The following is a 72089-nucleotide window of genomic DNA, read 5'->3' as shown; positions in this document are numbered from 1 at the left end:
AATTATAAGCAATATATTTAGTCTCAAACTTTATCCCAACTTTTGAGATGAATTGATAAGGAATTATATCACATATCTTATTAATTTTTTCAATTTTATCCACATTATCTTTGACCACTTTTTTATGTTCTTCTTCAATCATAATTTCTCTATTATTTATCATCTTAAAAAATAAATAAAATATTTAATTAAATATATTTGATAAAAGTAATAAGCAAAAGAATTAAATATTTACTTCTTGCTACTAGTATTATCTAAGTCCAATACAAGATAATCTCCATCAACGACATAAAAAATTAACAAAATTAGTCCAACAAAATAATTGATGTTACTACTAACTTCTTTTTTCTTGAAGTTGTTATGCATAACATACCGTAATGAGACAAGTGTGAATAATTCAACAATATAAAAATTATCTACCAAACATAATGTTTTGAACAAGGGATGCACAATGTGTTTGAAGGAATTTACCGTTGCAAGGAATAACTGATAACGACAAGTTAGGGTGCTTTGAACAAAGGTCAAGAACTATATATGTATGAAATGAAAAATGAACATGTGAAACAAATCAACAAAATTAGAGTCTAGAAAAATAAGTAAACGCAATATTGAAAGCCATAAAGTAAATCATAACTCAAGAAACAAACAACAAATTAAGAAATGTGAACCATAGAAGGAAGGGTGTGAGGTGAGATCTGCATAAACATGAACAAGAAATGTGAGAATGACTGACATGAAGCTTTGTTAATTTTGTTTAAACCTGAATTAAAATGAAAAGGAATGTAAATTAGAGTAGAAAGAGAATAAATATGAACCAAAGAATGAAGAACATGGACAACAAGAAAAAACAAAACTATGAACCAGGATTATAATCCAATGAGAAACAAAATTGTAAATGAGAATTATAAATTTAGTGTATGTTTGGTTTAGATTTTCAACGTGATTAATTAATCACGTTAAAATAGAAACTATCAATTATAACTTTTACGTTTTAAACGTAATTTTTGTTCTGAATTACGTTTTAGACGTGTAACTAAACATGCATTTAACTAACGTAAAACTTTATTAATTTTATATAATAGCTTAAATTAAAGTGATGTAATATTCCAAATGACGTGAGATTCAATGATTGAAAGCCATGAATAGAAATAAATGATGCAAACATGAAAGAAAGTTTTAGTACAATTAAAACCTAAAAAGTAAAAACAACTTTAATTATTCTCAAACACCAATTCAACTCAGTTACGTTACGTTAAGCGTAACCCAAAAGTAACACATCACTTGCTTCTCCGTTTCTATCTTAAAAAATGAAAAAACTCAGTTAAACGGAGTTTGAACGACAAAACAAATACACACTTCATCTCTCAACTTTCTCTTGTCTCATTGAAGACAAAATTGACGGCTTACAATTTGCTAAACTAATCGAATTTCCAAAAACACCACAAAGACATTAGGATAAACTTTTTTTTCCCCCTGTTTTTTCCCAACTGAATTCTTAAAATAAAAAATATATTAGAATAATAAGATAAGATAACAAAAAAAAGGATGATATTATCATATTTCATTGATATAACAAATAACAAATTTTTTAAAAATAAGATAACTATCTAATCACGTTTCATCTTTTCTCGAACAAATGACCTTAATGATATTTTTGGTATTGGAAAGAATTAAGTGAGTAACTGTGAATAAAAATGTAAGAGTTTTGGATTTAAGAAAAATGAAAAACTTTTTTATTACGTTATATAATTGATAATTGATTGTACACTCTTATTTTATATATAAAAAAAATTGTTATGAGATCGACAATCTATATTACTAGTATTTTAATTAATATAATCTACAAGTTAAATATTTATTATAATAAATTATTTATATAAATAATATATTTTAAATATATAAATTATATTAAAAAATTATATAAATAAATATTTTAAATATAAATTATATTTTAGATTTATAATAAGTATTTTATAATTTTTTTTTAATCTTTTCTCCAATTATTTTATAATTTTCTTAAACTAGATAATCAACTTTTTACTTAACTTCTTACTTATTATCATTCACCATTTATTATTTCTCTAATACCAAACGAATGAAAATTCAAATTTTTATGTATCACGCTGTACGAAACTAACTCTTTCAATTAGATTTAATCATACTTGATTATAAAATTTATTATTCAATATAATAAGAATTTCATTAAAATACACTAATAGCATAAAACTTTTTTACTAACATTTAATTATAAATTATCATATGTAAAAATTAAAACTTCATAAAATTTGCAGATGTAAACTCTCTGGTATCTTTAGTACAAATATCCGTCAAAGCTTTGAATGTATGCAATGCTGAAAAAAGTTACAAATATAAAGTATGCGAACTGGGTTTAGCGATCCATAAATTGGTTAGAATATGATCCTTAATTGAAATCGAATCCTAGAAGGAGACATTATTGTACTTATCGTTTCAATTGGAAAACAAAATAAGAAGTAAGTAAGAAAACACAAATCGTAAAGGGTCATGGTTTTTGTTTTCTGCCATGAATGTCATCACAAAGACCACATTTTCAATATAGGCGATGAGCCAGTGGGCCCCACCAGATGTGTCTACCCGCCGCATGCTTTCAAAAAAATCTTGTCCTGCTCCCGTGGACCGCAGGGAAGGAAAAAAAAAAACCCTTCCTTAGGATTTTTTTATTACTCGCGAATAAAATAATATGCATCACTAGAAATATATAAACAATTTGAAAAAAAAATGATTATTTATGTATGGATAGACACGAGTCTCGATCAACCCAAAACTTGACTAATCCAAAAGAAAAATTCTCAATGGCAGAAATCATTAATTTATTTTGAATTTTAAAATGATAAATTTGATGATATTGGTCAGAAAGTATAAAGAACTCAAATTCCTTCTATATTTTAAAAAAATAAAAATTATGTCGTTTAATTTTATAATTTTGTAATTTTCACATTGTGTAATTTTATAATTCTGAATTTCGATAGTATTTAATGGTTTTCTTTCATTTTAGTATATTTTTGTTTTTATTTTTAAATTTGCATTATTTCATTAATGGGATAATTTATATTAGGATGAACTCGAGTCTGCAGTTTGGACTGACCTGAATTTTGAAACATCTAATCCAACTTAAACTGATTAATGTTAATTAATTTAAATATCTCATGAACTCATGAACCATCTGCTCATCCCTAACGATATCAAAAAGTCATAGTCACTTTTTTTTGGCATGGAAGAATATGAATATCCACATTTCCGTGTAGAAAAGATATATACGACGGGTTTTGACAAAATTTATGTTCTTCCTCACTTTAATGCAGAAGTTTCCTGGTTTCGGATGTGCATCTCAAGTATTCAAATTTGTGTCGTACAACACTAAATCAAACATAATAAATGAGAAATATTAAAAGTATTTTGTGATTACTTCGAAATTGTTAACGGACATTAATCGTACATAAATTAAATGAGAAAAAATTAAAATTCATTTTATTTAAACAATTTTGTGGGATGATTATATGTTAGATGTTTTACTATATCTATTTGATGTACCTCTTTTTTCTTTTGACTACTAAACGCAAATTACCTCTAATCTTCCACCATCATCTTATTCCTTCCATTCTGTCTACTTTCTTTGTGATAATAGGTTAGCATTTTTTTTTGTGTGTGTGTGTGAAAGTTTTTGTTACTTGTGTTCATCCCAAAAAAAACCCATTTTATCCCGAAAGGTTTTTACATTATTAAAAATTATATTGTGTGAGGTAAATAAACCCCTGAAGACAATTTTCATGCTATTGATATTTTAACCTTTTCCTCCTAAATTTTTCAACAAAATGTTCAAAGAACAAGACTTTTTGAACTGTTTGTGGTATTATTATTCGATCAAAATTATAATTTTGTCTTAATAATTTACACTATTTTTAACGCTGACTTTTAATGTGCAATTTTTTTTAATGTGAAAATTAATGAAAATCAAATTTAATTTTAATTGATAATTTGTGTTGAGAAAAAAAATATTTGGATATAATAGTTTAAAAGTTTGTTGAAAATAATTAATTTTTATTGGTCAATAAAGTAAAACTATTTTAAATTATAAATGATATATAATTTCTGAATTACACACCCTGAATTAATATTATCTAACAAAAAGTTATCAGTTTATATTTACCTCAAGATTGATTTAAAATTTTTTAAGAAGTACCCAAAGAACAAATACACTGTCTAAGCGCAGTTTACACCCTGCAAATGGGGTTTCAATTTGCCGTCAAATCCCACAACGCCCTTACATCAGATATTCTCTAGTTTTCTAACCCAAAAGGATGTATAACTTGGGCCGGTATAATGGGTCAGTACGCGAAATAAAATTTAGGTTGATGATATATACATCTCCATTTTTTTATACATTTTAAAAAAAAATATTAAATTCTTAAATTATCTTTGATATTATTTGAAAAAAAAATTATTCTGGAAATTTTTTTCAGAGGTGTATTTGTACATAATTATGGAAAGTTCATTCCGGAATACTAAAATTACTATTCCGGAAATAACTTTCCGTCGGAATAATTCTGGAAGGTACTTTCCATAACATTAAAATTACTATTGCGGAAAGTTCTTTCCGGAATTATGGTAACAAATACACACATTGTTAATATTCTGGAAAGAATTTTTCGCAATAGTAATTCTAGTGTTACGGAAAGTATTTTCCATAATTATTTTGACAGAAAGTTATTTCTAGAATAATAATTTTAGTATTCTGGAAAGTACTTTCCGTAATTATTCTGACGAAAAGTTCTTTTCGGAAGGCTCATGATATATACACCTCTTGTTTTTTTTATAAGTACACCTTCTTTATTTTTTTAAAAAAATTATAAAATATTATATATATATTTTTTAATTTTATACTTTTAACTTTCAATTTTCTACTTTTTTCTTTTTTTTCACACACTTTTTTTTTTCTTTCAATTTTTACATGCTACCAAAATAGGTGGGGTGAAGGAAAGATAACGGGGTGCATGTAAAAATTGAAGAAAAAAAAAGATATGTAAAAAAAAGTACTAAATTAAATGTTGTGAATGTAAAATTAAAAAAAAAACAAAAAATTAAGAATATTTTAAAATTTTAATCATTTTTTTAAAGGAGGTGTACTTATAGGAAAAAGGAGGTGTATATATCATCAACCTTTAAAAAATATTTTCCAGAATAATTTTTTTTAATTTCAAATAATATTAAGGATAATTTAGAAATTTAATATTTTTTTTAAAAAGGGGGTGTATGTATAAAAAAATGAAGGTGTATATATCATCAACCTAAAATTTAACGAGTCTGGCCCAATTTGAGCTTAAAATGGGCCGATATAATTGTCTAATACCTCCTCTCATAGCCCAAACAAGCTATCCAGCGTTGAGTTTTTTTATAACGAAATTTAAATTAATTTTTTTGTATTTTTATTATTAAATTAAATTGATAACACAAATAATTTTAATAAAAAATAATTTTATAAGACATAAATTTAAATAAAATTTACTTCTCATCATTTAATTAGATAATTGAATAAAAAATATGACGAATTTGATATAATTTTATTTAGTGACGTAAGTTAGCGGTAATGGTATATGATTCAGTGGCACTTTTAAAAAAAATAAAAATAATTTGATATATGGACCATATGTTCAAAATCTATCACTCGTCGTATCGAGTTTTATATGTGATTAATGAATTTGGATCCTTTTGCGTTACGATTTGCTTGTACTTTAATTTAGTTTTATTGAATATATTATCATTTATTTAAATATTTTAGAGAGTAATATAAAATTTTAATTATTTTTATTATTGACTTTGAAGTTTCATCTAAAACCTTTATTTTATAATCCAAAATCATAAATAAATGCTAAAAAAAATAAAAGAACTAGCTATTAATCATGTACTGTGCAAAAAAATCTCTGTAGTGTGTATTTACATTAAATTAAAGTCATAGGTAACACATATTTATGTTTTAAAAAGGGGGAGTATAATTTCCAACAAGAAAAAAGAGGGATGAAATTCAAGTATTCCTTGAAAGAAGAAACTAGAAAGTGTTGTTTTCTCAAAAGAAATGAAAACGATCATGACACTGAGGAAAGAATGAAAATATCTACTAACCAAGGTCATTCATCAATCATTATACACAAATGAATGAACTATTGCAATGTAATTCAACGCACTAGCCTATAAAAAGGTTACGAAAAACTTGCAATGTACACATAGACACAAAGGAATGAAGTATTGCAGTGTAGTTGAATGCAAAAGCATAATAAAATTAAAGGTTAGGAAAAACTTACATGTGACTGTATGGTGGTCCAAGCATTGCAGCATAAGAAAAGTGAGAGAGGAGAAATAATAAAGGCCTCAATTCTTTCTAGATGGAGAGAGCACCGTAGTTTGCATATGTAAAGAAGAGACAAACCCTTAAAGGAAAAGAGGTGACGCTGTCTGAGGCAAAGCAGTGGACAACTAAAGCACAAACAGAGATGTTTAAAAGTTCCAATAAAGGACAATAATGCACGTGGTCCATTTTCACAAAGCCTGGACTTCAATTTAATCTAATCATATTGCTTTAGCCCAACCCATCTCTATTATTCATACCCTCAGTTTTCTGGGCTCCTCTTCACTAACCTACCCTGCTGCTACAACATCATTATTATTCATTTTACCCCAAAAACCTAAATGCCACAAGTTTATTAATGCTTGTTTAATATCAATCTGATAGAACAATGGCTATATTGGAATAGGATTTAATTTCATATTATCAATCAATATTTACTCCAAGTTTAAATGTTCACTTTTTCATATATAATGAAATCAATAAAGTTTTAATCATTTCAAACAAATTATCTGTAGTAAACTGACTCAAGTGAGTCAGTGAAAGTGAAATATATTCACTATAAAAAGTCAAATTATTTTCACAATTTTTCATTTTTACCTTGTCCTAAATGCATTTATTGATTACCGAAGGTCCATGCTAATAAAACAAAATTCAACTCTTTCACATAACTATTAACTTTAATCCACTTTATGATATGCTTTTATTTACTTTATTTTTTTTTATTGTGAGATTTCAGGTTTTATATTCAAACACATGATTGAAAACGGCCAGAGATTATGGATGAGTTTCACCAGACAGGAAGACATGCAAAGATTTTACTTTAACAGCTTCCTACAACTTTAAAACCTTATTCCGACCACCAACAACTGCATTTAGTGTTGCCTGCTGTTCTATTCAATTAACTTAAAAAAGCTACCATTTAGTTAGATATTTTTGCTTCGCTTTGAAACAACGTATTTTTCCTCCATGGGGGTGTGCTGACAAAGGAGGTATATTATTTTTATTATATTTAATACATTGTTATTTCATAAATTATAATTTTCATTTCTTTTTTATTCTATTATCTTTTTTATTTTACATTTTATTTTCTCTTTTTAAGTATTTCCATTTATAATTATAAATATATATATATATATATACATATATTTAAGTAGAATTTCTCTTTAATTAAAAACAAACTACTCTTGCAGCAGAACTAATTAAATTAAGGAAATTTTGGGTCTAGTACTAGTGCTTCAGAATCATTTCTGACAATTCGAGTCTAGTGTGAAAGAGATTAGTATCCCAATGTAAATCAAAATTTAAATTTCTGCCAGAGAGATATTTGCATTTAGTGCTCAATAATACATTGAATAAGATTATCTCAAAAGAAAAATGTGAATAACCAAAACAAACTTCACTCGCTTGGAGGGACAGAGTTTCGAGGATAATGAAACTATTATAGAAGTCATCATGATTTCCTTTTAACTAGTGTATTTCGTTCGCCTTTGTTCAATTAAATGAAGTCTTCCCATTTAAAACCGAAGATATATAACAGAAGCATCTGAACCCATACGTATACAGTGCAAATTCTAATTTTCACCAAATTTATTTAATTCCATTTTACTTTGCCAACCTGACATTTGAAAATCAATTATCACTTTTACCTCTATATATATATATATATATATATATATATATATATACACCAATTTGAGCATAATATACATGTTTGGGAAAATGAAAAACTTACATAAAAATGATTTCAAAATTGAGTAAACGCTTAATTCCTCAATTTTATATCATTTAAACATGAAATTATAAGACAACTCCAATCTAAACATGTAAATTCTCTGATTACTTATATATTTTATGCAATATGCACACATATATTTGAAAACATTATATCAACTTATTGGATGTAAGATAAACTCTATTGGTTTGGTTTTAAACATATGGCTAGATTAATTAAAGAAGGGAGGATTTTAATTTACACCGAGCTAAATGCATAACCAACCTCTAACTATTTGGTTTTCAGGAGACAATATGTTCATCACAATTTTTATTAATAGTTATCAAATTTATGCTACAAGTCTGCGGAAATGATCGATGACACGATTAAGGCGTAGAAATAAATAGTAACTAATACAAAATTCATTTACCAGGTCTACTTGAACTAAATATATATCTCTTATGCCCTCGCCAACGGCTACGATATAAGGTTAACTATTTGCCCACTTTCTAACTAATTTATAGGAGAATATCCTATATATTAATATTTTTTTTCTTCTAACAAAGTTTTATATCTGTTGATATTAATACTTTCGAATGGATGAAAAGAATTAGCACAACAATATCAAGTCTAGGAATAACATTATAAAATATTAAAATTACTGTATTTCGTGATAAATATAAACAGTGCTGATGTGTGATCTCATGCATCCCGCGTTCACGTGCGTAACAAATTCGACGTGTTTTCCTTTTGAACTTTTATTTGTATGGCATTTTTATACAACTTTCTTTCATAAAGAAAAATTTATATATATATATATATTTGATGAATAAGTTAGGAGTAAAGTAATGTATGCATTTACTCAAGTTAAGTGTAACAACTTTTATAAAAAAAATCCAATCATAAATGATAAATTTGTTTATTTATATAAAAACTAAATTAAAAATATGCTTTAAGATATAAATAATATACTTCCTATAACACAAGCATGTTTCAACAATAAGATTTACGTAATTACAAATATTTGATAATCTAAATTTAATGTATAATTATTGAAATAAGTTATTAATATTTATATACATAAACATTTATTCAAAAAAAATAAAAAAAAAATAAACATATATAATATATAGACATAACAGAAGAGAACACTTCTTAATTAGTGTGAGAAATGACATCTATGAATATATTATTTATTTTATGTTCAAAAGGAGATAAAAACAGAACTAAACTACATTTTTTTTTGTTCAAATTTATTTAAATGATCAAAATTAAATCACATATAACTTAGTGGTTACCCAACACGTAACAACTCATAACTTTGGTCATTCATGAATCATATATGATTGTCTCATTTGAATTTAAAGTTTTTATATTCTTAAAATAATAATTATTCTCACTTAATTAATAATACATCGGCATATATATGAGTCAGTAGTATTAAACAAAATAATTTTACTCCAAATTAGTCCTAAAATATTAAAATAACTTGATCTCCATTAGTGATCTTAATATTTAAATATAATTATTCCCTTTTCTTTTGGTTGCTTTAATGGGCATTCAAGTACAACATTGAATCATATATCACTGCCACTTTCGCAGCAATATTGACAGTGATACAACTCGTGTTGCTTATTACTCATTGGTCAAATAGGTTTAAAGGCAGTCAAATATGTTAACTAACTAGCTAAAACGTAAGAAACACTATATATGGAATTTGACACTCTTGTTTTCATTTTTAAAGCATATTCCAATTCCAACAATTTGAAATTCCGTAGGAAGTAGATATCTAGAAATCATCCTCCACTACGTTTTCTTCAGAGATGGGGTAAAAAAGAGAGTCAAAGATGTTAGTTAAAAACGCTACCAAATTTAATCTAAAGTAATTGAAAATTATAGAATAAGGCTGTCAATTGTGACAGTAATGAGCTCCCTCACGCAGCCACGCACTAAACCTCCCGCATCAGTGCGGTATAAAGGTCTTGTGAGATGCTTCCAAGAACATAATGCCCCAAACAATTTTATTTATTAAAAGGTTAAACCTAAAATTAAATACCGTTCGTTCGCACTTGACACAGTTCACACTCTACTTTCATTCCAAACCAACCTAGCTAGTGCCACAGACAGAATATGTAGCACGTGCACAAAAGTACACCCGCATAGTGCCTACTGAAAGAGATAACTTCAACATTGCTGGATCATTAATCACATCACAAGTTAAATTCTTACCAAATCCAAACACCCTAAACATGAACGGTTTCCATCACCACGTCATTTCAAAATACAGGGTGTAAACATGGTTTCCATTCCAAGCATTTACACAACAATTAATTACATGACGCACCCATATGCAATTGAACTTATTTAACAGACAAATAAAGTTAACTGTTTAACAAAGACACAGCCAAAAAGAGAAAGAAAAAAAAAATAAAGACATGATGGAAAGACAAGCACTTTGGAAATATCAAATCAACAAATACAGATACTTTGGGGTTTGGTGGCGATAACTGATAGCAACAACAACGAGTAGCGACCCTTTTGTGTCATGGTTGTTTTCTTTTCTTTTCTCGTCTTATTATGCATGACTACTGCATGTTGTTGTTGTACCGTTGTACGTTACCCTTCAACGACGACGTTCTGGGGTCCAGTGCGGTGCAGCTGGACTAAAATGAAAGGAAACGACCCTAGAGTCGAGTAGTTCCATTATGGGCGTGAAGCTCACGCACCTTGGCACTTTGTACTGGTTTATCGACGCCCCACGCGAGATAGCGTAGTCCATCAACTCCTCGAACGTTCCATTCTTCACCACTCGTATCTCCAACGGCCCAATGGAGTTATCCGCAACCCTCCCTTGTCGATACACCGAGTTCAGAGACTCTTCCATCACCAAGCAGCACTTGTTCAGAACCTCCTCCGTGGGAGGGCAAGACGAGTCCTTCATCAAAAGCTCCCAGTAAATCACGTAGTGCCCCGGAATGGACTTTGTGTCAGCGAAGCTCGTGTACTCCACCACGCTCGTGTTGAACTCCTTCAACAACTCCGAAGCGTTCTCGGTGGCTTTCTGAAGCTCCGCTTCGTCGGTTTTATCAGAGTCAATGCTCAAAAGCACGTTCTTGCGCCTCACGAAGCGGAATTGCGGGTCGGAGTTGTGGAAACCGGTAACCTGGAGGATGTCGCCGACTCTGTAGCGGCAAAGACCCGCGTAGGTGGTGATGATGAGTTCGTAGAATTTGCCGAGTTCCACGTCAGCTAGGTCCACCAAGCGAGGGGGTGAGTCCTTGGAGAGGGTAATAGGGTTGGAATCGTCATGGGGCAGGAACTCGAAGTAACCCATGTTTGGTAAAATGGTGTAGGACACGTCAGAGGGTTGGGACATGGGTTTAAGGTTGAGTCCGAAGAAACACTCGGAGGAAGCGTACATGGTACAAGGTTTAGGTAGGCCACCGCTGTAGTAATCAAGAGTGGGGATATACTGAGCCATGGCACCCGTGACTATAACGTCGAGGTACTTTGTGTTGGGCCAAATTCGAACGATTATACGTTCCCAGTTTTCTCCGGAGCATTCCTTTGTGATGAAATCAGCGAGCTCGGGGTCGGGTTTGAGGATCTTGGACATGCATTGTTTGATGGAGGGTTCTGTGATTTTTGGGTTTAGGGTTCCGGTTTTGATGTCGTGGGCTAGCTGTTCCCAATTGAGCTGAAGGAAGCGTATGGCACGGAGGAGGCCGGAGGCGAAAACGGCTCCGACGCGGAGGACCTCGTGGCGCATGATGAGGCCGCAAAGCATTTGCGTGTACATGCTTTGGAAGGAGTCTTGGCAGAGGATGGCTTCGTCGGGGCTTGTGAGGACGTTGTAAGGGTCGAATGGTCTTTTCGTGAATTGCTCGCTCTTGTAGTAGCTGGTGAGCACTGGACGCGCCACTAACCCTCCGGCCGTTTTCGTCTCTGCTTTTATGAAGAGGAAGTGAAGCGCTTTGCCTTTGTCCAAACCGGAAACGTATCTGTGAACAAGGAAACAAACAAAGTTAGTTGATTCATTCGTTAAAAGGAGTAATTGGTATTAATTGCAATGATAAAACAAAAAGAAAAACAAAAAACGTACTGGTTCATCACAGGCATGAGAAGGCTGTACAGCAACTGGCGACGGTCCATGTCTTGGCTTATGGTTGGCATCAACTTTCTCTCGCCGGCAGATGTTCCAGAACTGTCATTTTTATTAATCGTTAGGAATTTGAATTTGTTGAATGAAATAATGGTATAAAAGATGATTGTGATCGATTTGTTAGTTTACCTGGTGAGAAACTCGGAGATTGGGTGGGAGCAAAAGATGGGGGAGCGGTCACCGTTGGCAATGCGTTGGATATCAGGCTGAAGATCCTCGTAAGTGACGACAGGAACCTTGGACTTGAAAGTTTGACGGTCGGTGGCACCGTTGAGATGGAAGCGTTTGAGGTACTCTGTGTGGGCGTTTTGCGAGAGAATCTGGGCGAGGACTTTCTCTTGGATGGGGTCGGTGTTAAGGGTGAGTTCTTCGATGAAGTGAAGAGGCTTTGCGCTCTTGTGGTCACGGTCACGGGGCAAGGGGATGAGGATGTCGGATTGAACGGCCATGATGAGTGAGGGGGATGGTAACGAGTAACGAGTAACGAGTAATTATGAGAGAGGAGGTGGTGGTGCAGGGAAATGAGGGAGGGAGGGAGGGGTATTTATAGGGTGGTGGTGGGGGAGGGGTAGTGACGTGGCATGTGAGGGTCCAGGTCACGTTGAGAAGGCAAAGGAAATATTGGTTTTGGAAGGATGGGGAGGGGCTTAAGGCGGGTATAGGGGACAAAGGATTAAAAAAACTTTTGCTGTAGGTGGGGCGGTGGACATGTGGGCCAGGGAACACGTAGGGATGGGCCTTCATGGCCGACATGTGGGGCCCACTGTATCGCCAGGTCAGCACTGAGCTGCGTCACCCAAACCACGCGGCCATTTTCTTGCAGGGTTTGTTGGCCTCCGAAAGCGACGGGTGCCGGCTTATCGCTCTTCCACCCCATTTGCTTCAGTAAGAGACACCCCTAACTTATTCTCCTCAGTTGCCCTTAGCCTTAGCCAACCCACCGCTATTTCCCACACCATACTATACTCATCAAACATTTTTATTTCTTTTTTCAAATTTCGATTATGTTGGATTAATGGAGATCACTATTAGCAACGGACAATTATGAAAGCATCAATTACACTATAATTTGAGGGCTAATGGATCCTTGTCGATTAATTCCTAATATGCAGATTAACTTCTAAAAATACTATGTTACTACTTTTTAACAGTCTTTATTATTTTTATATACCAACCAAAGAAATTCTCATGCATAATAACCATGAATTCCTTAAGTATATGAAAGGTTAAGACAACTTCAATAAAACACATGTTAAATAGGTTGGATTTATTCAGCAATTTCTTTATGCGATCAAACATAAACAAAACAGACCTAACATTGTAATCTATGCTTTATCTTAGGAAGTATACTCTACTTTTTTATGTTAGAAACTATGTTACTTGATTTTGAACACATAAAGGAATTCTATCATGATGATTTACACTTTAGCAAGTTATTGAAAGATCGTAAAGAAATTATTTGTGATAAGTTCTATAAGCATGATGACTTTTTGTTTAAATAAAATAGATGTGTGCTAAAGAGTTCATTCAGAGAACCCTTTTGTTTAAAGGAACTTTTATTGAATTCCTTAGGTAGATGTTAAAATTACGTCTTTTACATAATAATTTTCTTACAAAAATAATTTGAATTATTTATTTTTATTTTTATTTTTACTCTACAATAAATGTATATTAATTATAAATGTGTAAATGAATGAATGAAAAAATTAAGTAGAACATAAAGATATAATCGACTAAATAATAATTGTATTAAATTTTGAAGACAATAGATAAATATAAACAAAAATTAACCACCGAGAATTAAAAAAAATACAAAGAACACTAAATGACTCATAGTATATCAATTAAGTCTAATACATATTCTAAATAACTTAATATCTCAATTAATTCATAGACATGAACTAACCTCTCATGTGCATCACTGGATTTATTACATCCTCGTTTATCACACAACAATATTATTTGTTAACTCTCATTAGGATTAGCGGTTAAAAAATAAAATAAAAAATAAAAATAAAAAAACTCCCATTAGGATTGATTGTAAAAAAAAAAACTGTTAGTATTTGTTAATAGACAGAAATATTAAATGTTAGGATTAATGCTCTTGTTATCATAATTAATAATATTATTCTACTGATTAAGTGTTGTTAAAATTGATTTTATGGAGGGAAAGGAAATCCACATACTTATGAAGTCGAATGATAAAGTCCCATGTGTAATTCAAGATAAGTTCGACTTGTGGTATGTCAGATATATCTCGAGGTATAAAAACAAAAAACAAAGTGTTGATAAGAAAAAAAAATTGTAACATATTAAAATTACTTTTGAAGTAACAGATTATGTTTCACGAGTATAATATCTAAAATAACTATGAAAAAAATAAAAGAAAAAATACAAAATCGAAATTAAACAAACAATGATGTTCCAAAGAAACAATTACGTGTTAATAATAAAATACCAAGTAATCGTGATAATATAGATAAAGAAGAGTAAAAAAACAAAGGTTAGGTGAATGGTTTGGATTATTTCTTATTTTTCAATATCATGACATACGATGACGTTGTTCTCTTCATCATCTTTGTGGAATCATTAATTAATTACCATTGTATTATATATTACTTACCATGACGAAGGATTATAAAAGGAAGGCAATCTTTACGTCGTTATCGAAAAAATCCTAAAAGCTTTTGTGAAACCATACCAACACCTCTACAGTGTAAATGAATATCGATTGAGTGCAAAACTTAAAGGTTTGAGTTTGATTTATAAACAAACAAATTGTTCAAACTTTTATTTAAACTTTGAACTCTTGACTTAACTGATTTAAGAAATAATTGTTTTTATTTAATTTTTTAATAAAATTTTATTTATCAATATACTACTATACTATTATTTGTTTCTTATTATTAGAAGAAAAAAAAAGTCAATTCCTACCGATCTTAAATTATTTTAAAAAGTCACCTTTTTATTTATTTATTTACATATCAAACTTAAAAATATTAGATATGAAGAGATGTGTTTGAAAAAAAATTAAATTTCTTATTGATTAGAATAAGATAAAGATAGAGTATAAGAGGATAATATTTTTTATTTTATAAGTCAATTTTATAAAGTTGAATTATGTCTAAATTTACATTTTAAAATAGTATTAGAGTTTATTTTAGATTCATTAAAAATGTTTATCTACTATTTATATACGTACCAAGTTTAATATATAATTCATTTCAAATTTTAGTTTAATTTTATCAATCAATATAAATTTAAAATGTATAATTAATATTAATCAATTTATAAATTTTTTAATACTTAGTATTTTTTTTCGTCTATACTATTATAAAGTGCTATAATTATATCTTAATTTTCAAGCACTATTAGAAAAATTTAACATGAACACAAAGAATGAGATCGGATGAATAACTTAATTAAACATTATTTAATAAACTCTTATAACATCTATAAAAAGAAACTCTTAACACATAAAATTTATGCAATAATTTTTTTTATTGATTATTAAGTTTAATCTACATGTATTTTTATCGAAAATAAACTTGTTAAAATTGGATTTTTTTTTAGAGGAAGTTAAAATTGGATTTTACAACTGTGAATATTTGAATAACACAATTATTTAATTAGTATAATTTTATACCTAAAATCACTCGAACTCGATACCACTGTTTGAATTAGAATAATCATGTTTGTTGATTTACGTGTTCAATAATAAATTTGACAACAAAACTAGTTTAAATAACTTAAGAAATTTATTTACAAAAATTACAATAAACTATATTGAAATAATTTAAAATTTCACAAGAGTCATATACTATTTTCACTACAAGGAAATTGTCATATAATGACACACATCCTATAGTACACAATAAATATCACTAAAAACTACTTTTATCTACACAATAAATATAATATGTGTTGGTATATTGTTAAAAAGTGTGGGAATAAGGTATAATGACACACAAACACTAAAATTTTGATATGCCAAATAAATATATACTTACAAATATTATACTTATAGTGACACTTTTTATATGTCACTATATGTAATATTTATTATAATTTGTAACCATTTCACAATATTTAAATATATTTATTTATACAAATTTTATTTGTCGTATTAAAGCTAAGTTTTTAAATTGTATATATGATTTCTTCCTTATATATATATATTGTAATTAATGCATGGTAATTTTGTTTTTTTTTTTAATAATTTTGAAATTAAAACCAACTTTGGTCACGATAAAAAGTATTAAAGTTTTTCAGGTAAAGAAACATGTAAATATATTTTTATAATTAATAACTAATTAAAAATTTAATAACAATTAATAATTACAAATTTTCGATTTTCTTTATATATATATAGAGAGAAATAAGAAGGTATCAATTAACTCAATTAGTAAAGTCTTTTGCATCTGATTTCAAAGACAGGATGTGAGGTCCCGCCTTTATATTTTTATAGTCATAAAGTGATAAAACAGTTCGTTCCTCTCTGCAGCTAGTGCGTGTTATTACGTACTTTTCCCTTGTGTATTTCTTTAGAATAACACACAAATGGTTCATGAGATTTTCGTTAATGAAATATGTAAATCAAATTTATAAAGTATACTTTAATGAAATATGTAAATAAAAATAATGTTGACTTAAAAACTAAATTTTATATAAAAATAAAATTTATCAAAATAATTAAGCTAATAAAAATATAATTTATAGCGGTTAGACTTAAAATACTTTTTTTATTCTAATTCTAAAATACATAATGACTAGATAGTTATGCAAGGATGAAAAACAAAAGTAAAGTGTAACTTTTAGGAAACCTTCAAATTTATTATTATTTTGTCAAATCTCATGATACCTCAGTAATTTTTTATTTTTTTATTTTAAATAAGGGAACACAACATTCTCTGGAAAATGCATGGTTGGAGATTAAAAACCGTTTGTTTGGGGTTTTCCTTTTGCAGTAAAAGTACTTTTTTTTAAAAAATGTTTAAAATATAATTATAAAAAAACTTAAAGTATTTTAATAATTTTAATAAATTAAAATTGATGTATTTTTCAGATATCTTTTTATAAAAAATAATATAATACAGAATCGCTTTTAAAAAAAAAATTACTGCCCAATGTTGAATTAAATATTGTACCTTTCTTGGGCTTTTTGCCTTTTAGGCAGAGATCATGGGCCTTTTCAAACTACATGATGTTCAAGTTTTTTAAGGATTATTATCAGTACATTTATTCCAAACATGATTTCTAATAATGCTTTTATGAGTGAACAATACCCTACATTTTCTGATCAAAACAATCTCTTAGTGCATGCATGATTAGTCTTTAAAAGAAAGAAATTTTCTCGGTCATTGACCGCACAACTACTTTGCAATTCGTCGATGTTGAATGCTGGCACACAGAATTGGAAATACCGGTTACACTTCATCACCAACATCTCATCCTAACCCTAACTAAACTCTATCACACGAAGCTTTGATCCAATAATTTACTCACATCCTACCTAGTCTGTGGAAAACTTCGCCAAAAGATTTTGAAAAAGGCTAAATAGTGAGAATCTATTAGAATAAGAAACTATTTGAATGCATAGAAGTAATTTTAAGATTTTTTCTATTAAAAATATTCTTTATTTTTAGAAGAAAAACTTTCAAAAAACACTTATATTTTGTTTCTTATTTATACATTTTATTTGCTGGTATCATTAGCAAGTATACGTGGAATTTCTAATACTCTTTCCTCCCTCACATGAAGGGCTAAACATATTAAACCTAAAGTTTATAGGATTTAATATTTACAAGTGGTCCAACGATTACAAGTAATACAACAATAGTCAATGGGATCTCCAACAGAAAGAAAGGAAAAAAAAAAAACAGTAGCGTAGCGTAGCATGATAAGGCACCATGCATGCACCCTTTTCTCCTGCAATTTCTTACGTGATCACTGAACATAACGTGATCATTTTCATTCGCATAACTACGAGTCGTGGTCAACAGTCTCAATAGGAGAAATTTCGAGGGCAGAAAATAATGAGTTGTTACCGTGCAAGGTTCAGCAGCCACCAGCCACATATATTAGAAGAAAAAAAATTAAAAAATAGCCCACATGTTAGAATTAATTAATTAACTATTTAATCAATTAATTAATCCTACCAAGTTTCCACCGGGGAAACCTCTTGTCGTACAATGCTATAACATTAACCCCACTTAACTTCCCTTTAATTTGTGCAACAAAAGAAACATGGTCAAACCCAACTGGCTCTAGCCAGATTAATATTGTTGACTGGATTTTTTGCGTGAAACATTACATAGTACTATAGAGTGTGATTCCGTCAAGAAACATAGTTTGAATAAACTTTTCTGTCGTTATAAAATATATTACTTGGACCAATTATTCCACACGACCATTTCCGTGAACTGGTTGTGTCTCTCTTTGACAAATGGTGAGTTGTTACGCTCGTTCAAACTTCACTCACATACATTCATCACGTTGCAGTTTGAACTTTTGGAAGCGATCGAAACGGATGTTGCTAATGTTTAATGACGTGACAGTATTGCTCATGCAATCAGTTAAAAAGGCATAATATAAATATAGCTATTGCATATATAGAAGCATCAGCATGCCAAGTGCGTGGAAGCTCATCACTTAATTACCAGAAAAAAGCAGAAGCCTCACAAGCATTGAACAGATGAAAACATATAATTGAACAAGTTTTAAAGACAGAAAAAAATATATATAAATAAGTTCAAAAACAAAGAAGGAAGATTAAATGTGATATAAGAATCACTGCTAAATTGACCTAATTTTTTTAAGTTCCATCAGGACAGTTGGCTAATGATATAAGCATATAATAGACTATATGATGATATGGTTTAGAGTTTGATCTCTTGTAATTTATATATTAAGAACTTTTACAAGATGAGAAGGCATAGTAAATATGTAAAATAAAGTATTATTCATATCTTTTCTTCTAAATTTTAAGCACTAGTTAACGTGGTTCACAAAATTGTGCCAATGGGGCAAGTTGATGGATTCTTCGTACAGCAGTGCAGGTAAATATGATAGTGGGTGTGGTCCTGCGTTAAAGCGGTGAGAGTGGGAATCAACTCCATATCTTTATGTATGTGACAACTAATGTATGTTTTGCCAAATTAGTCAATCTTCGAAGCCTTGCGTCTAGGTTAAAAGGCTAGGGTTTTCAATTAGTGAAGCAAACAACTTGGTGAAAACAGAGTCAAGGACAGATATCACGCGTGATGATGGTGGGGGCATTATTAGCTTTATCATCCAAATAGTGACAGAAAAGATACAGGGATTATTGCATCAGAAACTTTTGTCTGTTAGTCGTAGGAATATTGGCTTTTCACAACTTTGGTGTGTTCAATCAAAATGTTACCGACATTGTCTTAGATTCTACATTAATTTTGTATAATTTTGGCTCAAAAGCATAAAATGAGTGTTTAGTGATAACATCAAAATAGTATGTATTAGTAGAGAATTATTTTTATCTTGTAAATCAATTTTATATAATTAGGTTAAAAAAAACTCACAATAATATTTACTGAATCGTGGCAAGGGAGAGTCAATGATTTGCTTTCATAAGCTAAAAAATCATAATAAACGGGAAACTGTTTCTTAAATAATGATTCTTCTTATAATGAATAATCTTGTTTTGTTATGTTTTAAGAATATCCTCTACAGTTTTAACTTTTAATAGAATCAATTTCATGAATTATAAATGCGTTAAATTTTCCCTTGATTTTTTTACCAAATATATCTTTCAATTGAAGGTTGGAGGCAAATTTTTTAACGTATAGAGATCACTAAGATGAGTTATCTTTTCCTACAATATCTTCTATATATATATATATGAATAAGTAATTGAATTTTTATCGATATAATGTAATTATTGTGTGTGTTTGAGTTGAACAATTTTTTTTTATCCATCATAATTACATAACAGAATTTTAATTTATAATTTTGTGTATAATATTTTAATTACTTGTCATTAGGTTGACATTGATGTCTTTTTCCCCCCTTTTATACTCTTGTAATACTTATTTTATTGGTTAGTACTTTAATTTGATAAGTTTATTTTATTTTTAAAATATAATAGGTAAAATTAAACTAATAGTATGTCAATGTGCCCTAGTTTTAATAAAAGAACAGCATAGTTTTGCAATATTTAAAAGTTACGTTTAGCATTCAAAATATTTTTTTTTGTGGAAAAAATTTTAAGTGAAGGAAAAAATGTTTCAATTTAAGAAAAAAAAATCTGAAAGCAAAGAACACATAAAAAAACTTATAATTATCTTATTTCACTTGATCAACCTCTTGAAGTTATTAAATATATCTAGTAACTGGATTGATATTAATTAATCTTGACTTGGTTAGACATTTAAATTATAAAGTTCTGGGGGAAAAAATGAAAAAATATTTGAATAATATCAACGTTGTTTCTAAATTTAAAATTACTAAAACAAAGAGAGCTTTTAAGTAGTGGATTGAGTTATATATCATGGATCGGATTTGGATCATTCACACACAAAATTGTAGTTTTGAAGTTTTGATTTGCTCGTACATGGCTTCACATGTGAAATTATGAGGTAATAAATACAAGTATATGTACCAAGCGGACAAGAAAAAAAAAAAAAAAAAGAACGTGTTTGAATTGCATTAGGGACTTAGGGTCGTAAATGAAAGCATTGTGTAACGTGAAAATATTCTTTTTATAGTAAAAATTGTATTTACTTAAATACACAATTTGTTATTAATCGGAGAAGATTAATTACTCCAAGAGTAAATCAAAGACTGGTTATTGATTGGAGAAGTTCGATTACCCAAATATACAAGTAGGTTTCGTATAATTTTATAGGGAGATTAGTTAGACTTAAAAATATTTAATATTTTGTATAATATATAAGATACGTATCTATTTTATTAATTAAAATTTATAATAAATATTTTAAAAATATATCAATAATATTATAGTTAAAATTTATAATAAATAAATATTTATAAACATAAAACTTATTTTTAAAATTATAATTAACAGTTTATATTGTAATATAAAATTATTTTAAAATTTTAAAAATAATGATAAAAATGGTATATAAAAATTCTTAAAAACACTTTTATTTAATAAAAAGGAAAATCCTTAAAACAGTCTCGTCAACCAATAACACTTCAAAATACTATTAGGATATTAAGTGATGTTGTACTTAAATTGTATTAACTTATAAGACGACTCTCTCACATGATAAATACATTTCTGTTGGGTTCAACTCTCATTTTGTGTGTTCAAGCATTCAGAATGCTGACATTTGTTAAATTTCATTAATTAGTTAATAATAATTTACGTGAATGTGGCTACTGAATCTCTTTCTTCTTCTTCTTCTTCTTCTTTTTTTTCGTTCGATGGAAATTAATCCCGACCATTTTAATATGTCTTCTGTACACTTAATGCTCCTCTTCTTTCAAGAAAAAAAAAACGTATGTGGAAGAAAAACCATGGTAATTGCAAATACCATTATTACTCAATGTATTAATTTCCTATTATTGTAGGAAGCAAAAGGAAAAGAAAAATCAACAATATGCAACACTATATATATATGTTCTGAGCATATGATTCATCGTTATTCGTTGCAATAACAAATATCCATGTCATTATCATTAGTTTTTGAGAAAGAATAAAAACAAATTAAGGTCACTTTCAAGAAAGAATTAAAATTGTGATTGCCCTTGGTTTTATAAAAAAATCCATAAGAAATTCCGTGAAGAATCAAATCCATGTGCTTAGTTCGGGCCAGCAAAACATAGCGTAAATCTAATAAAAGATTGGAGCTAGAGAGAATTGTCGAGGATATAATGACTTTGAAAAGTAAGCTGCGTGAAGCATGTGCCTCTATCTCTAACTTTTTTCTTTGTCATTTTGTATAGAATCATTTCTGTATTTTTTTGTGTTGGAGCTACCCGCACTTATTTCCAAACTCGTCTAAACTGCAATCACTTTTACTGCTTCAAAATCATCACCCACCCATGTTTTTATATTCCAGTTAATCAAATCATTCACCCTCTCTTTACTTTACACTCAAATTATTTTCTCCTCACGGCATATTTTCACCTTAAATTTATTATTATAATTAATTCAAATGCGTATTTTATTTACGTTCAATAATTTTAAAATAGTTTCATTAAAATTATTAATTTCACCCTAGTAAAGATTCTACATTATAATAGTAATATAAATGAGAAATAATTCTCTCTTTATAAATCAATTTTGTAAGAATAATTTAAATTTTGTACCTATTTTCTTAAGATAATATCAGCACATATCAAAACTTACATAGTAAAGGTATGTTAGAGATCTCATATTATTTAAAAATAAAGTATAATAATATGCATAAGTGAAAAATAATTTTAAAAAAATAAGTTAATTTCTAATTTAAAACAACCACAGTACGTAAAATTAAAATCATATACACATAATCTTAAGTTTTAAAATCTATTATCTTGTAATTTTTAATTTTTATATATACACACACGCTTCACATGCAGCACAATGCACACTCTAAGGAAACAGGCTCGTTGCCCGTGATCGTGAGGTTTAACTAACCCCATCTATATTATTGAAAGAAAAAAGTATTGCTTAATATCTGTGTTATGGCATCTAAAATTTGAATAATTCTAATTTACCACAATTAAATAGAGAGGCCCGAGAAGTGAAATTTATTAATACATGTTAACAACAAAAAATTGTCTATTCTATTTCTTCTTCTATTTTTAAGCATTTCTATTTTCGAATATAATTCCCTCTATATTGAATGCTTCACTTTGACTTTGATTTTATGTAACGACGCTAGCTGAATTTGTAAAACAATTTTTTACTTAAAAAAATAAGTTATTATTATGAAATAGAAAATTTGAAATTTATAATTATTTCTTTAACAATTTTTTTTAAGTTGATTTAGTATATATAAAAAAAAAATTATCGTATCTAAATAAAACTAAACACCTTAAAGTTACTTATCAATTAGTTTATTTAAATAAATTTTTATTTTAATTAAAATCAATTATTAAAATAATCTAATTTTCACAAATTTTGTAAACAGTCTTAGAGTAAATATATATAGTTGCTAGAGGTCGTAGAGAAGGTACTAAGAAAATTTAAAATCCAAATTTGCTCAGTTTAAGAGTTGGAATTTGTTTAGTAATCAAGACAAGGACTCATTCGTAAAACATAAAATAAACAAATAAACAACTCAATTCATAAAACCCAATTTCAAGAAACATGAAATCGTCATCAAAATCAACCTCATCATCTGCCATCTTAACAACCAACAATCTCTTCCCATTCTTTACAACACACCATTTAACCGTAAAATTAAAAAAATTCAGCAACTAAAAGGCTCGAAAAAAAGAAACATTGATCTCATGACAAAAAAAAATAAAATTACACGTTAGAATAAGCATCCATCATAGTTCATTAGATCTGCAGTATCGCTATCTGATATACAAACATCCTTCCTTTCATCAAGAAAATATACAAATCATGATAAACCAAGCATCAGTAGCTAAAAAAAGAGAATCAAGAGAAAAATAGAATAGAATAAAATAAAATAGGTAAAAAGTAATTTAAAGGAATACAATAGAGTTTATGTAACCAATAAGAATAGCTAATTAATTTTCCAAAATGGACGTAATTAATCTATAACTAACTTTTTATATCTCTACTAAATATTACATACGGCTTAAATATGTTTTAGTCTCTCAAATTTAGGATAAATTTATTTTTGATATTTCAAATTTAAAATTATTATTTTTAGTCCATGTAATTTTAAAAAATTTTATTTTAATCTTTATATTCAAATTTTGTTAAAAAATTTATCAAATATTATTACATAAAATCTACCTATTGATATCCTTATTAGTGAAAATATTATATTAAATTTAGTTAATATTACATAACCATCTTAATTAGTCACTTTTAAATATGTTATTAATGGTTCGAGGAACTAAAATAAAATTTTTAAAAATTACAAAGACTAAAAATAAAAAATTTTAAACTTGAAAAACTAAAAACAACAATTTTAAACTTAAAAAATTAAAAAAAATTTATTTTAAATTTAAAAGAGTAAAAACGTATTTAAGTCTATTATATATTTATAAAATCCAGGTAATTAAGAGTTTCTTTATCCATTAAAATACGAAAGTCACTTCACAAATTATTGGCATGTAGGTTAGGGATGAATAATGTTAACCTATAATTTAATGCGGCGCCTAATTTGTCCCTATTAATTTTCTATCCAATAATTGTCATTTTTTGTCGAAAACAATGAAAAGGAATATAAGACATGGATATACAGAAAACACGTCCTATATGGGGGATATAATGTAATTGTCTCTTTCAGTTAAATTAAGTATAACTTTTTAATTTACTTTTATAATGTAATAAATCTAATACTAAATTATACTTATAGTATTTTATTTCATTTTTTATATTTATTTTTATCATTTATTTATTAATATATATATATATATATATTTTTTATATTTGAATCAATTTATTCTTTTAAAATTTATAGACATATTTTTTAATTAATTTTTTATTGTTTCAAGATGTAAAATTTGAAACATTAGATTTACCTTTATAAAAATTATAAAATTGAATTGACTTTTGATTTCAAAAGAGTTATAATAATGAAAATCATGTGAAAAATATATCTCACAAACAATAAAAAAAATAATATAAAATTAGATTTTTAAATTTTTTAATAGCTTTTAGATTTTTTTTATGTATTTTTATCATGTTTAGGATACTTTTTAGTTTAAATTGCATTTATGTTTAATAGTTTTCATGCAATTGAATATAATAAGATGAATTTTAAATTTCTAATCAGTTAAAAAATAATTTAAAATTATATTTTAAGAATGAAAACAATCATTATTTTAAAATAATTAAGTTGATTAAAAAATAAAATAAATATTTTAGAAGATAAAAGATTAAAATAAATTTAAAAAATAAAATAAAAGAGAAAAATATAATTTAAGCTAAATTTAAAAAGGTGGCACTTTCGAAATCTTAGGTGATTGGACACGCGCTTATCCGGAATCACAGTTTAATAAAATAATTATAAAATTAATGATGAGGAGCCGTCGAAAATTAAAAACTTTATAGTATATGCTTATCCCAGTATCGTGGCAACAAAAAGAAAATGAAAATGAGAAAAAAGGCACTGTAGCAGAAAGAGAGATTGGAAAACAATTCCTTCTAGGGAATCTAAATAAGGAATCTGGAATCCAACAAGGGCAAATAAATTTTGAGCTCATATAAGTATATATATTCCATTCTCTTATAATTTATTGTATTTTGTTTTTCTTTATATTATCCATCACATCATATATGTATAATATTCATCACGTTCATTCTCAATCTTTTCTTTCTTCTCTTTATCTCTCTTCTCCTTTCACTCCACCACAAAATAAAAATTGCCTATACCTAAGCCCATGCTGAAATTCTAAAGCTGGTTCAGTAGGTTGGGAGCTATTTACTTACTTTGTGACTATGGCCCAACGAGATGAAATGATACATGCACTAGAAAAAAATTCAAGCAGATAAATGAGATGAAGTTATTTAAATAATTGTATTATCTATTTAGAAAGTCCTACATGAGTTTTCACTAGTATTGATACAAATTTTATTCTTTTTTTTAATAAAATAAACAGGTGTCTACTTTTTCAGATGTAATTGTTTAAACTATTTTAAAAAATATTTTTCTTTTTAAAATTTTAAACCTATTATGTGATTTAGCGACAAGAACCCGAAAAGGCAAAGAAGTTTGGCGAAACAGATACTGAAATCAGCATGGAGGCGAGATGCAGCACCATACTGTTGGGTACCAGAGGGAAAATAAAAACTGTAACAGCGAAAGCACACACAACAAGAGAAACAAATTAAAGAAACAAACTCAAAAATTAACGTGGTTCGGCACTTCTTGCCTACATCCACAAACAAATTTTACTAGCAATTTTTACAAGGACAAAATTGCAAAACCTCTCACACAAGTTTTCTGGAAAAACTTGAAAACCCTCTCATGACACACAACTACCCAAGTTCCCAATACACTCAAAGGAACCTATGTTGTTGTGGTGAGTAAACACAAACCCTCACCCTTTATTTATAGTAGTACTCTACCACTACCCTTCTTCAAACTACCCAATGTGGGACTTTGGAATGTACCCACACACTTTGGCACAACACAAACTACTCAATGTGGGACTTTGGAGGATACCCACACACTTTGGCACAACACAAACTACTCAATGTGGGACTTTGGAGGATACCCACACACTTTGGGCACAACATTCCTCCCTTCATCCAAAGTCTCACATTAATCCATCATCATAACAGGCCACACTTACAGAAGGAGTACTCTTCTTCTTCTCCTTCATACATTTCAAGTCCTCCTTGAATTCTGGACATTTGAATTGAATGTGACCAAACTCTCCACAGTAATGACACTGAATATTACTCATATCTTTCGGCTGGAATCTTCTACCATGTTGATCACCATACTTCTTTCCTCGCTCGCCTTTAGCTAGCAGTATCTGACTGTCTCCAGAGGATTTATCACCACCCATCATTTGTTGATTCTCCTTCAACGCCCTTATCACCTCATCTAGTAGCAATGTACTCTTCCCAGCTAGCAATGATTGCACTAGTGATTTATAAGATTTGGGTAGAGAAGCCAATATCAACAATGCTTGCTCTTCATCTTTGATAGTCTCCCCTGCATTCATCAGTCTAGATACCAGTTCATTAAACTTATTAATGTGATCAAACACATTACCTTCATCTTCCATCTTCAGCGAGTACAGATCCATTTTCATCATCAATCGATTGGTCAACGTCGTCGATGCAAACTTGCCTTCCAACAAATTCCACAACTTCCTTGGAGAGGTTTCTTTCAACACAGTCACTTTGATTTGTGGAGCTAGTGCCAATCGAATTGTGCTCACTGCCTTTTTCTGGATTGTACTCCATTCTGAATCTTTCATCTCACATGGCTTTTCTTCTTCTAAGGCACAATCAAGACCCTGCTGTACTAAATAGTCCTGGATTGTGCATTGCCATAAGGAGAAGTCTATCCTCCCATCAAACAAAGGAACATCTAACTTCATCGTAGTCATAGCACCGTTCTGCTCTGGCCCACGTACTGCTTCTTTTCCTCCCTGGTACTTTGCTTCTCTTCCTCCCTTGAGCAAAACCTCAATTCTTTTTTGATGTGGAAGATCAGACAATGCTGCAACCACAGAGCATACTAAGAATTAAGAATTCCCCAGAGACCTACCATCGAGCCGGTCTCCCGATCAGACCATCAGCTTTGATACCACTGTTGGGTACCAGAGGGAAAATAAAAACTGTAACAGCGAAAGCACACACAACAAGAGAAACAAATTAAAGAAACAAACTCAAAAATTAACGTGGTTCGGCACTTCTTGCCTACATCCACAAACAAATTTTACTAGCAATTTTTACAAGGACAAAATTGCAAAACCTCTCACACAAGTTTTCTGGAAAAACTTGAAAACCCTCTCATGACACACAACTACCCAAGTTCCCAATACACTCAAAGGAACCTATGTTGTTGTGGTGAGTAAACACAAACCCTCACCCTTTATTTATAGTAGTACTCTACCACTACCCTTCTTCAAACTACCCAATGTGGGACTTTGGAATGTACCCACACACTTTGGCACAACACAAACTACTCAATGTGGGACTTTGGAGGATACCCACACACTTTGGCACAACACAAACTACTCAATGTGGGACTTTGGAGGATACCCACACACTTTGGGCACAACACATACAGACTTCTCGTATGTTTGTATCAGTGTCAAAACTTGATTTTTCATGTTTAATTGGAAGGAAAAAATAATAATTTTTTCATAAATTGATAATTAGACGTGAAAAGATAAGAACTCACGTTTAAAAATTGAAACTAAACACGCACTTCACTTTCTTGACTTCATCTTAAGGAATCATTAGCACCGTCCCTAAAACGATCATATAAATAAGTTGTAATATTTGCTTTTGTTTGTCTTTACGTTCCATAACATGTTAAAATGATTATTTGAAGAAAATTTCCCTTTAAAGTAAACAAGCAAAAATAAATTCCTTATTAAATTTTAATGGGTTAAAGTACAACATATTTTTTTTAAAAAAGTAAATATAACTTTATCGGCTTTGGTGAAAAATTTACTTTTAAAATATAATCAGCTGTCCTTTAGCACTTTGGTTTAATCTGAAAACAGTTTTGTGAATAATTCTTTTCTGAGAAAAATTAAATGAGTATTTTTTTGAAAAGTGGGGAAATCATTACTACTTCTCGACGGTACTCCAAAGAGGAGTTAGGGAATTCGTGAGAATTTCAATTAAGTGATGCCAACAAGTCAAAAAGCCCTAAATCTTCCATCCTGTTTGATTTCCATTTTGTAAAGTTCATGATTTGTGGAAAAGTTTATTGTTTAAAGACTTTTGTTCGAACCATGTTTCTAAGATTCCAAACGAAAAAAATTAGCATGCTGTTCCAATTTTATCAAACTTCAAGATTCAAAACTGTCGGCTAACCTAAGAAGTTATCAGGACTAACTACAAGCCAACATGTGCAAGCAACTATTACGAGTTCTGAATTGGTCATGGTCGTATGGAATCTCCTATGTGGGCTAGGGTTGAAATCTGTCGGTTTGATTTTGACAATTGACACTTAAGAATAGAAACAAGAGAAGAAAAAAAACAACAACAAGGAATATAGGGCATCCTCTTCATGTATTCAATGTCAACATATTCCCTACTATCATTCCTTTTAAAACCAAATCATTCATTAAACCGATGAGAACAGATTCACACTTTGTATAAAAAAAATTTACACATTTTAGTAACTGTAATTATATCAATAATTAAATATGTAATTTTAATATTATATAATATAATACATAATAAACTAGGAAAGTCATAAGAAATTAAATCATGATGTGTTTATTAAAAAAAAAAAAGCTAAATATTAACAATCCGTGAGTTGAACCCCACAGGTGAACCTTCGTAACCGGACATTTAACCATTTTTCGTCTAGGAAAAAGTTTTTTGATATAATAAAAATAAAAATAAAAATTGTTCAAACTTGTTTTGGGTAGGTTACCCACCAATTTAGTGATTAGCCAGTTCTTCGCTCTTCAGAGTTAAATGGACCAAACACCTACACAGTTCACTGATTTTGAAGTTAATTTAACTGGCTCGTTTTATTTAATGCTCAAAATTATCATGTTTTTAAATGGTTATGGATGAATCTGACTAAGGATATGTTACTAAGATGCTAATAAAGTGTGGCCCACTCTTCAATAAAAATGCCTCACCAACTGAAGTCCATCAGATATGCAATGGGCTCAATATGGCATTAAAGTGCAAATAAAATGTTGGCCCATCGATTGAAATCCTTCATCTACACTTAGGACTGATCACCGTTGAGTTTAGCATAAAAACTACACCATTTTTTTTTTTTTTGAACAGCTAAGAAAAATTTCATTGAAAAGGTACCAGTGGTACCAAAAAGATAAACAGAAAAGTGTACATATAGAACCAAACATCAGTTCCGTGAATAGAAAAAAATAAAAAAGAAGTAACCCCTTCACAATCCTTTACTACTGCTCTATTATAAACCCCACTCCCATCGTAGCTGTCTTCCACCTACACTAACACATCAAGCCCCTAATCTACATAAGCATAGACCAGGATTGCTGCACCATTGTGAAAAAGTATACCGGAAAGTCTTTGTGAAGGATGACAACCACCTCCAACTGTGAACCAGAATCTCTTTCACCAGACTATCAAAACAGAAGCTGTTATCATTGAACCTGCATAGGTTCCTTGTCCTCCACACTGTCCAAGTAGTGACCAGCCACACGGTACGCCAATATTTAACTTGTACATTTTGGTAAATCGGTCCAGGAATGAAGTTGAAATGCTCCAAAATGCACCTAGGGAGTGGAGTAGGACAATTAATCCAAGACAGACATACCTTCCATACTTTGTCAACCACCGAGCAGGTGCAGAACAAATGATAATCAGTTTCAATATCTTGCTTACAAAATACACATAGTGCATCATTATCTGATATGGTAATACTCCTGCTAGCCAGATTATCCACCGTCGGGAGGCCCCTACTCATCATTCTCCAAGCAAAAATTTTAACTTTTGGTGGTGCCGGGATGGACCAAATAATGTTAGGTGCACCATTATTGGATCCTACCACAACTTCAGAGGTGATGGCACTATATGCAGACCTGACTGTATAAGTTCCAGACGGTTCACCCAACCACCACCATGAGTCAACCTGCTCCGCCCTAGGACTACACTCCAGAAGTTGTTGCATTAATTGCTGCTCCAACTGTATCTCCCATTCGAACCTTTCCCTTCTCCATTGCAGCTGCCATACCCAACTACTGTCTGTCCAAGAGCCCATATCCTGAATAAAATGATTTTGTTGTTCAGAAATAGTGAATAGCCTCGGAAAAACACTTGCTAGACAGATTGGGCCTGTCCAATTATCTAGCCAAAATCTAGCTCTTGCTCCTGATCCAATTCTCCACTTAATCTTCCTTTCAAACCAATTGTCTTGTTCTAGTCCACCACATACCATAAGTAGATCCCTCCACCATATGGAATCTCTTCGGGAACTACTTTGAGCACAAAGATTTGTCCCACCACCATATCTCGAATATAATACTCTGGCCCATAGAGAATCGTTTTGGTGAAAAAGAGACCACCTCCACTTGGCTAACAAAGCCATATTAAACCTGGTAATATTTTTGACTCCTAATCCCCCCATCTTCTTTGGCAAAGTCACCCTATCCCAGCTTATCCAGCAAATTTTACGTTGATCTTCCTTACAACCCCATAAAAAGTTTCTTTGTAGACTAACGATTTCTTTGCTGACACTAGCCGGCATTCTGAAGAAAGAGAGAAATAATAGTGGTAGCGAGGTTAATACTGAATTCAATAAGCACGCTCTACCAGCCATTGATAGGACCTTGCCTTTCCATGCGGACAACTTTTTCTGAATTTTGATAACAATGGGCCTCCACGTCTCTTTCTTTCTTGGATTTGCGCCAATGGGAATCCCGAGGTATGTAAAAGGAAAGGATAGAAGTGTACAATTCAATAAGTGAGCATAACCTTCCGCCAATCCAGAATCAATTCCCATGGCTCCAAACTTGCTCTTACAAAAGTTGACTTTCAAACCCGAAACCATCTCGAAGCATCTCATCATGCTTTTAGTTGCCATTACATTCTGTAAGTTTGCCTCACCAATAAACATGGTATCATCAGCGTATTGGATCATACTGATAGGAACCTGTTGAGATCCAACCTTCACACCACAAAAACTATTTTGACTCACAGCTTCCCTCATCAGTCCCGTTAACCCTTCCGCTACCACTGTGAAAAGGAACGGGGACAGTGGATCACCTTGTCTAAGCCCCCTTTTGGGACCGAATTCCTCTGAAGGGCTTCCGTTCACAAGCACAGACACTCTGGATGACATGAGGCATTCACTGATCCAACTAACCCATAGGTTATTGAAACCAAGACGTCTTAGCATATACAGAAGATAGGTCCAACACACAGAATCATACGCCTTTTCGTAATCCACCTTAAAAAATAGGGTCGGCTTATTCAATCTCTTAGCCTCGTCCACAACTTCGTTTACAACCAATGCGCTGTGAAGGATATTCCTACCCCCAATAAAGGCACTTTGCCTCTCGTCAATAACACTAGGCAAGACACGCTTCAATCTATTTGCAAGCACCTTGGACAAGATCTTGTACATACAACCTACCAGAGAAATAGGCCTGTAATCACTAAGACACCGAGGATCATCTCTCTTAGGAATTAGAGTGATGAATGCCGAATTTGTTCCCCTAGGTAATCTTCCCTTGTTATGGAATTCTCTCATAAAGCGACAAATATCCCCACCCAAAGTACCCCAAAATTCTTTTATGAATCTAAAATTGAAACCGTCTCGGCCAGGGCACTTTGAGCTACCACATTCCCATACTGCAGACCGAATCTCCACTTCAGTGAAAGGAGCAATAAGCAATTCATTTTGTTATGAGGTTAAGACCTTGAATCGTACACCATCCAACGCAGGTCTAGGTTGAGGCTGTTCTTGGAATCTTTGTTGAAAAGTCTTTTACATGGGCTTTGACCACCTTGGGTTCATCTGACCACACCCCATTTATGTATAGTCCCTTCAGTTCATTCTTTCTTCTTCTCCAGTTGATCATTAAGTGAAAAAACTTTGTGTTCATGTCTCCCTCTTTTAGCCAACAGACCCTAGATTTTTGGGCTAGAATCGATTCGTTTCTAATAGCCACCTCCCAGAACTGATTTTGAAGTTCAACTCGATTCGACCATTCAGCTTCAGTCAGACTTGATTCCTCTTCCTTCTTATCCAGCCTACTTAGCATATTCACAATCCTTTTTTGTGACGACATCGGATCCTGAAACTTGTTATAATTCCATTCTCTTAACTTTCCTTTGAGAATTTTAAACTTCTCTTTCAATACATAAGCCCCCCAACCATGAATGGACATCTCCTGCCATGTATCAACAACAAATTTCTTGAAAGAGGGGTCATGAAACTAGTGATCAAGTGAACGGAAAGGTTTCGGTCCCCAATCCGAGTTTGAAACTTGAAGTTTAATCGGGCAATGGTCCGAAATGCACCTGTCCATGATCATTTGCGTACTACCCCGGCCATGCTAGCAACCATTCCCTAGACACCATAATTCTGTCTAGTCTACTCCTCACTGTACAGTTCGGCTTGTACCATGAAAACCTCCTCCCTACAATCGGTAGATCCTCCACTTCCATATTCTCAATGAACTCATTAAAGGGACGCATATCTGACTGACTACACCTTATCCCTGACGTACTCACTCTCTCTTCTTCACACCTTATACTATTAAAGTCTCCAACCACACACCAAAGGTTAACTGAACTAAGTCTTCTTTTGACCGTTATCTCATCCCAAACACCCATTCGTGCAACTCTTTGACACGGCGCGTAGACATTGACAATAATCAACCTTAGCCCATTTTCCTTCCACACCCCTTCCAAGCCTAGATAAGATACACCTTCAAATTGCTGACTTACGTGAAATTTGTCTACTTTCCAAATACATAACAGTCCACCAGCAGCATTAATCGCTGGCACAGCTCTCCACTCACATTGTCCGTCACCCCATAGTTTTTTGCACAATCTTTCAGTAATTTCTTCCTTTTTGTTTCTTGTAGACACACAATCTGAGCATCTTCTTCTACTATCATTTTCCTAATAACCCTCCACTTAACCTTGCCCCCTAATCCCCTGACATTAAAAGATATTAGCTTCATGGATTACCATCTAGATTCCCCCTCATAGTTTGATTTATTAGTTCTTGTCTCTCTTTTTGATCTCTAACCTCTAAATCCATCAATGTTTTGATAATCTGTTCTTCCTCGCCATTGAACGAGATACCAATTTGTTTCCCAATCTCCCAAATCCTTTTGGCCTCCACAACATCGTTCTTCATCCAAAATAGCCTATTGCAATTGTTTATACCCCCATCAGAAATAGAATTACAAAGTGAAGATACTGCATACCTCACTTTGCTCCTTGCCGCTTTCATGTTGCGATGATGGTCCTTGGATCGTGCTTCATTGTGTGGGCGAATCTCCTCCTCCTTCCGCACCTCTACACTCTCCTTCTGTGTTTTGTTCAGTACACTGTGTGATGTTGAGAGATTAGATTTTGACTCGCCCATAAGTGATGTTTCCACTTGTGTTTTCACAGTCTGGCTGGCTCCAATATGATTATTCGCCGCAACGCATGCCTCTGGTTGACTTGTTTTCTCAGCATTATCAAGGCTGCCATTACAAATATCCTGATTATTGACGGCCAAATTACTGTGCAACTTAGAGAGATTCACGTGCTTGATGTTGCCCTGAACCTGTTGTGGGCCCCTACTCAATTGGTGTGTCACGACCCCAGTCCTTCCTACACCGTTTTCATCACCCATGGTTGGCAACAGGCCTGAGGGTATATGTTCGTTAAGCCCATCTACTAGTAACTCTTGCCTCACCCTCCCACCCGCTGTCACGTGTCTCAAACTTGATTCTCCACTCTCAAATGTTGATGGGCCACGAGGGAACAGCCCGTTGAGCACTTCTTCACGCAACTCCCAACCCCCAGTAGGCCCACACCCCGTCTTTAACTCAAATTCCACACCTTGTCCCTTATTTTCATGTTTCCCGTGTGTTTGAATATTTTGCATATGACTTAGACCCTGCCCTGATGTGTTGTGCTGCCATTCATCGGATATTATCATCTGACGCCCTTCTTTTTGTTTATTTCCGTCCTTTTTGTTTTTGTCATCATATTCACCTTTATCCATTATTTTCGTTGAAAAGTTCCCAACCATTTCTGGTGGCATGTGGTCCATACCATTGTTTTCCATAAATGGTAAACCCTTCACCGCACCATTAATGCTATTTCTGTCCCCACTCGCATCCCTTTCATGCCAACTTTTCTGCTCTTTTTCGTGAGACCGCTGGTTAACAACTGGTGGATCAAAATTCAAATTCTTGGGTTCTTCGTCCCCCCAATCGTCTTCCTGCTCCTTCACCGGCGAATCGTCATCCTCGCTTACACTCTCATCTAAGCTTTCTGATGACGAAGAGATAATGTTTACCTCCCTTTCACTTCCATTCGATGACATGAATGAACCTTGTTTGCACCACATCCAGCATTTGCATTGACTAGCTACACTGGCATTTTCTTCATGAATGCGAACCTTGGTGACCATATCATTGATCTTCACCGTGAGATGGGTATCCACTAAGTTGAAGGAGGATGTTTTAATTAACAGCCTTGCAACATCCAACCTAGAGAAGGTTGTTGTCTCGTCATCCACCGAAACTAAGGTACCCACCATCGCAATCACTTTCGAGAAGCACTCGTGACTCCATGCATGGATAGGGACACCACTACATCTCACCCACGCCAACCTATTGCCGGGAATGAGCTTGGAATCCCACTTTTGAATACAGTGGAAGAAAGACCAAACATCATGTTGTTCATTCAAGACCTCCTCATCCACCCCTGAAATCAGGACCATATCATCTCCCATGTACCGCGCTTTTGCTTGTGCTCTTCCACAAAGGATCCTAGCATCTTGTATTTTATCAAATAAGGTTAGATCTTTCAGCCGTCCCACCCAGCAATCCTTGAGCCACTCTGAGTTCACATATTCAGCCACTGTGATAGCTATGCCATTCCACTGTTCGGAGTTAGACCTGTGTTTGACTCTCCAAGCTTGAGATGTTTTACCTGTATCACTTCCTCGTAAAACTTGAGCGTAAGATTTCCTCATACCAGCTCCGTCTGCTAGCGGTCTCCCGCTCAATCCCCAGTTCACGCTCTTAGCTGAATGCCCCATCGCAACCTTATTTAAAGTCCTCCCCTTATCCATTACTGCATTGTTACTATGGACCAAAACCGGGCCACTCCTTGGGAACTTGGGTAGGTTGACAAACAACTTTTGGCTTCCGATACGAATATTATCCAGTTCCCCTTCTAATCTCTTCACGTTGTTTACATCCAGAAATCTTACAAACCCAAACCTGTTCCCCCATCTATTCCTTTTCCTAACCACAACGACTTCCCAGACCCTTCCCCACCTTTGAAAAATCTTTCGCAAATCAAGTTCATTGTACTCTTCCGGGAAGTTCTGGAAATAAAAGGTTGTGCACCTCCCACTGACTACGTTCTTGCCTAGCCTAGGTATTCGTTTCATGACACACCACTGCTCATAAAAACTACACCATACTAAATTGTTGATGTTGAACCTATTGTATTTTGCAAGAACGAAACTAGATAGACTATTTGTTGTGTAGGTTATTCCCCTAAATATAGGAGGAAATGTGCCCTTCGATTGATGGGGGATTTTAAGTTTGAAATACTACCTAGTTTTAAGGGAAGTTTGGTTCTAATGTTGTCTTTTTTATTTTTTATTTTTGGGTTAGATTCATTCCTGTATCTAAATAATAGTCATATGCATATATTTGATATTCCACAAACATTGCAATTTTGTTGAGATCAGTGATGGTCAAAACTCTATGAAGAGGATCGTCGCTGCTCTTCCTTTGGCCACCTGAACCTCCCTTAGTGGAGTAACGGTTTCGAAAACCAAGTTAGAGTATGAGTTACGAAGCAAACCCAAGACATTCTATACATCCCTAGTATGCACCAAACAAACGCAGAAGGAATTGGTCTAAACAAGTATTACAGAGTTGGTCTTTTCTAATTTATTTAGCTTATGCTTTACTGATCTAAACATGTATTATGTAATGCTTAATGTTTAGAGCTTATAATTTATTGAATAACTATATGCATATTTACTCTTAAAATTTGTTGTTATCATGCAAAATTAAGTTAATTATTATGTCTAATTCAACTGGCTTAAAATGTTAATTATTGTAAGATGAATAACTTTTGATTTTAATCTCTATAATTTTTTATTTTTTGATTTCTAATATTTCTAAAATTTGAAAACATTGTTTTTTGACACATGAAAATAAATAAATTTTGATTTTGATCCATATAAAAAAGTTTTCTTTTAATTTTCATCATTCTAATATTTAAAGTTCCTGTTTTTTATTTTAATTTCTAATAAGCATTTTAATATATATATATATATATATATATATATATATATATATATATATATATTAACACTTATTTTAAAATTTTATATAAAAAAATTAGAAGTGACACATGCAATTAAAATGTCATGGACAATGATAGATACTACTTGAGATGGTCACATAACCTTTTAGTAAATACATAATTTAAAAAAAATTACATAATAATATATATTAAAATAATAGTTTTAAATTTTAGAAAGGTAAAAAAACAGAATTTTTTTATAGTGAATAAAATCAAAATATGTTTATTTTACAGAAATTAAAACAATATTTAAATTTGTTTAATTTATTAAAGATGTTTCTGCAAATGCTTAGCCCAATTCAAAAATAATTCAGTAATTAATTTCATTCTAATAAATTAGAGAGTAGTCACATCTTTTAATTGATTAGAATCATATAATAAGCTTTTTTTTAAAAGAAATATTAAATGTAAATAATTGAGATGTAATAAATTCTATCCACAATATTTAATACGTTAGTATAATTAATTAGGATGAAATTTTAAATTATATTACTTAATATACCCATAGAAATTAAGAAAATGAACATAATTTGATCGTAAGGTTATGAGTCTAATTAGTAGGACTTTAACCAACAAGCAAAGTTTATGTAACTATGAATTAAGACATGATTTGCAATGGTGAAACATGACATTATAAATGATGAGCACGCGTATTTTAACTTTATAATTTCTCAACTTACGAATATTTCTGATATTAAAAATATGATCTTCTCAAAATAAGGGGGACAACTATACAGTTTAGGGAGAGAGTTCGTCTTCATTAGTGTTGGTTTGATGTTAATTTTGCTAAAAGGAAGGACGAAGCTCCAAGTATAAACGGAATCAACACTTTAGAAGCTATTGATCTTTATGAAAAGTGAGAGCAATCTACTCGTCTCTATGTTAAGTTCACAAGAATCAACATGATAATGTTCGCGGTCCTTTAAAAGCCATTCATGAGTAATTTGCTACATTGACAAGTTCTTAGCCAACACCTTTATAATGCAAATTCATCCATGAATCCCACTACAACTTTATAATATAAATTCATCCATGAATCTCACTACACCTTTGTAATGCAAATTCATCCGTGAATCTCACTGCAAAAAGAGGAATGCGCGATCACATCATGAGCATAAGGGACCTAGTGGCTCAATTATACGCATTGGAGATTACCATGTCTGGGTCTTTTAAAATACATTCAATACGAAATGTCTTCGATCACAATACCTTTACTCACATACGTTGTTCGTTGTCATTATAATCTTACCAGATTCAAATGAAAGCTTTAACTGCAACTTCCCCCAAAAGTGCCACAAAAATTAAATTAACTCTGGTGATGGGCACAACGCTAAAAGTTAATGTCTTCCCAGATATAAGCTTCAAAAATACACGCAGGCAGGGATGCTTTTAACACCTACATTGTTGTGGGGGGGGTGGGGAAGAACAGGTTTATCTAGGTGATACTAGGACTACTCCGACTCTAAGAATGGGTAAAGTTCTTTTATTGCACACATCTATGAAGACATTGGCTTTGAGTGATGTGCTTTATGAAGACATTGGCTTTGAGTGATGTGCTTCATGTGCCCTCCATTAGAGTTAATTTAATTTCTATAGAACTTGTGGAGAAAGATAGGGTTAAAGTGTTATTTGAATATGATAAGATTGTAATGACAAAGAACAACGTATTTGTGGGTAAAAGGTATTGTGATCAAGGACCTTTTGTATTGAATGTTTCCTAAACAGTTAATGAATTTGCTCTTTAGTTGCTTATATGGTGCATATTGCCTAAGCAAAGCGCACAAAATGTAGTGTACCAGAAAAGACTCTGAAATAGTAATCTCCAAGGCATTCAATTGAGTCACTATATCCCTTATGTGCATGATGTGATCATGCACTCCTCTTATCCCAGCAAGCTTCACAGATGAAAACTACATTATAAAAACTACATTACAAGGGTGGTAGCAAGCTACTTGTCAAATGTAGTAAATTTTTCGTCAATAGTTTTCGAAAGATCCCTACATTATCATGTTAATTAACAAAACCTTAGATACTAGTAGAAATGTTGATCTTTATGAACATCATAAAGAGACAATGAGACATCTCCCATTTTTCATAAAGATCAACATCTAGAGTTCATTAAAGATGTTGTGACCACTCTCTAATTTATTAAAATTATATTAATTAGGAATAAAGAGCTAAGCATTTGCATAGACAAATAATGCAAATAAATTGAATAACAATTCATACATATTATCTAACTTAATTTTGTATGTACAATAACTACAAATTTATACATTTTTAACAAAATAAATACAATTCACAACCTATAATACTGAAAATTGACTATAGAACAATGGTTAGATCCTAATCCTATACAGGCATCAAATGAACCTAGGCTTGACTTCGTCCTAAGCCAATTTATCCTCTATATTTTCCTTTAAACTAAAACTAAAAGCATTTATTACCCTAGACACCAGCAATTCAAAGTTTCAAACTCCTACACACAAGGTTACATAACAAATCTAATAACCCGTACTTCGCATTGTCCATGGAATCCCAAACTAGATCCTTCCCGATGAGTGGTGCTTGCCTTCTGATTTCCAATTTGCTTAACTTTGCAACCACTACTTCATTTATCAGCAATGGTATCAGATTGAAGGTGAGAAATAGATTTAGGATTTTAATTAGTGAACAATTGCAGTGTTTGTGGTTTGTGTTAAAAGAATCAGGAATAATGTCTGCACCAAATTATTGAGAACCGGTTATAAGAGAAGCATTGCAAATCGGTTCTTTGTTTAAAAGGTTCGTATTTATAGCTCTCATTGTGGTGAAGTTTACAGTGCAATTCAGTTCACCATAATTTTTCAACAGCTCTAGACTTGTGATACATGCTGGTGCACTGCTCTCTAATGTAGTGGGTACAAAAAAAACAAAAGCATGGTAACAAGCTTGCTTAGAAATACATGGAAAGCTTATCTGAAGCTACATCAAATGCTGTTGTTACATACCTTAGCTACGACTTATTTCCCGTGACATGTGCATTATCAATATCGCTAGTATTCAATCACCCCAATCATCTTCAATAAAAGACAAGAACAATTTGACAGTATGTCAACTAAGTTGAGAGAGCACCGCTAAGGCGCTAACATAAGGAGGAGTAGCCTAAACCAAAAATGTCTCTACCAACCTATGTAATCATTTAAGAGACAGCATTCAAATTACCCAAAATCAACAGAAACCAAACTTCTTCGTAATAACTCAACGCAAAAATTGAAATTTGATATTAGTCCTATCATCCAAGCAAGGAATTGCAGAAGAGGAGGGAAAACAGTAGTAGTTGAATATGCATTGCACTAACTCTGCTTGGTTATAGTATAGGTGCCGCCTCCACTATCCATCCATACAAAAACATGGAATGGACATGGAAGTAAGTAACGGCCTGATAATATTAAGCAGCAACACTGATTCAACTAACGTCACAAAACTTCATATTTTTACGCCAGAACAAAAGAAAACCATTTCAACACTACTTGAATCTTGAACACTGTTGTTATTATAATCTGATAATCTAATATGGTACAAAGCATAACAATGTCGATGCCGTTCAACTAGCCTGAAGTTTCTAATAGAAGAACAGATATACTAATTTGTTATTTATAAAAATCATAAAAAATACTTAAAGTATTTCTCAAATTCACTATCCAAACCTCCAACAGGCTTCCTGCTTCAAAGCATTAGCCACCATTTTTACGCCCAGGCACACGTATAATCACAACTAGTGTCGATTGCAAAGCCTATTCAAGTACCTGTTGAATACACAAACACAGTTATGTACATACAAAATGAAAATATGTAAACTAAAAATGAGTAACACATTCCCGTAGTTGGCCAAAGAATTTCGCAAATCAACACATAACCTTAATGACTAGACAGATGAACAACGCATTACACAGAAATCATGACACAACAAAATAAGAAATGCGATCTCGGAAGGAACAAATACCCTGGGACAACTCGCAGCAAGCGCGCGATTCGACGGAAATGTGAGAAGTGAGACGAGCGGCGGCGTCGGCGCTGTGGAGAGGCATCAGCGACTGCGCACACCCGAGAAATCCCAAACTCCTAGTAAAATAAACTCAGAATTGAGAAAAGATGAATAGTTATGAAAACATAGGTGAGAAAGGGAATAAAGACGAGTTACCTTACCTGGGGACTGTAACGAGGGGGCGGCGAGGGTGGAGAAGATGAGAGCGTAGGGAAGGAGAAGAAGGACGGTGGAGGCCAGAAATGGAGGAACGAGTTGGTGTGGCTCTTGCGGCGGAGAGCAACGACCGAGAGAGAGATCCACATCGCCACGCCATTTCTTTGCTTCTGCTCTCTGCGGAGTACGGATAATTGGAACCCGCAATTAGGGGTTTAGGTAGCTGTGGGCCTGTGGCCACGAAGCTAAACCCTACTGTTGTCGACAGAGCACTCAGCCCACATTGGACTGGACCATGGCCCAAATGCCTTGTGCAGCACTGTAGCCTAATCCACTCAGGACGCAAAGAAACAGAATTTAATAACATGTCATTAACATCCCTTTACCAAAACAGCATTTCATGTGATTGGGTCCATTGGGATACTAATTTGTGTAATTTTATCCTTAGAAAAATATTTTTTAATAAAATTAATAATTTCTTTTTTTAAATGTATTTGTCTAAAAATTTATATCAAATTTTATTTTTTTAATAACTTTTTAAATAATATAAATTTAATTATTCAATCATTGAATCATATGATATTATAATTTATAGTAAAGATAATATATATTAAATCTCTCATTATTTAAATTTTTTAGATATAATATCTAAAAATAAATATATACACATATTTAATATCATATTATGCATTCAAATAATATATTGTGATGACATGATAAATAAATTTTAAAAAATTACACAAAAATTAATACATATAATTTTAAATGTGATATTATATAATTTAATGATTAAATTAATTAAATGTATAATATAAAGAATTATTAAAAATATAAAATTTAATATAAATTTTTAGATTATATTTTACATAATTTATATTATATCTAGAATTATTGAAATATGTCACAGTTTGTGAGCCAATCCAACCCATCACGAACTTGAGTAAAGTTAAATTTAAAAAAAAAAATCAAATTTTAATATTGTTAAAAATTCAATTCCACCTATTAAAAACTTGTCTCACTCAGGTTGAATCCGTGGTGAACTAGATTGATTCATGATCTCCCTCAGAAAAAATATATATATGAAAACCTACAACTCGCTTATGTAAAAAAAAATAAATTAAAAACTCACAACCCGTAAACAAAAAAATTAAAAACTCATAACCCATTAATTCATTTAGCCGAATGTCATACTAGGTGGTTGTTTATTAGATTAGAGACTTATTTTCATGGAAGAAAAAGAAAAAGAAATTAAAAAGATAGTATGATTAAATATAAGAAAAAAATATTTTAAAAAAAATAAATTTGACTGAATAAATATTTAAAAAATAATTTAAAACAAAATAGATATTAAAAAAAAAATATGATTAGACATTAAAAAATATATACATATTTTATTTTTTAAAAATTAAATGAGTTAATTACAAATTTATAAACTCATTTTTTAGTAATTCCCTAAAAAGTAAAATAAATTGAGTTGACCACTTGTTAACGAATTCAGTCACGGTGGATTTAGCCGGATGGCTTTGACAGGTCTAACATGTGAGTAGCCCTCAAGTCTTCTAGATCGTATTCAATGTTGACAAGTATGTGTTCTAAATACGGATGCTATTGGGCCTCACGGACGGCAGTACCTCCCATCATCCATCCCATTTAATTTCAGTCTTCATCAAATTTTTATACATTTACCACTATTTATAAGTATTCATAAATAAAATAAAAAGTATATTTATATTTATATTAAAAAATAATTTTGTAAAATATATTTATACTAAATAAATAATTAAAATACATATATTTAGTATAAAAGTAAATTTAACAATTATTTTATGTTTAATTAAATGTATTTTTAATATTTTAAAAATGTGAATATTTATAAGAATGAATATTTTATAATTTATTTTATTATTATTAAATAAATATTTATTTATAACAAAACTTATCTCTGATTATTTTGGTGTAAAAGTATTTGACACTAAAAGCAAAGTTGAAACTTAAAACTTAAAAGTCTAGAAGAGCACATGATTTCATTATGACGTAGTCACGTACGTCAAATGATAGGAGGGAATTATTTTGACGTTCAAAGTTAGAGTCAAAGATGAACTAGTATTTATACCTTTCAAAGTAGAACACATATATATACACGTGTATTTATTAATAAATCCAATCCAACGACTCATCGAGAATTACTAAAAATGGAAGACATCCTTAACAACATCGTTTACGCTCTCATATTTCTTGTCACTCTAAAACTTTTGTTTTTCAGAAAGAGAGTGAAAAACCCACCACCAAGTCCACCGTCTCTTCCACTGATCGGCAACCTCCACCAGTTGAAACCACCAATCCACCGCACCCTGCACTCCATCTCGCAGAAACGTGGCCCCATTTTCTCTCTCCGATTCGGGTCCCAACCCGTCCTCGTGGTTTCATCCGCTTCCGCCGCCGAAGAATGCTTCACCAAAAACGACATCGTTTTCGCGGACCGTTTCCGCTCCGCCTTGACCAAGCACCTCGGCTTCAACCACACGATCATCACAGCGTCGTCGTACGGCGACCACTGGCGCAACTTGCGGCGCATAAGCTCCCTGGAGATTCTCTCGAACCACCGCCTCAACTCCTTTTTGGGAATCCGAAGGGACGAGACGGCGAAGTTGCTTCGGAAGCTCTCTCATGAGGAGTTCACTAGGGTGGAGCTGAGGCCCATGTTTGCGGAGCTAACGTTCAACATTATCATGAGAATGGTGTGTGGGAAACGCTACTACGGCGAGGAACACGATGGGACCAGCGCCGAGGAGGCTAAGAAGTTTAGAACGTTGATGAGCGAATTATCGCAGTTCGGGTTGGGGTCCAACCTTGCAGACTTTGTGCCAGTTTTGAGTTTCTTCTGTTTTAGTCGTCACAGAAAGTTGGCAGAGGCTGGTGAGAAGCTAGACGCGTTCTTCCAGGGTCTCATCGATGAACAACGGAATAAGAAGGAAAGTTCAAATACCATGATTGGCCATTTGCTTTCCTCGCAGGAGTCACAACCTGAGTACTACACTGACCAAATTATCAAAGGCCTTATCATGGTATGACAGGTTTAAATTAATTAAGGTTTACTTTACCATGTTATGTACCTTCACCTATTTCATGAATGAAAAAATTATTTTTTTTTTATTTTGGGTTTGGCAGGCGTTATATGTTGCTGGAACAGAGACTTCTGCTGTAGCATTAGAGTGGGCCATGGCCAATTTGTTGAACCATCCAGAAGTGTTGGAGAAAGCAAGGATTGAAATAGACACTGAAGTTGGACAAGAGCGTTTAATAGAAGAAGCGGATGTTGCCAAATTACCATATCTTCATAACATAATCTCCGAGACTCTGCGATTGCATCCACCAGTGCCTATGTTGCTTCCTCATTATTCTTCCCAAGACTGCACCGTCGGAGGATATGACGTGCCACGGAACACCTTGTTAATGGTGAATGCGTGGGCCATTCACAGGGACCCGGAGCTGTGGGCTGACCCCACAAGCTTTAAGCCCGAGAGGTTTGAGAATGGCCCAGTTGACGCCCACAAGCTGATCCCTTTTGGGCTGGGGCGAAGGGCGTGTCCTGGTGCAGCCATGGCCCAAAGAACTTTGGGCTTGACTTTAGGGTCGTTGATTCAATGCTTTGAGTGGAAGAGGATTGGGGAGGAAGAAGTTGACTTGAGCGAAGGATGGGGAACTATAGTGCACAAGACCATTCCATTGGAGGCCCAATGCAAAGCTCGTCCAATCATCAGCAAGATTTTCTGATTTTTTTTTCTTCTCAATTGTCACGTTCAAATGATTACGTTGAATTAGCCTTGTGTTAGGAATTAGGACAGTTTAATTATTTTTATATAGTTATATTTATATTTCAGAAACTTTCAAAAATAAAAATTAGTGTGTACTATGTTTGAATATTTTTTTATGGATAATAAATTATGTAATGTAAATTAGTTAGTTAATCTCTCGTTGGCTTTGATGTAACTAATGGCTTTGACCCACTTCAAGAATTTAACTAATCTCAACGAATTCATTTCTACTAAACATATTAATTATAGCACTTGGTTATGGTATGCGTTATCCAAACATGATCATTTTAAATTCTCAATGAATTAAATTTAGAAAACATGTCGACTAGTCTAATCAACTAATACGATGCTAAAATACTTTTATAATCAACAATTTTATACTTGAATAAAATCATTTCGTTGATAAATTTCGAGTTTTTTAAACAAGAGTTCAACTACTATGACAATAAGATTTCAAATCCTAAAATGGATTGGCGAGGAAGAAGTTGTAAAGCATGATCGTTCAATTCAAATAAAACAGTACGATGCATTAAAACTAGTCATAATTATTTAAAGATTGCATGGCACATATATATATATATATATATATATATATATATATATATATATATATTGACATAGATCATTGATTTGATAAAAGCATATATCAGGCCATAGCAGCATATCGGATTCACGTTTGCATTCCAGCTCGCATTACGGTGAGAAAGTATCGTAGCATTAGATTTGTTAGTTGATTTTTTTTTTTACTTTAGAAAGTATTATTTTATCAAAGAATATATTCAGAACCCTTTATGATTATGTGTTCCGGTCTTGGAGGACGAGGATTTTGTTCTAGGTGAGAACCAATGAAAAAATATTCAAGAGTGCAATTTGTCTATTTAAATTTAGGATTCAACCTTTTATAGTTATTTGTTCATGAATTTTATGTACTCCAAAAATATTACAAAAATTTAAGGTGATTTTAGTACTATAATATTTAATTATTAAAGATAAAATTGTATTCTAGATATAAGATACATTAGATCAAATTTTTTACTAACATACCTTAGAGAATTGGGAGTGTTTTAACATACCTTAGAGAATTGGGAGTGTTTTGCTATGCCTAAAAGTCTCACATTGCTTAAGAGTCGAGGTTAAAGGTAATTTATAAACATCTTCCCTCCTTAACTCACCGAGGTGCCTTTTAAAGGACAAAATCATGACAGTCCAATGAGTGCCAAAGCGGATAATATCTTGGATGTGTTAACCCTAACGATGACAGTAGACTTACGGTAAGAACATTTGGTCCTAGAAATCAATTAGAAGACTTGTTCCGGTATGCCTAAAAGTCGTACATCACTTTGGAGTCGAGGCTAAGGATAGTTTATAAATACTCTCCCTCCTTAACCTACCGAGACGCAAAACCATGACGACCCAACGAATGCCAAAGCGCAACGGTCGAACAAATACCAAAGTGGATAATACCTCAAATGCGGTGATCCACAACAGACTTACTAGGAAGAAGAGGTATGACTGTTAGTGTACTCATTCACCCCTCTTTGCCACAACATATCTGAAAAATACCGGGAGGGTACAATATGATTTTAAAAAATAAAATAAAATTTAAGAAAATTAATTTAATGTTTTTCATAAAAACCTCTAAAGACCCGTGCCATGATTAATTATTTATTTATTCAAACTTGTCCCGATACAAATTAATTGAAAAGTGGTGAAAATGGACTACAACCTAGAAGATAGGTGACTTTGGTTAGGTGGTCAATAGGCAAGCATATCATGTCACGAGATTTATAGCATTCAGAAACTCCTTTCTCTGGTAGACTATAGTATTAATGTAATCATACAACGACCGTTGTACCCCCACACCAAACACCAATCTCCTGTAAGCAGCAAATAGGCATACAAAATAATAAAAAGAAAAAAAATGTGGTACAAGATTAATCCATTTTCACCTAGCAATTAGCAATTAGCATAGCATATCAAGTACTCTCGCTCCTATTTGGCTTGGACGAGACGAATTCCTGTTACAACTTAAAACACAAAAGAACATAAGACTAATTCACACGATAGTACATATGTATGAACAAAAAAATTGTCTATACCTGATATTCATGGGAAGTAGGAACCCAGTCGTTGGTGGCAGGGTTGCTTTTATAGGCTCTTTGACCAGCCGCATTAACATGGTTATGAGGTAACTGAATCTCATCATATCCACCTTCCCCTCCTTCTCCCATACCCTTTATGAACCCACTCCCTGTCTGTTCAGAGGGTCCAGTTCCAATTTGATTAAATTAATTACAAGACTTAAAAGATGAGAAAAAGCAACTTACAAATTAAGCGAGGTACACTTTCTAAAGTAAATGAAGCTTAAATATAATTGGATCTAGACAGGGATTAATGACGAACCGTGTGATGTTGTTTGTCAATAGATATCAATTCTTTGTAGTAGTGCGTCTCCACAAACTCATCCGGTGCACCCACCATCCCCGGCGATGAAATTATAGCCTGTCAATTTTAACGGTTATCAGAAAAAGCAATAGGTATTACGTATTAGGTGCGCAGCAATTATTGAAAAATAAAGTGGATGAGAAAGAGGTTAGAGACATGAGAGGTTGATTGAAGGGATTGAAACTTGTGAAGCTCGGGTATATCGATGACTGAGACGGCGGGGTGTTGGGCTACGGCATCGGGTTCGCTTCGGTTGGGCTTGGTAGGTCGCTTGGGCTCCAAGGCATCGAATTGGGCTCGGATCTGATTGGCGATCCTCAGTTGTTCCTCACCGTCCAAAACCTCGTCGCTCCGGCTGGGCTTGGTTCCCGTCAACTGCCCCACCATCATGTCTTTCGCTTTTCCTTTTCCTTTCCTCTCTCTCTCTCTACCCAAATGAACCAGTAATTGTCTGCTAAGTACTATATATATATATGCAGACTGCAGAGAATGGAGACAGTGACACATAATATTATGATATGCTATGGATACCAGGAAAATAAAACCATGGGCCTTCAAACCGCGGTTTTCCAAGGACAGAAATTTTTACTTCAATAATATTTTTTTTAAAAAAAATTACAAAAGTATCAACTGTGCAGGTTTATTTACCAATGTAAAACTATTTACTGTTCATGCTCAGAATTCGGTTCTCGGGGAACCGAATTCTGAGCTTCAAAATCTTATTTTTTTGTTTTTTCAACTCAGAATTCGGTTCCCCGGGAACCGAATTCTGAGTTACTTTAAATTTTTTTTCTTTTTTATTTTCGTGTTTATTTTGGAAGTGGAACGGCCCGTTCCGAAATCAGAACGGGCCGTTCTGCTTAAAGACACAGAGGCCTTTTTTTAAAATTAAAACGGGCCCAGAACGGCCTGTTCCAGAGGCAAAATTTTAACATGTTTTTGAATCTGGAACGGCCATGAAACGGCCCGTTCCGGAGGACGTTTTCAGGAAGTAAACCTTGGTTTGGAACGGGCCGTTCTGGTTTTTGAACGGCCCGTTCTGAGCAAACAAAAAAAATTAAATTTTTTATTTTTTATTTAAAAAATAATAATAATAAAGTTAACAAAAATTATAATAATATCAATTAATCAGGATTCAATTTGATAGTGAAATGTGATAATTTGACCCTTAATTTTTTAAATTTAATTTATAACAAAATATATTATTTTAATAAAATTGATTTAATAGTTAAAATTTTATCCGATAATTATATTGTTGGAGAGAATATATTTCCTATAGTTCAGGGATAATTGTACGTTTTAAGCGCAAGATATTATCTTAAGTGATTGTTTAAATATATTATTTTAATAAAATTGATTGAATAGTTAAAATTTTATCCGATAATTATATTGTCGAAAAGAATATATTCCCTATAGTTCAGGGATAATTGTACGTTTTAAGCGCAAGATATTATCTTAAGTGATTGTTTAAATATATTATTTTAATAAAATTGATTGAATAGTTAAAATTTTATCCAATAATTATATTGTCGAAAAGAATATATTCCCTATAGTTTAGGGATAATTGTACGTTTTAAACGCAAGATATTATCTTAAGTGATTGTCTAAATATATTATTTTAATAAAATTGATTGAATAGTTAAAATTTTATCCGATAATTATAGTCGGAGAGAATATATTCCCTATAGTTTAGGGATAATTGTACGTTTTAAACGCAAGATATTATCTTAAGTGATTGTCTAAATATATTATTTTAATAAAATTGATTGAATAGTTAAAATTTTATCCGATAATTATAGTCGGAGAGAATATATTCCTTATAGTTCAGGGATAATTGTACGCTTTAAACGCAAGATATTATCTTAAGGGATTGTCTAAATATATTATTTTAATAAAATTGATTGAATAATTAAAATTTTATACGATAATTATAGTCAGAGAGAATATATTCCCTATAGTTCAGGGATAATTGTACGTTTTAAACGCAAGATATTATCTTAAGTGATTGTCTAAATATATTATTTTAATAAAATTGATTGAATAGTTAAAATTTTATCCGATAATTATAGTCGGAGAGAATATATTCCTTATAGTTGAGGGATAATTGTACGCTTTAAACGCAAGATATTATCTTAAGTGATTGTCTAAATATATTATTTTAATAAAATTGATTGAATAATTAAAATTTTATCCGATAATTATAGTCGGAGAGAATATATTCCCTATAATTCAGGGATAATTGTACGCTTTAAACGCAAGATATTACCTTAAGTGATTGTCTAAATATATTATTTTAATAAAATTGATTGAATAGTTAAAATTTTATCCGATAATTATAGTCGGAGAGAATATATTCCCTATAGTTCAGGGATAATTGTACGTTTTAAACGCCAGATATTATCTTAAGTGATTGTCTAAATATATTATTTATAGCTGATATTAAATGTTTCTTAACTTCTAAACATTAATATTAAATATTATTTCATGAATCCTGATTAATTGATATTATTACAATTTTTATGTTAATTTTATTATTTTTATTTAAAAAAAAATAAAAAATTTAATCTTTTTTTTACTGTTTGCCCAGAACGGGACGTTCCAAAACCAGAACGGCCCGTTCCAAACCAAGGTCTACTTCCTGAAAACGTCCTCCGGAACGGCCGTTGCATGGCCGTAAAAAGGCCTCTGTGTCTTTAAGCAGAACGGCCCGTTCTGCTTTCGGAACGGGCCGTTCCACTTCCAAAATTTGCCCAAATGAACAGTAAACAGTTCTACATTGGTAAATAAACCTGCACAGTTGATATTTTTGTAATTTTTAAAAAAAAAATATTATTTAAGTAAAAATTTCCCAAGGACACCGTCTTTTAAATGGGCTTCATAGCGGTGAATCCACGCCTGTTTTCATATTATTAATATTATTAATACTAATACGCCACAAATTGCAGTTTTATTTATTAAAGAATATTGAATTTCGGAGTTTTTTTTCTTCTTAATTTGTTAACTATTTTTGTTCTATTTTTATTTATAAATCTCCCTCTTCAAAAGTTGACTTTTCACTTTTAGTTAATCCGGGCTGTCATTTTCGTCTGAATTCCAACTCCAAACTCACCAAACGTGATAGATCATTTTATTTTCAATTAACATCAATAAATGATGTTATGGTATATTATTTTCCGATTTACTGAAAATTAATACATTATTGATTTCTATTGTTTTAATAATTTATAAAATATCTGTATAAATGTATTTTGAAAGATTGAAGATTTTAAAAGTTAAGAAAATCTAAAAGAAAGAAATGACAAGTTAATGTCAGAAAAAATAAATAAGTCATAAAAAAAGTAAGAATATACTGTACTGTAGCAAAGTTTTTATATTACACAATTCTATAGAGCTTTTGACTTACAAAGTTATAATGAGTCATTTTCAAAGTTTTCTTGAAGTATGTATATATGAACTTGGGCACAAATGAATTAGAATGTGTTCTGATTACAAAAAACTTATAGAGAATTAGCCAGCAATGATAAGTCAGTTTAGAATTACAAATCTAAATGGCATAAATAGTTCAATTTAAAATTGAGAAGATACAAACCTCCAGCCTTCAACTAAGAGTAAATTAATGAGACCTGAAAAATTGAGAAAAGGAGGATATAATTAACATATTTTAGATGGAGTTAGATTGAATTAGTGTAGTAACCCAATTTCGTCCGGAAAATGTCAATTTTTGTTTTAAAAAAAATATATATATATATAGCAAAAAAGGTATATTTTTAAAAAAATAAAAATAAAAATAAAAAAAAATAAAAAATAAAAAAAATGTGAACAGTAATTTCGGTGTGAATAGTATTTCCGTGAGTGAATAGTATTTTGTACTGTTCATGAATAGTATTTTCGTGAGTGAATAGTATTTTTTACTGTTCATGAATAGTATTTTCGTGAGTGAATAGTACCTGAATAGTAACTTTGTAATTCCTATAAATAGAGGGAGGGAGTGAAGGAGAAAAAGGGAGAGGGAGAGAGAGAGAGAAAAAAAAAAGAAAGAGAGAGAGAGAGAGAAAGAGAGAGGAGGTTCTGCCCTAGTTCCGATCCCTAAGAGAGGAGGAGGTTCTGCCCGAAGTTTCTGTTTATCCAGAGGCTAGTAGCTGAAAGAGGAAATAGAGAGAAAGGGAGGGAGATCCGTGGTGGAAGTCACGTTCATCATCTCTTGTGTACAGTTCTATTTGTCACACTCTCCATTTAAATATCTAAGACATTTTTAATAATCAATTTCAAGTTTATTATTCCAAAATATTCATTGAATGGAAGGCTGAGCCTCCTATTAATTTATGAATTGTAATCATGTTTAGATGGAAGGCCGAGCCTCCTTATTTTTTCTTATCCTCTGTTATTTCCTTTTAAGCTTTCTACTTTACTCTATTTATCTTTAATTTCGTCTAAAACCTCATAACAATCTCTAGCAATAATTATAATTAAAATTTCATTGAATTGACTTTGGTGTACACCTTAGTTAATTTTATATTTTTAAGATGAATGAGCTGCGACAGTTCAAGAATCCTATATTTAACAAAAATAAATTTAAATAAAAAAATATCAACACACAAACATTTTCTACAAAGAACTACGTGACTCTGATTCTTCATTACACATGAAGATACGTAGGAGCAAGAACTAAATCTTGTCGAGCCAAAAAATAAAAAATATATTATCCTCCTTTTTATATAACAATAATAATTTTAACCTTTTTTTTCAATGCATAATTTAAATTAGTTAAATAAAATATATTTGATAATTTTAGTGAGATAAATATTTTATAAATTATGAATAATTAGTTTAATTAATTAAAGGTAATCGTCTTAGGACGAACGTTGTGAGGTGCTAACACCTTCCTCATACGTAATCGACTCCCGAACTCAAAAATTTGGTTTTCGCAGACTATTTTCTATTTTATGGTTTTTCCAATGTTTTTCCGTAAAAAATAACATTGGTGGCGACTCCTCTTTCCAATTTATTTTTCGCCGTCCCGTCGCGACCGAGGTTGCTACAGATGTTTATATTATCTAGTAAAATATAAGTAAAGAATTAGTTTTCTTAAGCGACAACGCCATGTCAAAGATGGCATCAATGTTTTGCCAGACAACACCGCTGAGACATACATGGACGCAGAGGCTTAAATTTGCATCGGTGGTCTTTATTAACTTTACAAATTAAGGATCTTGTGGGAGCATTACTCACCAAGATGTAACTTCCCAAATATATGTTACTGACTTTGGTCCTCGCTGGATCAACAACCAATCCTCACTGCGTGTGTTTAAGGCACATTCAATTACCTCTCTGCCACTTCCGGTTCAGGTCCCATCAATTGACCAAAAGATCTGATAGGACCCAATTCTCCCTTTCTCTAACATGTATAACTTACTAGAAGACAATAGTAATCATTGCACTAATATATATATATATATTGCTTAATATACTCCCACCTATTTTTAGCGAGAGTATGTTAGCAATTTACATCAAAATTTTAGGACAAAAAAATTACTCATTTTTTTATTTGATTAATTTATAAAAAGAATATTATAATAATTTAATTTAATTTTAAATAAAAATAAAATATTTTCTCTCCTATTATATATATATATATATATATATATATATATATATATATATATATATTGTTCTCACTTGAGATCGGCCTGAGGGGCGATAACTCTGATGAGACTAGTGAGCCTCTTCTCCTGGGTACGTTAGTTATGTCGAGATAGGAGTGGTTCCTGCAAAATAGACTTCGATACTAAACTTAGTCCTTAATAATATAGATATCTCGTATTTATACTAGACATACCTTGATGATTTTAGAACTTTTTCCCTTTAAACGAGAACGGGATTGAAGTCGACCTAACATTAGTCACGAGCCCAATTGACTATGAGCTCGCGCACGTGATCGATGTCGTGACATAATTAAAGTCGACGTAGAACTCGATATTTAATATATATATATATATATATAATATTTTAAAATTAATTACCTTTTGACTTCTTAAACTTTTGTCAATTTTAGTTTTTGAATTTTTTTTTCATGAAATGAATTTTTAATGTCAAAGAACAACCAAATGTTAATGAGAGAAAAAAATTTAAAACTAAAAGTGAAAATCATAAAGATATAATTGTGTCATGTCACTATAAATACATTTACATTTAATAGTTACATGACACAATTAAAAGATATAATTAGTTGTCAGTGTAAAAAAACTTTATATTAACAATGTATAGATGATTAACTCTTACAAATTACTGGTGATTGTACTAATTTCAAGGAGCCGTTACTAAATTTGTAAAAGACCAAAAACTCAATTATAATTTTTGTCTTTTAGTTTAAGGACTTAACTAAAAAATTCAAAATAATTTAGGGAAATAGTGATGCATTAAAAAAAAGGAAAATTGACACGTCGTACAAGACTTGAGCCGAATTATATTTTAAGCTTGGTAGGGTTATATATGTTCAAACTTATACTCTTTTACGTGAGAACAGTTTTAACTTAATGTTGTTTAGTCCAACTATTTCATTTTTTTTAAGAATGTCCCAAAACTACTTAAAACACCCTTAATATATATATATATATATATATATATATATATATATATATATATATATATATATATATACGGTTCACTAGCTAATTAATGGTGATCAAGCTTGAATATATTTATTAATTTATGAGTTAATCATCTATACATTGCCAGTGTAAAAAAATTTTCACAGACAATCAATCATATCTTTTAAATTATTTAATTTTATTTTTATTTTATGAAATAAGTGAATGACATGATACTATTAAAAGATATTGTATTATCCGTACCGCGAAGTCGAGCTCGAACTCGGCATTACAGCACAAATTGACATCGGACACACGTTAAGCGACATCGGCCAAGATAAGGCCCATGTCTAAATAGGTCATAACTGATCTCGGGTTCAAGGCCCAGTGAAACCCTAATTCACACAAAGGTACGTGCATTACTTATACGAGACTCATACATCCACAAACACTAACTTTAGCATCGGAGTCTCTTTTGCAGGTACCACCCCAACATTGGAACAACGAACATATCTAGCAAAGGAGGCTCACCAATCTTGCCCAGCAGATCGTCCCTACGACCGATCCCTGGTAAGAACAGATATGATTGGTTACTGGTGTAAAAAAATCTTTATTCATGTGATTAACTTTTAATTTATTGTTCCGTTCTGAGTGAAAACCTGTGAAAACGCTTATTCTCTATGGCACACAGGTACATTGACTCAACAAAACAACTCTCTTGTTCCGTTATACCATGCATACGACATGAGTCGAATAAAATATTTGATTGGTTCATCTACGTATTAAATTTTTCTTCCCTTTATAGCCGATGCTAAAAGCCTAAAACCATTACACGTTCAAAAATGTCAAATATACCCGATGGTGGTACTAACAGCACCCCTACGTTAGATTATTAAAGTATCAGATGCTTTTAAACAGTGCCGTTGCGAGAGTTTGTGATTGTGTTCATCTTCCAAGCTTACAAGTTGTTATTTAATATGTGCAATAAAAAGAATTAAGGGGTATTTTTTTGCTATTAGAAAATATCAACAACTAAGTATCATATAGACAAAATTTACACAATTCCATAATTTTATGTACAAGCTATACATTATGTTACAGTAAATAGTATGATAGAGAAAATATTAGTAATGATATGTAAACCGGTAAAGAAATCAACGCAGGCCAGTTATCATTAACTGAAACATTGTGTTGTTAATGACCCGAACCTCTTCTGCTAGGCCCTGAAGACATGGCGTGGACTTGGCCATCAATCAAAACTCGTGTGCTTATATTATCATCAGTGTTGGCTTTCTCTTTCATTGCTGAAGTCGTGGGAACCTGTAGCAGATCTTTCACAGGTTCATGATGAGTGGCCTTTAGGACTCTACAATTTACAACAAGGCTAGGCCTTGTCACAGCCAACACAATGAGGACCAGTACTATAAGTGAAACAGAGCGTCTCATTATTCTTGTGTTGGCTTCAACCTTCTTCGGAAGTGCCACAAGTGTTTTATACCCAAATAAAGCGACATGGGGTTGAAAAGATTACTTAGCTTTTGGCATCTAGAACGACCAGGCCCAACCAATGCCCTTTACTTTTTAACTTAATGAACGGTGACGAGCTTTGATGGGGTGGGACCTATTGAGGGATGTTTGGATGGATGGAGAGTTTTTGAATAGAAAAAAAATAAAATGTTTCATTGACATTCAAAGACCCAAAAGAGAGATACATATATAAAATGAGAGACAAGAGATCCATACAATTAATTATGTAATTTAGTAATCAAAATTAAAAATATAAAGGGTGTCAAGTTGGTGCTGCACTATTTAGGGAGTCAATATTTCAACATTCGTAGAAAAATCAATGGAAATTTTCAAAATCATTTTTTACCTTACTTGTAGGTTTATGTTGGTGAGCTTAACGCCATAAGAACTCCATTAGGGTAAACCACACCAGAAGATATTATTATTAATAAGTCTTATTATTATTATTATTAGGGAGAGAAACACTTTGTATCTCTTAGTCTTTTTAAAATAAAATAAAAAATAATAATGAAATGGGTAGTTATCAAAAGATTCTAGAGAGATTTTTCATGTGAGATAAGACATTAATTTTTTTTTCTTAAGAAATTGAAGGATGTAATAATCTAAAAAAAACTAAAAGGGAAAACAAAAATACTATAAAAAATAATATCCTTTTAAATATTGATATAGACTATCAACTCAATTTGATAGATTTTAATATTTTTAAATGAGTCAACTTATCTTTTAATGAACATTTTTAAAAGTTTAGTTGGATTAATTACATATAAGTTTATGATGCCCCTGACTTAAACCTTTGACGCTAAAATTTTGGACTAGCTAGAGAATATTTCTACTTGCATGGGAAACAAAAAGGATCTTGCGTTCCAAGATTTTAGTGCAAATGTTTAGGGTGGAAAGTGAGTACCGGATGCAAAAGTGAACGCGGAATCAATGTGCTAGGGTCATTAGTAAGCGGAGTATTTGGACTTGGGTTCCCATTCCCCCAACTATCAACAAAGATTGCAAGATTCTCAAATATTTTTCTCACGTCGATGCCAAGTTGTAGATCAATTTTCATCGGTTCTCATGTCTTTTAATATTTAAGTTTCATCTCGATCAATGACATCAATTTTTTTAATATATCTAAGTTTTCATTTTTTTTTTTTCATTTTATCTTTACGCATATATCTTTCTTGGGGCTGGTGTTTTTTCTGAAGCATCTTACTCGAGTCATTATCAATTTTTGAGTATCTCTTCCGATGGTAATTCAAATTTTAGTCAATCACGTTGGGAAACTAGGTTTTCCCGTTAAATCCAACCCATTAATAGTTGTAATGTCTTTAGAGATATAAAGTTTAATAAATATAAATTTTATCAATGATAGAAAATTATGTTTAATATAACATGTAAAATAATTATTATCAAAGTCAATAATTTTATTATAAATTATGGTTTATAATTAAATAAAAGTATAAAAATACTTTATATTATTATATATATAATATCAGTCGACATTAAATATAAATTGATGCACTTATACCATTTAATAATTTTTAAATTTTTTTTTAAAGAATATGAATTTTATCGAATTAATTTTTTAGGGTACATATATTAAATTTGTAAAAATTTCCTGCAAATATTACTTTATTTTAAAGATAATATATTATTACGATATAAGTAATTATTCATTACATAACGTATAAACAAATGTCTAACTTTTGTGATTTTTTCTCTAAAAAAATATTGTGAATTTTAATATGAAAGATAATATTGAGAGAGAGAGAGGTCATGGGATGGTTAATTAGCTAAATTAATATTTAGTAACTTTATTGTAACCAATTAATAAACTGAAGTAGAAATGTATATATTGTGTTTATTTCCTCTCCTTGGGCTGCCACGGAGTTTAGAAATGGATATTTATCTTTTTGTCACTATGTAAATTATCCTTGTAATTTTCGGTTATTCCCTGAGGTCTGGGAACTTTTTACACAAATAATACTATTTAAATTTTTTTTACCTAAATAGCAACTGTGTAAATTTATTTCTCTAACTAGTATCATTTATTGTTCAGTTTGGAACGGGCCGTTCTGAAATCAGAACGGACCGTTCCAGATTAAAAAATAACACATGAAAAATGGACAAAATCAAAATTAGCACCTAAAAAATGAAACCAAAACGGGTCATTCCGCAAGCAGAACGGGCTGTTCTGACCTATCAATAAATTATTTTTTTTACTTCGATTTTTTACTTATCAAATACCAAAACTCAGAAATTAACATCAAATAATTAAATTTATTGAATATTATCATTATAAATATAACTAAATAAATTTATTAAAATTCATTACAACAATAAAGATCAATGGTAACAGAAACTGAATTCATGACCAATATTTGGATATGTCTTCCTAGTGTGACCAAGGGTGTGACAATAGTAACAATTTTTTACACGATTATGTTGTTCTCTAATGTCCATCTCTGTTCTAATCTTGCTAGACTTTGGCCAACCCTTGAAAGTTCGCTTGAGTTCTGGATTTGACCATAAAGTTAGACCAGTGTAAGAAGGCTAATAATCTTCATGTTGGAGCTCTCCAAACTCTCCTTCGTATACATTTCTGGAACTTGCTGCAATCATACCACATTTCATTTAGCTTACTGTAAATCTTCCAGCGGGTCAAACTTTTCTCAGATGTTGCGTTTCTTTCAACTTTGTGGCCAAATTCAGAACTCAAGAGAACTTTCAAGGGTCGGCCAAAGTCTAGCAAGATTAAAACAGAGATGGACATTAGAGAACAACATAATCAGTTTCTGCCACCATTGATCTTTATTGTATTAAATTTTAATAAATTTATTTAGATATATTTATAATGTTAATATTCAATAAATTTAATTAGTTAACGTTAGTTTTTTAGTTTTGGTATTTGACAAGTAAAAATCGAAAAAAAAAATTATTGATAGGTCAGAACGACCTGTTCTGGTTCCACTTTGTATGTGCTAATTTTGATTTTGGAACGACCCGTTCTGACCCATTTTTCATGTGTTATTTTTTAATCTGGAACGGCTCGTTCTGATTTCAGAACGGTCCGTTCCAAACGTGAACATTAAATGATGCTAATTGGATAAATAAATTTACACAGTTGTTATTTGGGTAATTTTTTTTTAAATGCGATGATATATATATATATATAATATTAATCATATTAAATCATAAATTGAAATCTAATTTTTGTTTTCATTCCTCGAATCATAAAACATTAAGCCTTACGTCTTTTACACCCATTTTTTATACACGCCCTTGAACATATTTCTATATTATTATTTTTTTTTTATCATTTTTCATAACACTTTTTTTTTTTCATTTTCTTTGTTGATTTCTTCTTCCAATAGTATGGCGTGAAAACATAATTTCTGTATAACTATCTATATTTGTTCCATTTTCACTTGTCACGATTGATGGATGACAAAATTGTGCATCCAAGTTCGGGACAACTAGAATCCTCAATTGGTGGTCTCTAATCATATTTAAAAAATTATAGGTATGGAGATCGACGAATATCGCTTTCTTTAGCCGAAAGGTAAACACAGGAACATGTATTTCTCCCAATAACTTTCCTCTGCTTGCAACCAAAATGGTAACAAAATGTTTTTCCTTTTTAATTATTAAAAACGTTCACCATTGAGGTGAATCTAAAAAAACACAAAAACTAGTTCAACAAAGAATATGATTAACGATGAAAAGCAGAGAAAAATGTAATTAAACTTAATCTGCACATCTTATTACATGTCTAAAGGGATTAAATTAGTTACATTTACTTCCCTCGCCCGATTAGGTTTAATGTCAGTATAAACTATTTTACAAATATTTTTTAATTTAATAAAAATATAAGAAATATAATTTGTTTTAAAATATGCCAACTATATAACAGAATGAGACAAATCAGAATGAGTATACACTCGCATTTTCTCAAAAACTTTTTTTTCTCTCATCGCTTGCTAAGTGAAGTTGGATCACGAATAGGTGATTTCTTACGAGTGTTTCTTTGTTTCTTTGAAGGTTTGTTTTATTTCATTAGTTGAAGTACTTGTAAAAAAATGGAGTTATCATTCAGTATTGGTGGAGTTAGGTTTTTGGGCTTGGGCCTGAACAGAATAGAACCATTAAACCTGTGCAATGTGAATATCTTGAAGGCTGATGATATATACACCTCCATTTTTTTATACATACACCCCCTTTTTAAAAAAAATATTAAATTCCTAAATTATCCTTAATATTATTTGAAATAAAAAAAATTAATTATCCTGGAAATTTTTTATTCGGAGGTATATTTGTACATAATTATGGAAAGTTCTTTCCGAAATACTAAAATTACTATTCCGGAAATAACTTTCCGTCGGAATAATTCTGGAAAGTACTTTCCATAACACTAAAATTACTATTGCGGAAAGTTCTTTCCGAAATTATGGTAACAAATACACACTGTTAATATTCTGGAAAGAATTTTTCGCAATAGTAATTCTAGTGTTACGGAAAATATTTTCCATAATTATTTTGACGGAAAGTTATTTTCGGAATAGTAATTTTAGTATTCTGGAAAGTACTTTCCATAATTATTCTGACGGAAAGTTCTTTTCGGAAGACTCATTATATATACACCTCCTGTTTTTTTTATAAGTACACCTTCTTTATTTTTTTAAAAAAATTATAAATATTATATATATATATATATATTTTAATTTTATACCTTTAACTTTCAATTTTCTACTTTTTTCTTTTTTTTCACACACTTTTTTTTTCTCTTTCAATTTTTACATGCTACTAAAATAGGTAGGGTGAAGAAAAGATAACGGAGTGCATGTAAAAATTGAAAAAAGAAAAAAAAAAGAAAAAAGAAAAATCTGTAAAAAAAAGTACTAAATTAAATGTTGTGAATGTAAAAAAAAAAAGTAAAAGAATTAAGAATATTTTAAAATTTTAATTATTTTTTTTGGAAAGGAGGTATACTTATAGGAAAAAGGAGGTGTATATATCATCAACCTTTGAAAAACACTTTCCAGAATAATTTTTTTATATTCCAAATAATATTAAAAATAATTTAAGAATTTAATATTTTTTTTTTAAGAAAAGGGGTTGTATGTATAAAAAAATGGAGGTGTATATATCATCAACCTATCTTGAAAACGAGTGAGCCCAAAAAGGATCGTCTTCCACTCACGCCCAAATGACATAGCTGCACGAGCACAAACAAACATGTGAAACTCATCGAAGGATGATTCATTCATTTCCTTCAGTTACTTTTTCTTTTCTTCTGTTTTTTTTCTTCATTTTAGCGTTTATGAATTCTGATCTCCTTCAAAAAAAAATTATCTATTTTTTTTTATCTATTAGAATTATAAAAACAATATAAAAATTCGAACTTAAGACCATATATATATTACTCCAACCCTATCACTATAATCTCTTTTGGTTTGCTGTTTCCTGAGTGAAATTTCTAGTTTCCATGACCAGCTATAGCTTTACTGTTTTTGCTTTATATATCTGTGGTGTTTTTAAAAGCAGTGTTTTACTGCATAACAATATATGGATGTCAATGCCACTAAGATTGATGGAATTAGTGGTGGGGAGTTAACATAGGATGTACAGAATTATAAATTCAAATCCTATAGTCAGTTATTGTATATCCTATGATAAAAAATATATAAGCTTGTCAACGGCTCAAAACAATATTTTACTACTAATAATTTCTTTCTACTCAATTAACTAATTTGTGAGTTAAGTGATATATTTAGTTGCAAATTTTAACATCAGGTTCAACTATTAATTATTGATTAAGTAACACAAGTGTTGAACAATTTGTATTAAAAACTCTCAGTTGAGCATTTATAATTAATACTGAATGTCAATTTTATTTATTTTTTTGTTTCAAAATAATTGAAACCAATAAAAAACTGTTGATTTTTACAAATTAGGTTCTGTAAAACATATAAAACTAAAAATATAAGCAAACTGGTATTTCCTAGTTGCAACAACTTTCCATTTACTAATACTATTAACTAAAAAATATTTAATTTTACAAAAACAAATATACAAAGCTTCAATAATTTGAAAGAAAAATATAGTATAACTAATAATTTATTTACGATGTGATTAAAAAAATTCTTAAATTTGATGGAAAATAAGTGGATATATAAATTTTTTTCTCTCTCCATTTTATAACGACTGATCAAAGTAATTTTTTTATTAATTCAACTAATAAATTATCTTTATAAAGACGGAATTATAAGGCTTAACTCATTTTTATGGGTCACTTATTTGGTTGTTGGACTTAATTTATTGTTCAAGATGAGACAAAATGACATTTTTTATTTTAATTTAAAAAAAATATTAAGCCAGAAATTAGTTTAAAACCTAAAAATGAATTAGTGGTCCAGTTTGACCTATTATCACGTAATATTTATCTATATAATAAAAACCTGATAAATATAAATAAAAAAAATCATATAATATGTGAGTTAATTAATTATATTAGTCGACTTATGTGTGTTTGGTTCGAAACTTGGATATAATTTATCAGGTCAAAATGAAAGCAACTAGGTGTAATTTCGGCATTACAGACATGATTTTATGATCTAATTCATTTTTTTTTTTGTGTTCAAACAAGGATTTATTTTAACTGTAATGTGTGACATGTAAGCTACAAGAGAAAATAGAGAGAGAATGAAGTATAAATTGATCGATTATGAATTTATGATAATCATATTCATATTATTAAACCAATATTTCAATAAAATAAAATAAATAAATAAAAACAATGATGAGATTTTATTGATTTGGTTCAATTGATTGGGATCTGAACATATAAACCAAATTTAAAAGTACAATTGATTTGGTTTAGCTTGTGGATTAATCCAAACCAATAAAGACTCCTGCCGAAGATTTTGGCACGTGAACATTTAAGCAGAAACACTCAAATCATTTGTAGCAAAATTAGTGGTTTCCTCATGTAAAAAACTGAATCTACCTAATTGTATTTTTATAACTGGATAAAAATTAACAATATTTTTTTTATTAAAAATTACTTTAGAAACACATTAAAAATCATGAAAGAGTATATTAATTATAATTTTTTAATTTCTTAATCACTGTCTCAAAGACATTGATTTCGACTCTCCTTTAGATTTATTATTCTAAATCATTACCGAAATTCCACTGCTTGCCGAAAGTGCTCTGTTTGATAATACATAATTACGTTCTTTCTTTCCCCACATGATGTTGATCGCACCAAATTTTAAAAAGAATGCGAAGCTATGATCAACTAGCATTTCTTGTATATTGGCAATATCTTTTTTCCCGAGAAATCCATGACAGTTACCGAATTACTATTGTAATAGAAACCAATTCTTAATTTAACCTTCGAGTATTAAGCAATGTTTTTTCCAATGCTGTAATATAATTGAGCATTTGATGGCTGAGCGGTGTCTTTTGGCTGCATTAGTTGTCTGCCATAATCAGAGACTGAAATCTTGAACCTGCCTCTACTGACAATTAGGCAGTTTCACAAGAGCGGATTTGTAAATTGTAACCTAATTGTTCCATTTTCATACTCTTATTTGATGTAGAGAAAATAGGCTTATCAGCTCATGTTGTTGTGCTAAATCTGTAATCCCAAAGAATTGTAAGGAAACCAAACGTTTAACAGTTGTAAGCTACGCGCCCCATGGCAACATCAGGCACAGTATTCTTTGCTCATCTCAGAGTCAACTTCGCTCTATTCACATTAAATTGGTGTACCGTGGTGGTCTCCCATTGGCCGACCCGAGGCATATTGGCAAAATGACGAGCCCATAATAGGGATCCAAGTATGGGAAGATTCACTGGCTCACTCAGACAATCAATAAGATCCCACAATCCGTGGGAACGATAATAAATACCGGGAGTTACGAGTCCATAATGAGGCGTGATTTATGGGATCATAAAGAGGAGTGTGCGATTCATGTCTGTAACGCTACACCATTATATATAGCAATGATTAGGTCTAAGAGGGGAGGTTACTCTTATCAAATGTTCTAGGTCAAGATTGTTGTCAAGTTCTTTTAGTTCGGTATCGCTAAGGGTTCTTCGGCGGTGATCTCCAATACCGGAACATTTTGGCGCCCACCGTGGGGCAGGTAAAACTGCATCCCACACCTTTGTTGTTTGACGTGAGCAGAAGGTCGCAATGACGAGGATTCTGAGAAGCAATGCGACAGGAGCTAGTAACGACGACGTCAATGGTGCCATAACTGGGGGCGCCGGCAGAAACCGCCGCCGGAGGCCACACTCTAGAAGAAATCTTGGCCGCAATAGAAACCTTGCAACGAGAGAACGAAGAACTGCGAAGCAGAGAAGGAAAATGTCGTCGATGATGAACATGTTTGGGTGCGAGGTGGTGAGGGCTCCGTCGCAAGCATTGGGGATTGGGAAGAGAAGCGGTGGAGGATTGACGATAGTGTGTTCGTCTCAGCCTCAGAAGAAAGCGACAGCGCATCATAGGAAGACGCGGCCACGGAGGACGCAGCCGTGGGATATAAATCGGAAACCTACGGTGTACGATCCTCTGCCTCCTCTTCCTCCCGATTGAACGCTCGTTATTCCCGCCGATGCTTCCGCTGCTCCTCCGCCTCCAACTCCTGCTCCTTAGCCACTACTCGTCTTCTAGCTTTGATTTTCTTCTTTTTTATACACAAGTTCAATCATCTCAGAGATGACTTTGACTGGTTAAGATTGCCAAATTTAAAGAGTAAATTAAAATTATACTCTGAACCTTGGTGTGAATAGCACTTTAAGGTCGGCATTTTGACGTTCCGAACCTTGGTGTGAAGAGCGTTTTAAGGTCGGAATTTTGACGATCAAGACCTTGGTGCAAAGAGCACTTTAAGGTCGGCATTCTAACGATCCGAACCTTGGTGTGAAGAGTACTTTAAGGTCGAAATTTTGACGATCCAAACCTTGGTGTGAAGAGCACTTTAAGGTCGGAATTTAGACGATCAAGACCTTGGTGTGAAGAGCGCTTTAAGGTCGAAATTCAGACGATCAAGACCTTGGTGTGAAGTTAAGGTCGGCATTTTGACGATCCGAACCTTCGTGTGAAGAACACTTTAAGGTCGAAATTTTGACAATCAAGAGCTTGGTGCAAAGAGCACTTTAAGGTCGGCATTCTGACGATCCGAACCTTGGTGTGAAGAGCACTTTAAGGTCAGAATTTTGACGATCCAAACCTTGGTGTGAAGAGCACTTAAAGGTCGGAATTTAGACGATCAAGACCTTGGTGTGAAGAGCGCTTTAAGGTCGGAATTCAGACGATCAAGACCTTGGTGTGAAGAGCGCTTTAAGGTCGGCATTTTGACGATCCGAACCTTGGTGTGAAGAGTACTTTAAGGTCGGAATTTTGACGATCAAGACCTTGGAGCAAAGAGCACTTTAAGGTCAGCATTCTGACGATCCGAACCTTGGTGTGAAGAGTACTTTAAGGTCAGAATTTTGACGATCCAAACCTTGGTGTGAAGAGCACTTTAAGGTCGGAATTTAGACGATCAAGACCTTGGTGTGAAGAGCGCTTTAAGGTCGGAATTCAGACGATCAAGACCTTGGTGTGAAGAGCGCTTTAAGGTCGGAATTCAGACGATCAAGACCTTGGTGTGAAGAGCACTTTAAGGTCGGCATTTTGACGATCCAAACCTTAGTGTGAAGAGCACTTTAAGGTCGGAATTTAGACGATCAACATAAATCAAGTCAAACGGTGCGCCCCAAGTTGCAACCCAAAGTAGGTCAACAAAATGCCTATCTGACATGCTCTTCGCACCTTAGTGCTCGAGCATGGAGAGCTATGTACCACGATGGTCTCCCCCAGATCGACCAAAGTAAGTCGGCAAAATGTTGATCCAACATGTTCTTTGCACCTTAGTGCTCGAGCATGGAGGGCTATGTACCGTGGTGGTCTCCCATGAGCCGACCCGAAGTAGGTCGGCAAAATATTGATCTGACATGCTCTTCGCACCTTAGTGCTCGAGCATGGAGAGCTATGTACCATGATGGTCTCCCACAGATCGACCAAAGTAAGTCGGCAAAATGTTGATCCAACATGTTCTTTGCACCTTAGTGCTCGAGCATGGAGGGCTATGTACCGTGGTTGTCTCTCATGAGCCGACCCGAAGTAGGTCGGCAAAATATTGATCTAATATGCTCTTCGCACCTTAGTGCTCGAGCATGGAGGGCTATGTACCGTGGTGGTCTCCCATTGGCCGACCCGAGGCACATCGGCAAAATGACGAACCCATAATAGGGACCCAAATATGGGAAGATTCATTGGCTCACTCAGACAATCAATAAGATCCCACAATCCGTGGGAACGATAATAAATACCGGGAGTTACGAGTCCATAATGAGGCGTGATTTATGGGATCATAAAGAGGAGTGTGCGATTCATGTCTGTAACGCTACACCATGATATATAGCAATGATTAGGTCTAAGAGGAGAGATTACTCTTATCAAATGTTCTAGGTCAAGATTGCTGTCAAGTTCTTTTAGCTCGGTATAGAGTTCTTCGGCGGTAATCTCCAATACCGGAACAATTGGATATCAATGTCATTGAAATTTAAAATATCAATGGAATTGCGAATGATAAAAGAAACTAGTGGCTTAGAGTTAGAGTGGCCTCAGCAATTGTTTATACTTTGAATTTAAGCAGCATTTACTAGCCCAGCTTCTACATTATTCTAAACCGTTATAACTTATAACCAAATTCATTCTTGCATCATCGTCTATTAATTTATTTATTTCCGCTCCTGGGCCACCGGAATTTTATAACCCCTTCCGTTACCACGAGTCCTTCAACTGATACATTTCAAAGCAATGATGAGGTTCATAGCCCATTATTTCAACGCTTGATGCATGAAAAAGATTTTTTCTTGTTCTATTCACTATACCAGTAAGCAAATCAATCTTATCTCTCGAAACACATGGGGGCCACTTCCTACTAAACTGTTCGTTGCTCAACCACACTTTTTTATCTTTAATCAGCATAGTATTACTGCCTATTATTGTCCTCATCAAGTTACGTTTCTTCAAATTAGAGATCTGCCTGTTTTGGGACCCGACATCAAAACTGAAACCACCATGGATTCAGTAATATTCCCTTCACTAAACTAATTTAACTACTTTCAAATTCACCAACTCATTCAAATTGAGATTTTGCATTCAAGAAAATATATTTATAAATATGAGAAGATTTAAAGGATTTTATTTATTTTATTCTAAACTTCTTGTTGTTTTGTTTTGTTTTTCATACTAAGCCAGGAGAACAGGACCAAGAGATGACGAAAAAAAATACAGAAATTTCAGAATTTTTTTTTTTTTGCTTTGTTTTCCCCTCTTGGTTCTTCCGCTTCTCAGAAAGGAATTTCATTAGCGGCATGAGTCCTCTCACTGTACATTAACCAAAATTATTGCCTAGATAAAAAAACATGGAAAAAAAAAACGTTTTTTTTTTCTTCTTTTTTTTTCCCATTTAGAAGCGCGAACAAGCATTTTACTCATTTTTTCTACTGATACTATTTACGAATCGATCCTGCTAATCCCAATTCGCTTCACGGAAGCATTCCTAAACCCATCATCAGCTGCATGAAAACACATCCCATTCTGCATCTCCATATAACTCCTCACCTCTTTCCTTATCATTTCCTGCATCACAGCCAAAAATTCCGCACTTAAATTAAACGGCCCCATCACCGGCGGCGGAGGCACCGGAGCCGCCATCATTGGCAGCAGAGGGATAGTATTTGACGGCGGCGGAGGTGGCGGCGCGGCATGATTAGAGACTTCAGAAGAGTCGGCGCCGGGGAGTGATAGGGAAAGAGAAGTTGGGGGGTCATTGGAGGACGAGGTGGTTTCTACGGGCGGTAGAACCGGGCCGGGCCTAGCGACGGGCCGGTAAACGTGGGATGGGGACGCAACGGGTACACTGGACTCGCTGACATCGGATCCGGAGGGGCTGCCGGGAGTGGGAGGGTTGATGTAGAGTCCGGTGGAGACGGGTATGGCGGCGCCGGCGCTGACGGAGCGTTTGAGCGGTTGGATGTCATCGATCATGGCGGAAGAGCACTTGCGCTTCAAGGTGGAGTTCCAGTGGTTTTTAATCGCGTTGTCGGTTCTGCCGTGGAGGAGGCGGGCTATGGTGGCCCACTTGTTGCCGAAGCGGGCGTGGGCCCGGATTATGGTGTCGTCCTCTTCGGGCGTGAAGGCCCGGTGCTCGACCTGGGGCGAGAGCTGGTTGCACCAGCGGAGCCTGCAGGACTTCCCTGAGCGGCCCGGGATGGACCTGCTGATGAGGGACCAGTTCCTGGGCCCGTGCTTCTCCACGAGCCTCTGGAGAGCCTCGTCCTCCTCCGGGCTCCATGGGCCTTTGATCCGGTCCATGTCTTTTCTGGTGACCACGACGCCAGGGTTCATCTCCTTTGGTGGTGGTGTATGTGTGTGTGTGTATCGAGCGTTTCGTTTCGTTTATATGTGAGAGGGATGGGGTGTGAGGACACCGGTTTGGCAAGTTAGGTTTTGGAGTTGTCAGCGAGCGTTATGGGCATTCGGTACCGCTTCTTCCAGGGAAGCGGTTAGCTTGGGATTTGGGATACAGCTGTCATTTGACACGCGTCACTTCTCAGCTTCTCTCATTTACACAACTCTCTTTCCTCTTTCAAACACAAACTCAATTAAATAAACACACGCAAATTATTGCTTATTTCCCCATGCAACACCCCGCGCGTCTCTTTCACGCGCAACGCTCCACCTCATTATAGCCTCCACCTTTGTCTTGGGAATAGAGCCTTTTATTTTATTTTTTAAAAGTGAAAGTGTCATTCACGATAGGGGAGAGGAGGTGGAATAATTGGACAAGTAAAACAGTTCTGGAAGTTAATACTGAAAGAGGACGCGGAGGACCAGAATTTTTATGTTAAAACTAAAAACAAGATTTAAAATAAAAAAAAAATAAAAATGAGATAACGGTTGGAGTTGGGTGAGGTTGCTTCCTTGGTTTGGTTTGAGTTTGACTGAGGAGTCCAGGCTGTAGAGCATTTTTAAGTTTCGTCCTTTTGTAGGAGGGTGGGACCCATGGTAGGGTGAGGTGGCGCAAAACGACAAGATTGGTCGCCGAATCAGAGGGCGAATCATTACTGCTTTTCTGTCAGTCCAGCCTGTATTCTATACCTGCCACCCCCACCACCATATCATCCTATAACGGCCTATTCCTATTCTATCTCTCTACCTTCACTCACACGTGCCACTCACTTCCATTTCTCCTTTTAAACAACACCTGCATTCCCTGTACGGAACCACACTTTCCTCTCATCTTCCTTATTACCCCCAATTGCATAATTTAATATTCTTCCCTCTCTGCAAATTGTTCAATCAATTTTAATATTTCCAAGCCCACGTATTTGTCAGTGTAGAAAAAGGTTATTTAAATTAGTGGAGGATTAGAGAATGGATTAAAGAAAGGTTTGGGGAAAGGATTGTCGGATAGGATGGGGTTTTCAAATGGGAAAGGAAAGATATCATAATTGTGATCAAACAGATCCGTATCCATTTCTGTTACTCGTACGTCGTACATATACTACCCACCGCGTGGTCCTCTTCTTTCATTTATTTGTCTCGCTACACAAATAATCAATCTTTCATATACTCTAAAAAAAAAAATATCTGCTTCGCCTGATTAACTTCCTCAATACTAAACCCGCAAGAGCTTGCCTAAAAATTATAATTCAAAGTAACTAAAGTCAAGAGCTTGCCTATGAGTGAATGCATGTAATTAATAATTCTTGGTTTATAAGCGTGATTCAATAACTAGGATATGCCAAATCTGTCGTTTTAATTGGCCAAAAAAAGATGACACTAGGGAGATATAGGGATGGTAGAATTAGCAATGGACAGATAAATGACAGGGTTGGGTGATGATTGATAACATCACAGTAACCATAAATTTAGATCTGCATTCACCAAAGGAAAATTACTAACACGGTAACTTGATTGGCAAACAGGTTTTTTTTTTTAACTCAGCAGACAGAGCATTCTTTTCCCAAAACAAGAAAAGCGGATACGGAGAATTGTACTTTGGCAGCATTGAAACCGTTGCGTGGGGACAGCTGTAATTAAGGGTATTAACCGAGTCACTTTAAAAAATAAAAATTAAAAAATAAAAATCTGTTTGATTCATATTCACAGTTCACACTCCACCGCTCCAGTGATTTTATTTGTTGATGAATCCTTTTACACGTGGTCAGAAGTTGATCACGTGCTTGAGCATCGAACAAAGCAGACACACGTGGCACCTGCACCCCTCGAAGCGGCAAAACAACAAGCCAACCCAGGAGAAATTACTAGAATACCCCGTCGTCCAGATATTTCTAGCTATCAGTTCAGTTCCCTGCTTCACCGGGAATCGTTCACCATGATTCCAGTTATGTTTATTTGTACCTGTATCTAAAGGATCAGTAACAGGATTCATAAATTTTTAGCAGTGGGATAGTAGCCGTACATTAAATTTATAGTATTAAATATATAACATGATTTTATCTTTTATAAATAAAAATATACATTAAATACTTTTTATCAAATTTTATATTTAAAAATATTAAATCATATTTTCATTTTTAATATTTTTAAAAACCTCCATTCCTATGTAAATAATTGAATAATTATTTATCATTTATATTTCATATCAAAATTTTAACTTTTTTAATGTATTATAACATGAGTTCTCAATAATGATCACTCCTTAATTTTCTTATTAACTTAATTTAATTATAATTAATAATTTTTTATCTCATGATAAATATCATCTTCTATTATTTTATATAAATTAAGAATAAAAAAAATTTGGCATTAATTTTTTTACTGTATAATTAATATAAATATATAATATACCTACTTTCTAAAAAATATTATGAAAGATATGAATGAAAAATAAATCAACACCATATTAAAAATTTTATGATTTTTGTTTTCAAACTTATTTTTTCTGTATATATGACACTTATATCATAAAAAAAAATATTTAAACAAATTAATATGTTAACTTTGACTTGTTTTTACAAAATAAAATATAAAAAATAGTGGAAACGCTTAATTTTCAACATAGTAAATAAGAACACATTATTAAAAATTTATAATATATGAATATATTTAAAAAATTAAATATAGTAAATATTAATGGGGACATTTACCTTCATTATTATCTATGTGAATTCGTACCTATTTTTTGTTTTCATCTTTTTTTAGATGATTTTACTATTAAAATTTTAAATAATAAAAAATTATATTGAAATTAATCATCCCGTAATTTAGTCTCATGAATCACCCATAATTTAGTCTTATCTATGTGAACTCGTACCTATTTTCACATAAAAAAAATTTCTCATTTGTTTTCAAATCACGGTGAAGAACAATCTATATGAAAATGTTACATGTTAAGGACCCTACCAACTCCAAATATTTTTCCTATCAATTTCATAAGGACTCATATTCAAACCATTCAAGTATCTATAAGCATATTTGATCGTAAATCGCTTATTTGGATTCAACCTCCAAAAAGGTAGGTCATCTTTATACTAAAACAGGAGAAGGGGATAAGTCTTGATTTCCTCGAGATGAGAAAACAGAATAAAGGAATCAAATCGAGTTGATAATTTACATACTCCACCACCTTATAGTTCTACATAGGCTAATGGGCCCCTAATCACGAATTGTCGCATAATACTCGTTTTTTGGGATAAACATGATATTGATATTGTTGAGACCTTCAATAGATCGAGAGTTAGAGAAAGTCTCACGAACTTGTAAATAATGATATTATAATTATTGTGATGCTTCAATTCATAAATCACAACTTCATGAGCTCTACTATGTATCCATTATGATGTTGTCTTTCAATCGAGTCAAATGTTAATAAGAGAGTCTCGATTAACTATAACTCAAACAGTTATAATATTTTTTGGGTTAACATTTTTTTATGCATTATTTATGAGTTAATCACCTACACACTATTAATGTAAATATTTTTTACACTAGTAAACAATTATATTTTTTAATTATGCCATGTCACTGTAAACACATTTACTTTTAACAGTGACATGACACAATTAAAAGATATAACTGGTTGTTAGTGTAAAAAAACTTTACACTAGCAATGTATAGGTGATTAATTCTTATTTTATTAGATAGGACGTCAATGACATTGTGATAATAACAACAAAAATTTAACTAAAGAATCATGACATAAGCTCAAATCTTAATGTCACATGCATTTTTACACAATTACAACTACTAAACTAATCTTTAACGAAGCAAAGACATTTTTTCTAGATAAAATTATCCGCAAAAAAAAAAGTGATTTCAAAATAATTTTCCTCACTTTGGTAATCATATTAAGTTATTTTAGACT

The 72089-nt window shown here is 32.3% G+C and overlaps 6 protein-coding genes across 7 annotated transcripts; 1 reads left to right on the top strand and 5 right to left on the bottom strand.

Annotated features, from left to right (window-relative positions):
- Positions 1-10372: 10372 nt before the first annotated feature.
- Positions 10373-12783, bottom strand: LOC109811126 (putative indole-3-acetic acid-amido synthetase GH3.1). Its single transcript, XM_020374772.3, has 3 exons — positions 12382-12783; positions 12193-12294; positions 10373-12091 (listed from the first exon to the last, which is right to left on the bottom strand). The coding sequence occupies exons 1-3, from the start codon at positions 12699-12701 to the stop codon at positions 10714-10716; spliced, it is 1800 nt and encodes a 599-aa protein (XP_020230361.1). The 5' UTR covers positions 12702-12783; the 3' UTR covers positions 10373-10713.
- A 13860-nt stretch (positions 12784-26643) lies between these two features.
- LOC145953543 (uncharacterized) lies at positions 26644-33711 on the bottom strand. Its single transcript, XM_083067519.1, has 7 exons — positions 33504-33711; positions 33101-33438; positions 32512-32913; positions 30336-32384; positions 30079-30141; positions 29950-30004; positions 26644-27560 (listed from the first exon to the last, which is right to left on the bottom strand). Exons 1-7 carry the CDS (start codon positions 33709-33711, stop codon positions 26644-26646), a joined length of 4032 nt encoding a protein of 1343 aa, XP_082923645.1.
- Positions 33712-40596: 6885 nt separating this feature from the next.
- On the bottom strand, positions 40597-41649 carry LOC109811114 (protein NONRESPONDING TO OXYLIPINS 2, mitochondrial). Its single transcript, XM_020374756.3, has 3 exons — positions 41273-41649; positions 41070-41188; positions 40597-40872 (listed from the first exon to the last, which is right to left on the bottom strand). Exons 1-3 carry the CDS (start codon positions 41632-41634, stop codon positions 40865-40867), a joined length of 489 nt encoding a protein of 162 aa, XP_020230345.2. The 5' UTR covers positions 41635-41649; the 3' UTR covers positions 40597-40864.
- Positions 41650-43418: 1769 nt separating this feature from the next.
- Positions 43419-45235, top strand: CYP81G1 (cytochrome P450, family 81, subfamily G, polypeptide 1). The gene is made up of 2 exons (XM_020374753.3): positions 43419-44332; positions 44436-45235. Exons 1-2 carry the CDS (start codon positions 43460-43462, stop codon positions 45039-45041), a joined length of 1479 nt encoding a protein of 492 aa, XP_020230342.1. The 5' UTR covers positions 43419-43459; the 3' UTR covers positions 45042-45235.
- A 1490-nt stretch (positions 45236-46725) lies between these two features.
- MEE59 (maternal effect embryo arrest 59) lies at positions 46726-47983 on the bottom strand. 2 transcript variants are annotated; one of them, XM_020374755.3, is made up of 4 exons: positions 47684-47983; positions 47486-47584; positions 47182-47337; positions 46726-47109 (listed from the first exon to the last, which is right to left on the bottom strand). In XM_020374755.3, exons 1-4 carry the CDS (start codon positions 47915-47917, stop codon positions 47104-47106), a joined length of 495 nt encoding a protein of 164 aa, XP_020230344.1. In that variant the 5' UTR covers positions 47918-47983; the 3' UTR covers positions 46726-47103. The 2 variants fall into 2 exon arrangements, with proteins under 2 accessions (XP_020230344.1, XP_020230343.1); XM_020374754.2 differs by having other exon boundaries at positions 46726-47100; positions 47684-47982.
- An 18883-nt stretch (positions 47984-66866) lies between these two features.
- On the bottom strand, positions 66867-68210 carry LOC109811130 (transcription factor MYB44). The gene has a single exon (XM_020374778.3). The coding sequence runs from the start codon at positions 68102-68104 to the stop codon at positions 67211-67213; it is 894 nt and encodes a 297-aa protein (XP_020230367.2). The 5' UTR covers positions 68105-68210; the 3' UTR covers positions 66867-67210.
- Between the last annotated feature and the right edge of the window lie 3879 nt (positions 68211-72089).

Source organism: Cajanus cajan, chromosome 11, assembly GCF_000230855.2.
Source record: "Cajanus cajan strain Asha chromosome 11, NIPB_CcT2T_4, whole genome shotgun sequence".
Taxonomy (NCBI): domain Eukaryota; kingdom Viridiplantae; phylum Streptophyta; class Magnoliopsida; order Fabales; family Fabaceae; genus Cajanus; species Cajanus cajan.
This window is presented reverse-complemented; position numbering and strand designations above follow the sequence as displayed.

What these genes read in the sequence shown, in the direction of transcription:
- LOC109811126 (XM_020374772.3), bottom strand. Translation starts at nt 12,701, where the DNA reads ATGGCCGTTCAATCCGACATCCTCATCCCCTTGCCCCGTGACCGTGAC. An exon ending in ATCTCCGAGTTTCTCACCAG is followed by an intron (nt 12,295 to 12,381) that starts GTAAACTAACAA and finishes TAAAAATGACAG; the next exon opens with TTCTGGAACATCTGCCGGCG. An exon ending in CTCATGCCTGTGATGAACCA is followed by an intron (nt 12,092 to 12,192) that starts GTACGTTTTTTG and finishes CCTTGTTCACAG; the next exon opens with ATACGTTTCCGGTTTGGACA.
- LOC145953543 (XM_083067519.1), bottom strand. Translation starts at nt 33,711, where the DNA reads ATGAAGCTAATATCTTTTAATGTCAGGGGATTAGGGGGCAAGGTTAAG. An exon ending in ATTAATGCTGCTGGTGGACT is followed by an intron (nt 33,439 to 33,503) that starts GTTATGTATTTG and finishes TATCTTATCTAG; the next exon opens with GCTTGGAAGGGGTGTGGAAG. An exon ending in GTAGACTAGACAGAATTATG is followed by an intron (nt 32,914 to 33,100) that starts GTGTCTAGGGAA and finishes GATACATGGCAG; the next exon opens with GAGATGTCCATTCATGGTTG.
- LOC109811114 (XM_020374756.3), bottom strand. Translation starts at nt 41,634, where the DNA reads ATGTTATTAAATTCTGTTTCTTTGCGTCCTGAGTGGATTAGGCTACAG. An exon ending in CCCCTCGTTACAGTCCCCAG is followed by an intron (nt 41,189 to 41,272) that starts GTAAGGTAACTC and finishes TTATTTTACTAG; the next exon opens with GAGTTTGGGATTTCTCGGGT.
- CYP81G1 (XM_020374753.3), top strand. Translation starts at nt 43,460, where the DNA reads ATGGAAGACATCCTTAACAACATCGTTTACGCTCTCATATTTCTTGTC. An exon ending in TTATCAAAGGCCTTATCATG is followed by an intron (nt 44,333 to 44,435) that starts GTATGACAGGTT and finishes TGGGTTTGGCAG; the next exon opens with GCGTTATATGTTGCTGGAAC.
- MEE59 (XM_020374754.2), bottom strand. Translation starts at nt 47,917, where the DNA reads ATGATGGTGGGGCAGTTGACGGGAACCAAGCCCAGCCGGAGCGACGAG. An exon ending in CCCTTCAATCAACCTCTCAT is followed by an intron (nt 47,585 to 47,683) that starts GTCTCTAACCTC and finishes TAAAATTGACAG; the next exon opens with GCTATAATTTCATCGCCGGG. An exon ending in TTGACAAACAACATCACACG is followed by an intron (nt 47,338 to 47,485) that starts GTTCGTCATTAA and finishes CCCTCTGAACAG; the next exon opens with ACAGGGAGTGGGTTCATAAA.
- LOC109811130 (XM_020374778.3), bottom strand. Translation starts at nt 68,104, where the DNA reads ATGAACCCTGGCGTCGTGGTCACCAGAAAAGACATGGACCGGATCAAA.